Source organism: Tursiops truncatus, chromosome 11, assembly GCF_011762595.2.
Source record: "Tursiops truncatus isolate mTurTru1 chromosome 11, mTurTru1.mat.Y, whole genome shotgun sequence".
NCBI classification, from domain to species: Eukaryota; Metazoa; Chordata; class Mammalia; order Artiodactyla; family Delphinidae; genus Tursiops; species Tursiops truncatus.
Genome location: NC_047044.1, coordinates 4933534 through 5005622, shown reverse-complemented (window position 1 = coordinate 5005622; position 72089 = coordinate 4933534). Strand labels below are relative to the sequence as shown.

General features: G+C 48.3%; 1 protein-coding gene and 1 pseudogene across 1 annotated transcript; both read right to left on the bottom strand.

Annotated features, from left to right (window-relative positions):
- Positions 1–35990: 35990 nt before the first annotated feature.
- On the bottom strand, positions 35991–41921 carry RTL6 (retrotransposon Gag like 6). Its single transcript, XM_019944509.3, has 2 exons — positions 41578–41921; positions 35991–41360 (listed from the first exon to the last, which is right to left on the bottom strand). Exon 2 carries the CDS (start codon positions 41044–41046, stop codon positions 40327–40329), a length of 720 nt encoding a protein of 239 aa, XP_019800068.1. The 5' UTR covers positions 41047–41360; positions 41578–41921; the 3' UTR covers positions 35991–40326.
- Positions 41922–48885: 6964 nt separating this feature from the next.
- On the bottom strand, positions 48886–49638 carry LOC101334015 (ufm1-specific protease 1-like; annotated as a pseudogene).
- Between the last annotated feature and the right edge of the window lie 22451 nt (positions 49639–72089).

Genomic DNA, 72089 nt, shown 5'->3' with positions numbered 1-72089 from the left:
CACTGGATCGCCGGGGAAGTCCCAATGACAAGTGTTCTTATAAGAAACAAAAGAGGAGAGGACACAGGCAGAGAAGGGAAGGCCATATGGCCCGAGAGACAGAGACTGGAATGATGTGGTCACAAACCAGGGGACACTGGCAGCCCCCAGAAACTGGAGAAGGCAGGAAGGAGTCTCCCCTTGGTGTTTGCAGGGAGTGCAGCCCTGCAGACACCTTAACTTCAGACAACTGGCCTCCAGGGCTGTGAGAGAAAATTTTCTGTTCTTTTAAGACACAAACTTTGTGGTGCTGGACTGTGGCAGCCCCCAAGCACAACACACCCTGTCTCTGCAGGGAAGTAAGGAGGACAGGCAGAGGGAAGGGCTGCTCCCCTACCCCTCGACGCTGCAGGGCGCTCTGGGGGCACCTTCAGGGGTGTCCCAACCTGGGGCATCAGCTGGTCAGTCCCTGGGCCGCCCGCTGGGAGGGGGCGAGAACTGGAGGGGCCAGTTCTCTGTGGCAACCGTAGGGATGGGCACGCCTGTCCCGAGGAGCATCTGGGTGACACGTGACAGTTCCCACCACAGAGGGGCTGACAAAATTGTCTGCATAAAAGTGGAAACTCCTATGTGGCCAAAGAATGAAAGCAAAGTGAAAAAGACATACGCCAAAGGAAGAGAAGGCTCTTGCGACATATAGAACGGAAGCTTAATAGCCTTCTTTTGCAGGAAGTGCGCTAGAAAACAGTCAGAAAGACACAAACAATAGAAAAAGAGGTAAAGTAGTGAACGAGGAAAAAATAAAGAAATTCACCTTCACCAGTGATCAGGGAACTGAAAGTTAACACAGTGCCGTATTAGTTCTCACCCATCAGAACGCCGACAGAGAAAGGGTTATGACGTCGCAGTCAGGGGAGCTGGCGCTCTCTCAATGATCCGGGCTCGGGGGGTCAATAGGGTCCGCTTTTGTGAAAGGCCAGGGCGTCAAAATCACAAATGCAAGCAACCTCTTGAGTAAGAAAGTCCACTTGTTAGAGCCCCTAGTATAAAATATTCATCAGGGGACTTCCCTGGTATCGCAGTGGGTAAGAATCCGCCTGCCGATGCAGGGGACATCGGTTGGAGCCCTGGTCCGGGGAGATCCCACATGCCGCAGAGCAACTAAGCCCGTGCGCCACAACTACTGAGCCTGTGCTCTAGAGCCCACGAGCCACAACTACTGAGCCCGCGAGCCACAACTACTGAAGCCCGCGCGCCTAGAGCCCGGGCTCCACAACAAGACAAGCCACCGCAATGAGAAGCCCGCGCACCGCAACGAAGAGTAGCCCCCGCTCGCTGCAACTAGAGAAAGTCCGCGCACAGCAACGAAGACCCAATGCAGCCAAAATAAATAAATTTATAATAAAAAAAAATTCATCAGGTGCCCCGAGACAACTGTGCATTTCGTTACAGCATCACTTGTCATGGAGAGAAGCCGACACCACTTAACTGTTGAAAGGAGCTGCGCGGCACGTGTGCAGAGACTGTGGGTCTATTTATCCTGCTCGGGAAAGATGCCGTGAGATGTTACAGTAAGATGATCCAGAAAGCATACTTCTACTATGAACTTATGTGGAAGGAAGGCGCCAGCTCTGTACGAGCGTGTGGGAGTGAGAACACGGGATGGAAGCGTGCCTCTCCCCACTCTCCAAAAGGCCCGCTTCACACCTTCCCTCTTTCTTCCCACCTCCCACGCTTCACGTTCAGCTGGCGACCTTGCTTCGTTCTTCACTGAGGAACCAGAAGCAGCCAGGTCAGGCCGGTCCTTGCCCAGCCCACGTGCCCGCTCTCCTCGCAGGTCTGTAAGGCGGACGCATGTCCCCGCCCCTGATGCAGACCGAGTTCTCCCCTCCCCTCAGCAGCCTTTCCCCCCGCCGCTTCCTGCATCGACCAAACTCCCCCTTTCCTGGATCAATCCATCAGCACACAAGCTTCTGCTAGTAACTAGAGCAGAATGGCTAACGGGGAGGAGAGCTTTCTGCTGAGCTAGGGACAAATTCGAATGCACAGCCCGGCGGTGCTGCCTGGGACCCCCAGGCAGCACTGAGCTCTGGACACGGTGCCCAGCTGGGGAACACGGGACGCAGCTGGCAGGGCCCAGAGCCCTGGCACTGTGTCACCAGCTGCTCCAGGGCTCACTGCGGCCTGGGAACCTGGGGGCAGGCTGGGGGCGGGGATGTGCTGGCAATGTGGGTGCAGCAAACCACACGCTTGGCTTCAACGACCCCCTCCTTCAGAGACAGAATCCTCACCCCTTTTTCACAGGGAGAGACTAACACTCAGACAAGTGGCCCAGCTGGGATTTACCCAGGATATTGGACTCAGGGGCCGTGACCCCCCTCCTGCCCCATGCTTCCTGTATCCTCCTGGGTGGGGGGCAACCTCCTACGCGGAACTCCTGAGACTCCTTCATTCCTAAGAGGCAGCATTTGCTTTGCTTTTGGTTTTGACAATTTTTTACTAAAGTATAACAAACACACAGAAAAGTTCACAAAACCTCAGTGTCCAGGTCCCTGAAGTTTTCCAAAGTGAGGACCCCCAGGTGGACACCCCCAGACTGAGGAGCAGAGCTCTCTGGTTGTCTCCAAGCGTCACCCAGCTGGTAGCCCATGTCAGAGCCCCCTCCTTTTTCAAGGCTGAATAATATTCCATCCCGTTTTGTTCTTGACAAAGAAAAGACACTGCCCAGTTATTACATTACTACATAAACCCTGACGAGCCCTGGAGAATGTGCCAGATGCCACAGAAGGAGTGGGGGTACCTGCAGAAGCAGCCCCTATGCAGCCCTGTCAACTGGGGACAAGAATGGACACTTTGTCATAGGCTTGAGGCAAGGGGACGCGTCCATACAGGACGGCTCTGAGCAGGGCAGTGCACGGCATGTGCTCAGTAAGGATCCGTAATTACCGGACTTGCTGCGCGCTCCGACGGGGCACCTGGCCGGCCACTGCCTGGCACAGAGAGGATGATCCCTAAACGCTGCCGTGAGGGGCACACCGGTGACCTGGCAGAAAGCCAGCCAAAGGCCTCACTCATGTCCCTCGTTTAACTCGCCCCACCTCTGCAGGGGAGGCCCTCCAAGCCCCATTGGACAGATGGGAACACTGAGGGAGGGAGAAATGGGCTGCCGGTGATCGGATGTGCAGGCCTGGCCCTTTGGAGTCCTGTACTGGCCTCCTGTCCCCATGTCCCCACCCAGGGGCAGCCAGAGCTTTGTAGGAGTAGGAGTAGAGCACACAGAAGGAGGGGATGGGCTACAGGAGGGAGAGAGCTGCAGCGGGGAGGCTCTACCCCGCCACACACGCCTGGCTGCCACCCGTTCCATCTATGTTGGAAGCTGGGATTCAAGCGTGTGGGTGTTGGCCCAGGGCTCAGAGGCCCAGGCTTTACTTGCAGAAGTTTCTAGTCCTTGCCCAGGCCTTTCACTGGCCCAGGAGAGCTCAGTAGAATCTGGCCTAGCCGGGGCGAGAGAGGTCAGCCCCTGAGCAAGGGAGGGGGCTTGGGGTCTCCCATGGACCAGTGGACACAGAGGCCCCTGAGGGGCTTCAGGCGTGCTGGGCAAGGGCAGAGCCCGTCTGGGGTTCACACGTCAGGGTTTGACAAGCTGGAAGGTCCTGGGTCCCCTGATGGGGGCAGAGGGACAGTTCCCCACAGCCCAAGAGCTGGCCCTCCAGGCACGCTTTGCAGGGGAGGGAGCGGAGGCCCAGGGAGGGGGCCCAGGCTGGGGCCATGCTGCCGGTGAGAGGTAGAGAGGCCCCCAGCGCTCCAGCCTCTCAGGACCGCACCTGGCGGAGAGGGGAGCCATGTTCCAGGGGCCCGACCAGTGGAGACAGATGGAAAAGGGGAGGCAGCTTGGCAGGCAGCCGTGTGGCGGGCGGGCTGCAGCATTACCTGGGGTCATGTTAAACTGGAAGTGACAAGGCACAGATGGGAATTCATCTGCTCCTCTGGACGGGAAATCTATCCAGCAAACGCCGGGCTCTCCCACCTCCAAGGCTTGCGCTTCATGGGAGAAATAGGAACCATCTGAGATCTTCTGCCACTTCCCTGGGGCCCGGGGTCCAAGAACAAGGGCAGGGTGGAGGTACAGAGGGCTGCACGGGGGAAGGGGGGTCGAAAAAGCATCCCCTGTAAAGGTGTGGGGAGTGGAAGGCTGGCCTCAAACCTGCAGCCGGGTCCAGGTGACCCTCAGCCCATGGATCGTATCCCATTCCCACCCACGGTGAGGGGGTCCTGCCCCGGGCATCAGAGTCTGGAGTCAATGATAATGATGTTCTCGATAATACTGGGCCTCTCCGGGTGGGCCCAGCCCAGGCCCTCCTCCCTTGAGGCTCTGGGAGGGAGTGATGGGATCCACCGGTGGGGGGAGACCCTGCGTGGTGGGGCCCTCGGGGTCCGTCGACCCTGGGCTCAGCATGAGGTAGGGGTTAAAGCCACCAAAAGTCACCAAAGCTCAGAGCCTCCCCAGGGAACGGTTTCCTCGCAGAGCTGTGATCTGTCACCCCCCACCCCCCTAACCCCTGCTTAAACCTCCCAGTGGCTTCCCAGGACTCGCTGAATGAAACTGGCGCCCCTGGCCCAGGCTCCTGTCTGGTCCCCCCTGGCCCCAGGTTGCTCGTCCTCCGCCCGCCATCACCCCGTCTCACTTTCCCCATCATCGAGCCCTCTGTCCATCTATTGATGTGCTCATTTGTCTGGGTGCCCTCCGCCCCCAGCTCCAGCACGGAAATTCCCTGGAGGGAGGGTTTTGTCTATCGTAGGGGCTGCTAACACCTGGTATGGGCCTGGCCCAGAGCAGGTGCTCAGAAACCCCGGCTGGATGAGTGAGGGTCTAAGAGCGGTGACACCGACACCGGCTTGACGGTCTCCTCGCCGCAACGCCCGCAGGAGCACGACTCCCCAAGTCCGAGGCCAGGTTGTGCAGCTGCTTGGAACGTGGTGTGGGCCAGAGTGTGGGGTTCGGATCCCAGCTCCGCCGGTCACTCACCGTATGGCCTTGGGTCACTTACAGACGCTCCTTGCCTCAGTCTCTGCACCTGTGTTATGGGGCAGCAAGAGTAGCCCTTGCTGGGCCCTCCTCTGTGCCACGCACACTTCTAGGTCCTAAGAACCATCGTTTAATCCAGACAACACTCCAGTACGTTTATTGTCCCCATTCTTCAGCTGAGAAAACTGGGGCCCAGAGAAATCTTCACCTGCCCCAGGTGACCAGGCTGGGAAGAGGCACAGCCAGGACTCGAAGCAGGACCCCTTGGCCAAGCAGCCCGGCGTGGGTGGGGTGGGATCGGCGGGCTCCACGCTGGCCCTTCCCTTTGCCACAGTGCTTTGTGAGACAGAGGACACCTGGACGGGCTTAGCCGCTGGGGGGACAGAGCCAGGTTGAAGGCTCAGCTGAGGGAGGAATATAGGGATGAGGTGTCGAAGGGGAGGAGGGGTCCACTGCCTGGCCCTCCCCCAGAGGCACACTCCTCCTGTGAGCAGTGTCCGTGCGTCCGTCTGTCCGGAAAGCCCACCCAGAGCCGACCATCTCCTGGCACCTCCGGCTGCCACCCCCCGCCAGGTGCCCGCTGGGTCTGCTTCTCTCTCCGACTCTCAGCCTCCCAGCCCTGGCTCTGCAGCTGAGCGCCCAGCTTCCCTCAGCCACTGTGGCCTCGGCCAGGACGCTGCCCACCTGGCTCCCAGGTGCTCAGAGGAGAGCAGTCACCAGCAAGCACCCGTTCTCTTGTGGACCCCAAACTCCGTCAGAGCAAGCCTTGCCCTGTCGACCTGTCCAAACACCCACACCCGGGGACGCTCGGTGGAGGGTGAGCGGGCAGAAGAGCTCTGGCCACGGCGGCACAGCCGGGAGGGTTATGGCCAATGGCCGGCAGGCAAAAGGCCACCTGCCAGGAGCCAGGGGTGCCTGGAGGGCCAGAGAGGATCCAGAGCAGCTCCCTGGGAGCCAGCAAGGGCCTGGGGGTGTGAGGGCCTGAGGGGTCCAGGCTGTCCCCACCCCAGCAGTCAGGCCCAGTCCTGCTGGTCCCTGACATGCTGTGTGGCTTTGGGCAGGACGACCCCCCTCTCTGTGCCACATCTCCAGGATTGGAGCCGATGAGCCTTGGGGGCCCTGGCAGCCCAGCGGGGTGCCGCCTCGGGTTCCGCAGACCATTTACCGGGAGCGCTCTTCACCAGGAACCGGGGAGCAAATCCACATGCCGACTCTCCGTCTGTTCATCAGTGTCAGCCTGCAGGCATCACTGCCTCGGTCCTCAAAGGCCCCGTGTCTGGAGGAGGAGCCTACACGGATACCTTCCCCCCACCAGCTGTTCACCAGAGGCTCCGCCGCTCACTTGTCCAGCCACTCCCAGGGGAAGCGGGACCTTCCAGCCTGTGTGTCACCGTCACCGTGTGAGTCAGCATGGGAAGAGGCCCCAGGGGCCCGGGGCCACATGTCCTCCAGGGGCCCTGGATCTGGGTGCAAATCCCACCTCCAGCTCTACCTCGCAACGCTGTCCAAGTCACAAACCTTCACGGAGCCTCAGTTTCCTCACCTGTAAAATGGGAATGACCACGTCTGCTCCGCTTGCGTCCTTGGGATGTTGGGAAGATTGAATGTGAGCATGAATGAGAAAGCACTGGCAAACTGTAGAGGGCTGTGCCCAGGGTGGGGAGCATTGTCCAGGCAGCTGAGCTTCAGGGCTTCCATGGTCAGGTACCAGCTTTGAGGGGTCTTGGGTCTGCCATCTTCTGAGTGCAGTGCACACCTGTTTTCTTGCATCCTGGACCTCCATTCCAGCAGGATCTTCAAGCTCAGTTAGGGTCCGGGTGTGAATAAGGCCAGTGGGAGTGGCTGAGCTCACTGAGACCCTTGCAGGCAGAGCCGACGGGGTTTCGGGCCAGGGTTTGTGCTGAGAAGATTCCAGAGCCTTCCTTCTCCCCTTTCCTGTTCCAGAGCTTGTCTGAAACCAGGGCCCTGAAAATCTCAGAATTGGGGTGCTGGGGGAAGGCCAGGCAAAGCATGGGGGGAACCCAAGTTTTCCCTCTTCCAAGCATTTAGGCAGTGGTGCGGGCCTGCTGGACAAGAGGCTGGTGAGGGAACCAGGAGGGAATTTCTTTTTCTAGATCCCTCCTGAGTCTCTGGCAGCCCAGGGCCCCAGCGTCCCTCCTTCCTGCCCCCCGGCTGTGGCAGACGGGCCAGATGGCCCCTGTGCTGGACTGTGCGGCCGTGGGTGGCCCAGAGCGCCTTCCCAGCGTACCTGCACTGCCACGGGCGGGGCCCCTGAAGATTCTCCCTGCCTCCATGGGAGCACTGGGGCCCAAAGGGCAGGACTGAACACAGTCAGCCCTGGCCTAGGTCCTCCCCACGTTACCTACCCACCTTCCTTCCAGCCCCAGCTTTGTGGGGGGTGGGTGAACATGAAAGCCTGGGGTCCCGGTTTCCAAAGCAACTGCAACGGCCAGAAGACTCTGGCTCAGGTTCCTAGAGGGCAGGGGCTGTCCCTTGGGGCCCAGCAGCCGAGCTGTCCTTCCAAACCCTCTGGGTCTTGGTCCCCCGCCCCCCCCGACTCTGGACTCTGGGACAGTGCTCTGTGGGACTCTGGATCGAGGGCAGGAGCTGGCCTCAGTCCCAGCCCTGGGCCTCAGATACCCTGCAACAGGCCCTGGGGATGGACCTGCCCACATCAGGGCAGGACGCAGCCTGAGGCAGAGGACAGATCTGCCGTGGGGGCATCGTCCACCGTGAGCTCAGGGGCAGGCACAGTGGGCGTCGTCCAGGCAGACAACACAGACCCCCGTCTGATGCCTGAGCCCCTGCCCTCCGTCCATCCTGAGTCCCAGCACCCCACAGGGGCCTTGTGGGCCAGAGAGCTGCAAAGGGCAGGGATCCCCAAAGAAGGAGCCCCTGGGGCCAGGGCGGTCCCCCCTGCTCACCTCCACCCCACCTTCTGCTTTGGACTTGGCAGACTTGACAGTCTGCTCTCCGGGAGGCAGGTGACCCGGGCCCTGCTTTGCAGGGGCAGACGTAGGGGCCCCGAGGAGCTTCAGATGTGGCCAGCGGCCTGACCTGACTCCAGGCCTCCCGGGTCCCCACAGACTTAGAGCTGACCTCAGCTCTCAGAGGACACGCCTGGGGATCCCGGCACAGCATCCTTCAAGCCTAACGGGCAGATGCTGCTGAGAGGGCAAGGGGACCAGACAACCCCAGGGTCCCAGGGTTCACTGCCTCGCTGTGACTTTGGCCACAGCCGCCTGGGTGAGGGATGGCAGCAAAGCCCACCCTGAGGATTGAGGTGGTGAGTACACAGTGCGGCCGGCAAGTGTAGACAACATTCCCAGAGGACCGGCTGAAAGAAGGAGAGAGACACTGTGGATGGGGGGGTGGGGTATGTGGAGGGGGTCTCCTGAGCACAGTGGTGTGGGGAGGGACAGAGCTGGGCGTGAGTGGAGGGGGCTCTTCCCTTCTCCATCCCCCAGCCCCGCGCATGCCCCGCCTGGCCCTGGCACGTGGCATCCTCCATCCTCCTGTCGTAGGAGTCCCAGGTGACCCCTCCCAGGAATTTGCTCTGACTTGCTGTCAGTTCCACTCTCTGGCATCCATGGTCCAGCGCTTCCCCATCCCCAGGGAGCTCCCGTCGTGAAGGGGAGAGACTGTTTATGCACAGGGTTCAGGCTGCGGAGACAAGCTGCTGGATTCAGCCCTATTTGTTCTTGAATTACAGAGAAGGGAAAGCAAAGTGAAACAGAGCCGCATGGGGGTAGCGGGGGAAGGCTGACTGGCCCGGAGTGCTGCACCCCCTACAGGCGATTGCACAGGGACCCCACTCCAGCCCAAAGACCCCACGGGCCAGCAGCGCCTTCCTCAGCCCCTCCTGGCCGTCAGCCCCGCCTCAAGCCCTCCTCAAGGCTCTCCCCGGCTGTCATGCGGAGGAGTACTTTTCCTAATAACCTTCAGCGTCTCTGACTTTTATCATCCAGCAGCGGCGGTTTTCAGGATTTACTGGGATTTCCCCTGACATGGTTTGACAGTTTCTTTGAGGAATTGGACAGTTTAGCTGCAGAACTCAATTTATCTGCGAGCGGCATGTTCCGGTCCCCGGGCCACCAGGCACCTCTTCATGCCAGCTCTCGGGGACAAGCCGCATGCTGGCTCTGATTCTGACAGACTAAGTGGCCGCCCAGAGTGGGGAACCTGCCGGGGGCGGCCGCGCTGCAGTCAGAGTCTTCTCTGAGGACGCCTGGGAAGCACGTAGTATATGATCGTGTTCTCCGTAACTAGGGTTTGGGGAAAAGCAATTCTGGAGGCAACTCAGAGAAATGGTGATGATTTCTCCAGGAGGTGAGAGCTGAGCCGTGGCCCTGCTTCCTGCAGGATCTCGGGGGAGGAGGCTTTTCCTCTCTTGTGTGCAGACAGGAGGTGTCTTTGGAAAGTAGGGGTGAACCTGGGTTATGAGGATGAGGCTGGAGCTCCTATCTCAACACTCAGGATCTCCATCTCCCCTCCGAACACTCTCGCCGGCTCTGCCCCACTCGCATCACGTGTCATAGATCCGACGCCTGCTTTCCTTGGCCCGCGTGGCTCTCCCCACCTGGGGTGCAGGTGCTCTCCCTGCTTCTGCAGCCCAGGAGACCGCTTCCTGTTCCAGGCTCAGCACTCAGGTCCCCGTCCCGGGAGAACTCGGCCGGAGCGCCCTTCCTCTCTCCTCCTCTGGGTTCTCAGCCTTTTGTGCAGACGAGCTGGGCATGGGGGGCACACCGCATACGTGCTTAGGCACCTGCTGCCTCCCACTCCAGCCACATCACCTGCGCCTTCCAGGACACTAAGAACAAATGCAAGGAAGACGTGTGCGCAACGTCCCTCTTGGAGCTCCTACTAAGCGCCAAATGCCGCTAGCAGCTGGGTCTGCACCGTGGCAAGACAGACCTGCCAGCGCTCCCTCCCCGAATATTCCTCTCAGAACCCAGATCAGATGAGCAACGTGGCTGAGGTCGCCTCCGTCTGGAGCCGGTGACAGGCCCTGGGATGGCAGGCGGGTGAGTTGGCCTCTGCCTGGCCACATACCATGTGAACCCCCATCCCTTGCTGTCCCTTAAGTCTCCCATCTAGGGCTGCAGGGCCAGGTGCCAAGGCCACAAAGAGAAGGCGGCATCTCGCAAGCCTCGTGGAAGCAGAGGCCAGGTGTGGTCATCTACTGTTGGGAGAGGAAGGGCAGGCAGGAAGAAAAGAGGTAGAGGAGGAAAGATGGAGAGACAGAGGAAGGGATTAGGGATACAGAGATGGAGGGATGGGGGATGAAGGGATGAAGGGGTGAAGGGATGGAGGGAGGAGGGATGGAGAGATGGAGAGAAGGAGGGAGATAGGGATGGAGGGAAGGAGGGATGAAGAGAAGGAGGGATGGAGGGAGGGGAGGAAGCGGGCAGAGGGCGAGGGAGAAGAAGTTTGGGCAATTCTCAGAGGAGGAACCTCCATTATCGTGGTGATGGCCATGAGAACTCCCCTTAAGAACCTTGCCGGGGATACTGGCCCTCTGCACCATCCTTCCTGTATTCTTGGGACTGCAGAAGGAGCTGCTGTCTGGCCAAGGTCTCCAGAAAAGCTCTGGAATCCTCCTGGGGCCAGGATGGTGGGGTGCGTAGAGCCCTGGAGCCTGTCACGTCACCCCATCGCTGACCTGCCCCAGGCCCAGGGAGAGACACATGGGCCCAGCCCCGGGTGATGGTAGCAACAGTCACCAAAAGGAGAAAGTGCGGGAACAGTTCAGCTCAGCCCCAACGGGCAAGGCGCATCGGACTGGGGGTCCCTCTGGGGTCTCCAGCCCTGTTCCCTCCAGACACCGATCCTCTCCACAGAGGGTGTGGTGGTACCTGTGGACACACAGAGAATTCTGCCCACATCCCAAGCCCTGGCTCTGGGAGTGCTCCCAGGACACATCCCCGCCTGTCGGAGGCTGACGCAGAGGAAAGATACAGATCCGGGCTTGGCCTCGGACAAGGGACCTCTCTGAGTTTCGCCTTCCCCGGCTGTAAAATGAAATAGGCTGAACCCTCCATGGCGTTCCTGTGAGCCTTGAGTGTCTCCCGTGGGCGTGCTGTCGCGGAGCCTGGGACGTGGCGAGCGCCCACTGCGTGGACTCTTTTCCCCCCAGGTTGCCAGGAGGACCGTGCGAAGCCAGGCTATCTGCACGTGGTCAGCCCTTGATGCCCCGCGGCAATAGGATTTTCACTCCCGCTGCTTCCCTTGCACGGACTCAGGCAAGGGCCCCCCAGCAGATAAAGAAGCTTCCGGATGTCAACAATGCAGAAGAGCCATTCATAGGAGGCAGCCCTGGACTTGGTGTGAGCAGGAAAGAGGCAGATCCAACTAGGCTCCGGGGTCAGAGACGTGGGTTCAAATCCCAGCCCTACCTCAGTTACCCGTGGGACCCTGAGCCGTAGAGGACACCAGGGTCCACCAGGTTGGGGCCCCCGGGCGCACTCTCAGTGGAACACCTGACTGATGCAAGTCTATTGTCAAGTTGAAGTGCAGGTTACAAGACAGCCTTGATGAATTCATCAGTTATTAATTGGGCACCTGCCCTCCCACCCCGGATCTGCCATCCCTGATGCCAGATTGTGGGTGCGGGGCTTAGAGCTGCTCAAGTCTAACCCCTTCCCCCAACTTACACAGGGAAACCTATCATGTGAGGATAAACCACTGTGCTGATGGCCGTACAAGGTCATGCGTGAAATGACAGTTCTGGCACATGGCAGCATCTCGCTCAACTAAGATAACCCCCCTTTATCCCAGCAGCCCACACACCCGTCCTCAGAGCCTCATCCAGGTGTCAGGAACTAAAACCATTTTTAACAGGGAAAGCATCTTGGCCCAGGACAAATTCTTTGTATTAAAACCAAAACAACCCCAAACCTCTGTGGGGACGTCCCAGTGGAGGTGATTCAGGCCACGTGAAGGTGAGGGGCCGCACCTGGGGGCCATGCACCCTCCTGCCCCGAGGGTCCCAGTGCGCCGTAGCTGGTGGACTCGCCTCTTGACAGCCACAGGCTCTGCTGGTTGGATCTGTGTGACGGGGAAGAGGGCTGCTCTGGGTTTGCCGTCGGCACATGTATCAACTTCCTGCTGCCCCCGCTGGTGCCGCCTTTAACTGGGTTGAGAAGGCAGAACGCCCAGCAGGAGGCGAACGCTGGGCCCTTCATGTCCCCACAGGCCAGGCTTTGGCAACGTCTCCCGCCAGTCCTTGGTGGAGGCAGGAAGTCAGACTCTCCCCTCAGGGCACGTGCCCCACACTTCGTGTATGAACACCCCTCGGGGTCCCCTTGCTTCTAGGACCCAAGGGGGTTTGTCTGACATGTCCTTCCTGGGAAGGCCGCCAGGCTCAGCGTCATCCCCAGCACTGCGGCGGGGAAGGGGCCCCTGAGGTCTGACCCCGGCTAGGCCACCACCTCCTGGGGGCCGTGGGGAGCATCGCTCACTCTCTGCGCCTCAGTTTCCCCTGGTGTGGCCAGCAAAGCCATGGGACGGCGTGGACTTTGGGGTCAGGCTTCCTCAGCCCACTCTTGGGTCTCCCACTTCCTAGCTGGATGAGGCAGTTCATGTCCTTGGGCCTCAGTGTTCCGAATCTGTGAAATGGGGATGAAAATGCCCACCTTACAGGGCGAGCAAATCATGGCTCAGATGAGATACTTATCCCCGTGGTCACTGAGTTAGAAATCAAACCAAGGCATCTGGTCCCGGGTTTTCAGCTTGTCCACCTGATCGTTGGCCTTTAGACCCAAGAGCATCGTGACCCACGCTGGGGGTAGTGAGTGAGTCAGAGGTCGGAGGGGTCTGTAGCTTCAATCTAGTTAGGAAATAAACAGCTCTCCCTCGGGGAAAGGACCATGGCTGGAGGATGCCCTAGACCTTCTGTATCTAGAGAGATGCTACCTTCAGCAGGGCTGGAGCATCAGTTTCCTCTTGACGCCGTGAACCTTCTCCTGAAGAGTCAGACGTGTGTCTTTCCAGAGACCTAGAGGGAATATGAACCACTCTTTCCTGGGAAACTGGGTTCTGGAATGTTTTCCTGTCCAGAAAGAAGGCCAGAGCAAAGCATGGTGGGGAAGGCACACGTGTGGGGCAGGACCCCTCCAGGTATTCACGGCCGTGGGTGCAAGCTGGAAGGGAGGCGGTGGAGGCCTCGGAGCCCCAGGAAAGGGAGCCCAGTGGGCAGGGACTCTGGGAAGGCTGGAAGTGTGTCCTCAGGCTTTCCCGGAGAATCCCCACCATCTAGTTCTCACAGACCCCAGCAATGGTGCCGAACAATTCTCAAAATGTCAAGCTACTCTTCCTCACTTGATCGTAGCGAAAACACCTCAGAATATTAAATTCCTAATTTTCATTTGAGACCCTATAGAAATATTACTATGCCCTGGGACTTGGAGCACCCTAAGTCATCATTTTGAAGAAAATTGATGAAAGGAATATTATATTATTTCGATTAAAAATAACAAAATGCATGAAAAAATAAGCGTAGTGAGCAAAGAAAACTTTTGATCCTTTCCAGAAGGAGAGGCAAGAGGGGGCAGGTCCAGCACTTAGAAATCTCCATTGCATTTAATAAACATTTAGTGAAAGCCTGCTACGAGTTAAGTGCTGAGTACGTTAACAATGAAAAAGCTTCGATGTCTGACCTTAAGGAGTTTCCATTCCAGAGGTCCACTGGGTCACTGGATCCACGGCCGCAGCCGTACACGGCGCTCTGTAAGGGGAGCACATGGGTTCCTGCTGGAGGGGTTTAGGGACAGTCTTTCTGATAAACTGACATTTAAGATGGAATCTTAGGGGTTTGCTGGACCGAGGCAGAGGGCAGCTGAGAAGGGAGAAAGAATGGTGTCTTGGAACATAAATCAAACTGTGTGGCTGCATCGACGTGTGTGTATGTGTGTGTGTCCGTGTGTGTGCATCCTGAGTGTGTGGATGTGTATTCACATTCAGAGTCCAGCTGACACCCTAGGACATCCTTCCTGCAGTGGAGTGAGCCCTGCGGGAGCCCATGTGGCCACCCTGGGAGCATCTTCCTTGACCACTGCATCCGGAGGGGAGACCCGGGAGCACTGGCTCTGTCTGTCCAAGGTCCAGGCCTGTATCAGGGCTAAGCCCCCGCACCTGTCTCCAGGTCTAGACACCTGCCCCCCTCAGGCCTCAGGTGGCCCCTGGGGATATGGTTCCTGAAGATGCCGTGGGCCAGGGACAAAAGCCAGGGTTCTTTCTGAGTCATGGCCTGAAATTCGGACGTCAGCCTTGAGATTTCTGTCTCTTAGCAACCACCTTCCCCAGCCAGCTGCCTCCAGGCCTGGGTTATCTGTCAGCCGGGGCTGCAGCCACAGCAGTGTGCACCCCAGGCTGGTCTGTACCTGGTGGGGGGACTTTTCCGGTGGGTTTCTTGTATTGGGGTCACTTGTGTCGGCTCAGCCAGGAATGTAGAGCAGGGGTATCAGGAGGGCCTGGCACGGCCCCCCAGTCCCCAGCTTCCCTCCCCCACTGCAGCTCCCACCTCCCACCTCTGCTCATGGGAACCCCGGTTGGGGCAGAGAATTTCGCTTTTGCAGCCTTGCCAAGCACTCCATTCCTGGACTTGAGGCCCCAGGCAGAAGGAGCTCCTCTGACCAAAGCTGTACTTTCTTTTCTGTTTGCAGGCTTGTCTCTGCAGGAGTTTTACCGGTGCTGTAAGGAAGCAGCCACATCGGCCCACCTCCAGTTGTTTCTCTACCAAACCCCCAAAGCTCCGGCTTCTGCGAAGCCAGCTGCTTCGCTCCCGTGGGACCAGGGCTGGTGGCCCCAGAGAGGCCGCTGGTGCCAGCTCCTTCCTCTGCCCTGCGTGCTGCACACAGAGGGCTGCATCCCCCGCGAACTGCAGCCTCCAGGCATCTGTTTTCATGTCATCAGACAGGACAATCTTTGGCTGCGGTGGTTCAGAAAATGGTCAACAGCTCTGGCTCCAGTAGGGTGATTCCTCCAGGGCCCAAACGGCATCCGGCTTCTCTCCCTTTTCCTCTCTCCTCTTCTTCCCCCGTGCTTTGGTCTTGCTCTGCAGATGTCATCTTCCATGGCTGGGAAGTTGGTCCAGCTGAGCCTCACCCAGGAAGCCAGGGAAAGTCCCAGAGAAGACCCTGATTGGCCAGTTTGGGTCACATGCCCACCCCCGGAAATCATCTCTGGGGGCCAGCTTCCGGCACACACCTGTTGTTGGCAGGATTAAGAGCCCCATGATTCATGGTCCTCCCAGGAGAATCACCTGTGTCAGCCTATTGTCTGGTCTTTCTAGATACCTCTCCTGGGTCCTTTCTCAGATATTACAAGTAGGCTTGCTCCCAACCTACTTTGCCCAATTGTTTTCTCTCTGTCCATCTCTCCATCCACAGCACCCAGCTCTCCAGTCAAACCGAACCCTGCCTTTTTTCCCAGCCCAACCCCTCTTCTCCTCCGTGCCTGTGTCTGCCCATCATCACCCTACATATCCTCCCAGGCCCAGTTCATATGCCACCTCCTCCAGGAAGCCTTCCCCAACGCCCCTTTAGAACTCTCCCCTCACCCAAGCCTCATTCCTCTTATTGTCCCTCCACCCTCCCCACAGGCTCTGAGGCTAAAAAATACAGCCACACACTTGCCCAGATTCCAGATGCTTGAGGGCAGAACTCATTCCCCATCTGGACCTGTTATGGCTCATGAAAAAGTCCAGAGGTCCGGTTCAGCTGCTTCAGTCTGACAATGTCATCAATGCCTAGGCTCCTTTGTCCTTCTGCCCTGTGCTCCTCAGCCTGTGACTATGATCCTCATGGTCACAAAATGGCTGCTGAGATCAAGCCACTACCTCTGCATTCTGGACAGGAGGAAGGACACAAAGATCCAAAAAAAGAGGAAGTGGTGTCTAACTCTGGTACTTTAAGCTTTCCCAGAAGCCATCCCCAATGACTGTCACACCTTTTTAGCCAGAATGGTGCCACTGGGCCACTGCTAACCACAAAGGAGGGTGGGAGAGAAAGTGGTTTAAATGGGCATTTTGCAGCTCTGACCAAAATCAGGGAGAGTGGCTATTAGCTAGGTGACCAGCAGCATCAGCTGCCACCTCTAAGAGTTCACTCTAGCTTTGATTACCTCAAAGACAGGGAGCTTGTTCTCCCCCAGGGTGGCCAGACTGCAGCTGGGACCCTGAGAGGAGGCAGCAGAACTCCCAGGCTCGGGCTCTGGAGCCCACAACTCCTGCTTCAGGGGCAGACTCTCTGGTAATTTCACAGACACACCAGGACGCTCAGATTCTTATCAAGAGGGCCCAATGCCAGCCATCAAACGGGATACACTCATTCGAACCACATTTCTGGGTAATGATGCTTCCTTACACAAAATCATCAGGATTGTCTCCAAGACAGATCACCGCCTGGACCACACAACAGCTTTTCCGTTATCTCTGTGTCACCGGCCTCCGTGGAGTGATAAACAGCCCAGATGGAAACGCTGCTTCTGCAAATTGAACTCTGTGGGGCCGGAGGACTACCATTACGTTAATTGTATTCCAAATCTTCCATTTATCTCCCGCCTGCCACTCCAGATGCCAGGCGGATGTGTCTGTGTGCACTTATGAATACACATCTCTGGCTCAGCCCTTGGCTTCCTCTTTGAGAGGCTCTCTCCGGCTATCTCTGAGACCTCTGCTCTCCCCATCTCTGTGTGGGTTTGCTTGAAGGATGGCCTTGTCCAGGTGCAAACGCTTTGCTTTAGATACGTGGGAGTTTGACGGATGCAAGGTCCCAATCTGGGGAGGTGGAGCCCAAAGGCAAGGTGCACACTCTGGCCTCAGAGTCAGTTACCATCTTACACGAATCCTGACGTTAGCATATCACCTGCATAATGGCTGGTCTATTTGTGAGCCACCAAAGGGACGAAGTCCAGCCTGAAGTTCTCCTCCAGTCACAGCACCCTGTTTTTTTGGGTTTTTTTTTTTTTGCGGTACGCGGGCCTCTCACTGTTGTGTAGTACAGGCTCCGGACACGCAGGCTCAGTGGCATGGCTCACGGGCCCAGCCGCCCCGCGGCATGTGGGATCTTCCCAGACCGGGGCACGAACCCGTGTCCCCTGCATTGGCAGGCGGACTCTCAACCACTGTGCCACCCGGGAAGCCCCCAGAGCACCCTCTTTGATTTGAGGCTATTCCTACAGAAGGGACTTCTTTGCATGGAGGGCAGACAGGGCTGGAAGAAGACCTGCATGTGGGTCCCCCCTGCCCTGGGCCCCTGGGGTGTGCAACTGATCCAGCATCCGTGGGAGCCGGCGGGGCCGTGAGGTTGGTTCCAGGTGTCTGGGGCCGTCAGCAACCACCTTCAGCTCAGCACGGAAATGCGGTCGTGCTCCTCTTCCGCCAGGCTTGGAGGCAGACAGAAGCCAGTCCAAGATGCTCTGAGAGCTCAGACCAGGAAGGGCCATCCATTCTGCATGCATAGATCCTGTGCCCCTGCCCGCCTGCAGCAACTGAATCTGTTCACACATCCCCCAGGCACAAAGCGATGGCAATAATCACAGCAGGAAGTCATAGAAACGTGCGAGTCCTTCCACTCAGAAGGTCTACTTCCGGAGATTCATGCTGAGCACGTAAGTAAGGGCATATGGGCAGAGCCGACTGCCTCCACACTGCGCACAATGGCGAAAATGTGCCCAGGAACTGAATGGCTGACACTAAAATTGGTGATGCCTGGCAACATGGCAATATTCATTCACAAACTAAACCACTCAACACACAGTGCTAAGTTCTCAAAGGAGGTTGTGAAAAGTGGTTAAAAACATGGCCTCATTTCTGTTAAAAAATAATTATATCCATCCATACACACACACACACACACACACACACACACACCACAATTGATTGAGCAATAGTTTCTTAGATACAACACCAAAAGCACACAAAGAAAAAATAGATAAATTGGACTTCGCTGAGATTGAAAACTTTTGTGCTTCAAAGGATACCACCAAGAAAGTGAAAAGACAGCTCACAGAATGGGAGACATTGTTTGCAAATCATATATCTGATAAGAGATTTGAATCTAGAACACATCAAGGATTCTTACAACTCAATCCGAAGAAGACAACCGGTAAAAAAAAAAAAAGAAAAAAAAATGGGCAAAGTTTGTGAACAGACATTTCTCCGAAGAAGACATACAAAGGGACATTCAGCAAATGGAAAAGATGCTCAACGTCATCAGCCATCAGAGGAATGCAAATCAGAACACAGTGAGATGGGCTCTGGGGGACTTACAATTAAGAAGACAGATCATTGCCAGAGCTATCAAGAATGTGGAGAAACAGGAACCCTCATACCCTGCGGGAATGTAACATGGTGCAGCCATTCCGGAAAACAGTCTGGCAGTTCCTCCAAAGGTTGAACATAGAGTTACCGGGCTTCCCTGGTGGCGCAGTGGTTGAGAGTCCGCCTGCCGATGCCGGGGACGCGGGTTCGTGCCCCGGTCCGGGAAGATCCCACATGCCGCGGAGCAGCTGGGCCCGTGAGCCATGGCCGCTGAGCCTGCGCGTCTGGAGCCTGTGCTCCGTGACGGGAGAGGCCACAGCGGTGAGAGGCCCGCCTACCGAAAAAAAACAAAAAACAAAAAAACATAGAGTTACCATATGACTCAGCAATTCCACCCCTACCTAACAGAAATAGAAATATGTCCACACAAGAACCTGTACACAAACGTTCATAGCAGCATTATTCACAATAGCCAAAAAGTGAAAACAACCCAAATGTCCATCAAGTGATAAATAGATAAACAAAGTGTGATATGTACATTGATATAATTTATATATTAGCCATTATCAGATATATGATTTGCAAAAATTTCCTTCATCATGTGGCTTGTCTTTTCTCTTTCTCAATGGTGTTGTCAACTGGGGGGAAAGAAAACACACAACATGAGAGCTGTGAGTTTCAGTTTTATTTGGGGACTTACTGAGGACTAGAGCCTGGGAGACAGCCTCTCAGATGGCTCTGAGGACCTGCTCCAAAGAGGTGGGGGGAAGGTCTGTAAAAATATGATTTTGGTGAAGGAGGTACGTGCAATCAGGCACACATCTCAAGAGAAGGTCGCTGCTAGTCACGAGGAACAGATGTCTCCGTTCATGATTTTAGTGCTCTTCTAGGTATGCAAAGATGCAAGAAACTGGGTGCATAGAATTTCCTCCTGAAAGTATCCAAACATCTGAAGGTCTGTTCTGCCAGTTTTTCCCAGAGCACAAAGGGCCTCGTTCCTGATCTTTACCCTGAATTCCTGATGACCTAATCCTTGTAGAGCTGGATGGCAAGTGACGTTCTTTAGTTGGCAGTGTCCTTTGAAGTACAAAATTTTAATCTTGATGAAGACCCAAATTACCTTTTTTTCCCTTAGTTGCGTGTGTCTGCAAATATCTAAGAAATCATTGCTCAGTTCAACATCACGAAGATTTAGACCTGTGTTTTCATCTAAGACTTTTACAGTTTTCCCTCTTACATTTAGGTCTTTGATAGATTTTGAGTTAATTTCTTAGCTTAGGGTGTGAGATAGGCATCCAACTTCACTCATTGGCCTGTAGATATCCAATTGTCCCAGCACTATTTGTTGAAAAGTCTATTCTTTCCCCATTTAATGGTTTTGGCTCCCTTGCCAAAATCAATTGGGTGTAATTGTGAAGGTTCATTTCTGGTCTCTTAATTCTATTCCATTAACCTATATGTCTCTACTTAGGCCAGTACTGCACTGTCTTTATTCCTGTAGCTTTGTAGTATGTTTTGAAATCAGGAAGTGTGAATCCTCCAACTTTGCTCTTCATTTTCCAGATTGTTTTGGATATTCTGGGTCCGTGAGTGTTTGTATGAATTTTGGATCAGTCAGTTCATACAAAGAAGCCAGCTGGAATTCTGATAGGGATTGCATTGGATATATAGATCAGTTTGGGGAGTATCGACATCATAATAATATTAATTATTCTTTTTTTTTTTACAGCAGGTTCTTATTAGTCATCCATTTTATACATATTAGTGTATATATGTCAATCCCAATCTCCCAATTCATCACACCACCACCCTTCCCCCCCTGCCACATTCCCCCTTTGGTGTTCATACATTTGTTCTCTACATCTGTGTCTCAATTTCTGCCCTGCAAACTGGTTCATCTGTACCACTTTTCTAGGTTCCACATATATGTGTTAATATATGATATTTGTTTTTCTCTTTCTGACACACTTCACTCTGTATGACAGTCTCCAGATCCATCCACATCTCTACAAATGACTCAGTTTAATTCCTTTTTATGGCTGAGTAATATTCCATTGCAAATATGTACCACATCTTCTTTATCCATTCGTCTGTCGATGGGCATTTAGGTTGCTTCCATGTCCTGGCTATTGTAAATAGTGCTGCAATGAACATTGGGGTGCATGTGTCATTTTGAATTATGGTTTTCTCTGGGTTTATGCCCAGAAGTGGGATTGCTGGGTCACATGGTAGTTCTATTTTTAGTTTTTTAAGGAACTTCCATACTGTTCTCCATAGTGGCTGTATCAATTTACATTCCCACCAACAGTGCAAGAGGGTTTCCTTTTAAGGAATACAAACTGGAAAAGAAGAAGTAAAACTGTCACTGTTTGCAGATGACATGATACTATACATAGAGAATCCTAAAGATGCCACCAGAGAACTACTAGAGCTAATCAATGAACTTGGTAAAGTTGCAGAATACAAAATTAATGCACAGAAATCTCTTGCATTCCTATACACTAATGATGAAAAATCTGAAAGAGAAATTAAGGAAACACTCCCATTTACCATTGCAACAAAAAGAATAAAATACCTAGGAATAAACCTACCTAGGGAGACAAAAGACCTGTATGCAGGAAACTATAAGACACTGATGAAAGAAATTAAAGATGATACAAACAGATGGAGAGATATACCATGTTCTTGGATTGGAAGAATCAATATTGTGAAAACTAGAACAAAAAATTTTAAAATTTGTATGGAGACACAAAAGACCCCAAATAGACAAAGTGGTCTTGAGGGAAAAAAACGGAGCTGGAGGAATCAGACTCCCTGACTTCAGACTATACTACAAAGCTACAGTAATCAAGACAATATGGTACTGGCACAAAAACAGAAACATAGATCAATGGAACAGGATAGAAAGCCCAGAGATAAACCCACACACCTATGGTCAACTAATCTATGACAAAGGAGGCAAGGATATACAATGGAGAAAAGACAGTCTCTTCAATAAGTGGTGCTGGGAAAACTGGACAGCTACATGTAAAAGAATGAAATTAGAACACTCCCTAACACTATCCACAAAAATAAACTCAAAACGGATTAGAGACCTAAATGTAAGACCAGACACTACAAAACTCTTAGAGGAAAACATAGGAAGAACACTCTTTGACATAAATCACAGCAAGATTTTTTTTGATCCACCTCCTAGAGTAATGGAAATAAAAACAAAAATAAACAAATGGGACCTAATGAAACTTAAAAGCTTTTGCACAGCAAAGGAAACTACAAACAAACTACGAAAAGACAACCCTCAGAATGGGAGAAAATATTTGCAAATGAATCAATGGACAAAAGATTAATCTCCAAAATATATAAAAAGTACATGCAGCTCAATATTAAAAAAACAAACAACCCAATCCAAAAATGGGCAGAAGATGTAAATAGACAATTCTCCAAAGAAGACATACAGATGGCCAAGAGGCACATGAAAAGCTGCTCAACATCACTAATTATCAGAGAAATGCGAATCAAAACTACAATGAGGTATCACCTCACACCAGTTAGAATGGGCATCATCAGAAAATCTACAAACAACAAATGCTGGAGAGGGTGTGGAGAATATTAATTACTCTGATCCACGAACATAAGATGTGTTTCCATTTATTTATTCTACTTTAATTTCTTTCAGCAATGTTTTGAAGTTTTCAGAGCATGCTATTTTGTACTTCCTTTGTTAAACATATTCCTAAGTGTTTTATTCTTTTTTATGTTATTATAAATGAATTGCTTTAATTTTATTTTCAGATTGTTCATTGCTAGTGTATAGAAATATGATTGATTTCTGTATATTGATCTTGTATCAATATCTTTTTTTTTTTTTTTTGGCGGCACCATGTGGCTTCCAAGATCTTAGTTCCCTGACCAGGGATCAAACCCGTGCCCCCTGCAATGGAAGCGCAGAGTCCTAACCACTGGGATGCACTGCCACGGAATTCCCTGCTCTTATATCTTGAAACCTTGGTGAGCTCATTTACTAGTTCTAATAACTAATTTAACTAATAACGGAGTTTAGTGGATAGTACATTCCTTAGGATTTTCTACATACAAGATTACATCATCTGCAAATAGAGATAATTTTACTTCTTCCTTTTCAATGTGGATGCCTCTTTTTCTTGCCTAATTGCCTTAGCTAGAGCCCCAGTACAATGTGGAATAGAAATCATGAGGGTGGATCTCCTTGTCTTGTTCCTTTTATATATATTTTTTTTATCCTTATCTTGTTCCTGATTTCAGGGGGAAAGCATCCTGTCTTCCACCACTACATGTGATATTAGCTATGGGCTTTTTGTAGATGCCCTTTATCAGACTGAAGAAAATCTTTCAATTCCTAGTTTGTTGAGTGTTTTTGATCACAAAAGTGTGTTGGATTTTGTCAAATACTTAATCTGCATCTATCGAGAGGATTGTTTTGTTTTTGTTTATTATTTTATTGATGTGGTGAATTATATTAATTGATTTCTGAATGTTAAACCAACCTTGCATTATTGGAATAAGTCTTACTTGGTCATGGCGGACAATCCTTTTTATATGTTACTGGATTTAGTTTGCTAGTATTTAATGAAGGATTCTTATATATATATATTCTTAAGTGATATTGGTCTGTAGTTTTCTTGTGATAGCTTTGTCTGGTTTTGGTATAAGAGTATTACTGACCTCAAAATGAGTTGTGAAGTATTCCTTCCTCTTTGATTTTTTTGGGAAAGAATTTATAAAGAATTGGTATTAATTCCTCCACCAGTGAAGCCATCTGGTCCTGGGCTTTCTTTGCGGGAAGTTTTCTATACTGCTAACATCAAGTTCTTTACTTATATATTCAGCTTTTCTATTTCTTCCAGTCAATTTCGATAGTTTGTATCTTCCTACGAATCTGTCCATTTCATCTAAGTTGTCTCAGCATACACTTTTTCATAGTATTTAAATGGTATCTTTTAAACTTTTCATTTTCTGGTATATAGAAATCCAGTTGACTTTTGTATGTTGACTTGTTAAACTCTCTTGTTAATTCTAATAATTTACCTATAGCATCTCTATAAGTCGAGACATATATAGTCACATTTTATGTGAATAAAGACAAATCGTTGCTACATTTCCAGTCCCTGTGATTTCATTCTTTTCATTGCTGTATCACACTGGCTAGGACCCCCAGTCCAATGTTGAGGAGAAGTGGGGATAGCAAGCCTCTTTGCCTTGCTGCCAATCTTAAAAGAAAAGCTTTCACCATTTTACCGATAAATATGTATCGTCTATAGGTTTTTGGTGGATACCGCTTAACAGATTAAGGAATTTCTTTATATTCCTGGTTTTCTGAGAGTTCCTTTTTTCATGAGTGGACATGGAACTTTATCAAATGCCTTTTCTACGTCCATTAATAGAATCAAATAATTTTTCTCCTCCAATCTGCTAATTTAACAAATAATATTTGCTTTCATAATATTAAATCTACCTTGTAGTTTGGTTGGGGTTTTTTTCATATTTTCTTTAGAATTTTGCCTCTATGCTCATGAGCGAGATTCGCCTGTAATTTTTCTTTCTCATATTATCCTTTTCCCTTTTTTATATCAAGTTAAAACTGGTCTCACAAAGTGAGTTGGGCAATCTTCCCTTTTCTCTTTCTCTGGAAGTGTTTGTGTAAGGGTAGCATTCTTGTTCCTTAAATGTAAGGTAGAATTCTCTGGTGAAACCATCTGGACATGGATGGAGTCTTCATTGTGGGAAGGTTTTTACAGATTCAGATTTTCCTTTTCTTTTTGTGCCAACTTTGGAGCGCTGTATTTTTCTAGAAATTTATCCATTTCATGTAAAATTTCATGTTAAATTGGCACAATTGTTCCCATATTGACCTCTAGTTGATTCCTATAGCTGTTGTAACAACTCATCACAAACTTGGGGCCTTAAACCAACACAAATTTATTCTTGTACGGTCTGGAGGCCAGAAGATCAAAATGGGTTACACTGGGCAAAAGTCAAGGTATCAGCAGGGCATGCTCCTGCCATGCCTTGTAACCAGCAGCCCTTGTACAGGTGTGTTGTCCACAACATCCAAGACCATGTTTCTCATCTATCTCAGTGACACGTGGAGATGGCAGAATCAGGATCCAAGGTGATCTTAATGGGCTCAGCGGGCAGGGGAAGGGGAGAAAGAGACAGAGAGACACAGAGAGAGAGGCAGAGAGACAAAGGGACAGAGAGAGACAGAGACAGAGACACTAGACACATCAAATGGAACAATTAAGCACTAGAGGAGCATTTCCCGTGTGAATTCTGAGACATCTTAGGCCTAAAAGAAGATCAGAGGGAAGAAAAGCATTCTGTATTCTAATAAGTTAGTTGGGCAGAACTTAAACTGACTGTCCTCTGACATTCTAAATGAACACTGGTGCTTTTAGGTTTCTGAGAATAATTCTGGTGGGGGAGTGGGGAAAGGAGTGAACTGTATTTATTTATTTGTTTATTTTTATTTTTTTAGCTGCTTTGGGTCTTTGTTGTTGAGCGCGGGCTTTCTCTAGTTGAGGCGAGCCGGGGCTGCTCTTCATTGCGGTGCACAGGCTTCTCATTGCGGTGGCTTCTCTTGTTGCGGAGCATGAGCTCTAGGTGTGCGGCCTTCAGTAGTTGTGGCGTGTGGGCTCAGTAGTTGTGGCTCACAGGCTCAGTTGCTCCGCAGCATGTGGGATCTTCCCAGACCAGGGATCGAACCCGTGTCCACTGCACTGGTAGGCGGATTTTTAACCACTGCACCACCAGGGAAGTCCTGAGTGAACTGTATTTAACCCACTGTTTCCCAGACTTAATTGCTTCAGAATCCTCTTTCCTCCCGATACCTGTCTACAGCCCAGGAAACTTAAATTTTTTTAATGTGCAAACTGGAAAGTGGATTCTTTGACTTATTAGGAAGTGCTGGTGTTGAAGGAAGGAAGTGATAAGAACATAAGCAGAAATTCATGAATATGAAACAGAAAAGCAATGTGTTAAATCAACAGCTGATTCCTTAAAAATAAATAATACAGTAGTCCATCTCTGGCCAACCAAATCATTATAAAAAGGAAAATAGATTAAGAAGAAGAAAAAGGATGTTACAGTTACAGAGATGATTTTCCAAGCCTAGGAGAATACCATGCACAATTTTATGTTGGTAAATCCGAAAATCTCCATGAAATGGACCATTTTCTATGAAGGTCCCCAAAAAGGATTAAAGCAGAAGTAAGCTAATCTGGGATAAAAATGTCATTCATCACCTCTGTTACCTAATACCAGAAATTCCAGCCAATTAAATTTAACAGGAAGATAAACCAGTAGGTGGTGTTCTCAGTGAGGAGACAGACCTTCTCATCTACCCAGGAGATGCTGGCCTTACTGGAAGCCCAGAAGCACCAGTAGGAAGCTACTGGAGCCACGGATAATTGAGAGTTGTTGCCTCTAAGTTGAAAAAGAGGGTAAAACCCAGTAATAATCAGATAGAGAATGGATGGTAAATGTGATGGCATTAAGTCAAGTAACTACAACAAGAAAGGCACAAGACCCAAGTAAAGGGAAACCCAAAACTTCATCGAAGAGCTGGGCTGGACTTGGTGAGAGCAGAGAGGTGCAGGGTTTAAGGGGTGCCCCCCATCCCCAGGTGACCTTGCACTTGCAGGACGCTGAGAGGGAGCTGCCTTAGGTTCCACTTATGTGTTTACGTTGCAAAAGGTCTGAAAGGGACACACAAAATGCTAACCGTGCATATAAGGCTCACCTTGAGTTTTACCTTATATATTTCTGCACTGTTTAATTTTTTTATATGTATACGTTATTTTGTACTTAATTATATTTAAAACTGATCTCTTTCATTTTATTGTTTCCTTTATACTCTACTTATACTTTATACTCTATTTTCTAAATTTTCTACAATGATCACGTATTACTTTTATAAAACAGAACAGATCGATAAACATTATGGAAAGTTAAGTTCATGAGAAATAAAAAGTGGGTATGAATAGCCAATACATTTTTGAAAAGGTACAGTGGTGAGGGAAAATGTGCTCTATCAACTGTCTTAAATTGAAAACAATATGAATCATGAATAAAAGAAGTTATTTTTCTTTCTCTTCTTAGTTGTTTTTAAAAAGCCAAGTCAGTCCAATATCTAGGCGTTAAATACATGAAGACCCTAGGGAGTATCTCTTGAACTCCTCAGAAAATATTAATTTCTCCTCCTCCTCTGTCCTATGGCTTTATCAGACACTTATGCCTACTCTTTGAGTCCTTTACTGACTTATAAGCTTCTGCTGATCAGAGACTGTATTCTCTTTTAAGTTGTTCAGATAAATTTTCTTCTAACATTTCCTGTTTGTGTATTCTTTAACAGCATTTTAAAATATTTTATAGTCCCCAAGGAAAAAAATGAAGCTGTTGGGCTACTAGTAAGGGTGAGGCTTACAAAAAGAGTGTTCACTATTTTAATTAAATGGTTTTGGTTCAGGTGAATTCACAATGTGTTCTTGTGACTTTAATCCAATGTAATTGGTTATTGACTGAATAACGAGAACGCAAGTGAGCAGGAAACTTGCACCCAAGCAGAAATAAAAATGGATTTATAGTACTTCCCTGATGGTGCAGTGGTTAGGAATCCGCCTGCCAATGCAGGGGACACGGGTTTGATCCCTGGTCCAGGAAGATCCCACATGCCGAGGAGCAACTAAGCCCATGAGCCACAACTACTGAGCCTGCGCTCTAGAGCCCACGTGCCACAACTACTGAGCCCACGTGCCACAACTACTGAAGCCTGCGCGCTCTAGGCGTGCATGCTGCAACTACTGAAGCCCGCGCACCTAGAGCCGGTGCTCTGCACCAAGAGAAGCCACCGCAGTGAGAAGCCCACACACTGCAACGAAGAGTAGCCCCTGCTCGCCGCAACTAGAGGAAGCCCACACGCCGCAATGAAGACCCAATGCAGCCAAAAAATAATTTAAAAAAAAAGAAAAAAATGGATTTATATTTTCCAATAATCTTCTGGTAAAAAAAATAATTTAAATATTTTATGAGTCTGAATATATGTTCAATAAAATAGAAAACAGAACTTAAAAAAAAAAAAGCCAAGTCAGGTTCAGGGTGTAGAAAACTGCAAGAAAACATCACTCCCAACCTAACGAGAAAAAGCTGTGTCATCTCCAAAAAAATCACAATTTTTCTTGAGCCCATGAGAGGGCTCAGATCACAAGGAAACGAAGGGAGGGGAATTCTAAACAGTGGCAGCCCCTCTGAACGGAGACGGGGTCACCAGCTTCTCCACCTTCAGCAAAGCACAGGTGAAAGGGCACCAACAACGACAGGTCAGGAGAAAACAGCTAACTTTTTAATAAATTCTTAAATGCTTATGGGCTGCTGTGACCATTTAGAATGACCAGGAGCCCCAGACACAGCGGAGGCCATGCTCACTCACCAGCTTTTTTCCACCGGCCCAGGCTTGGTGACGACAAGGAACAGTGGGGACAGGACATGAGGCCAGAGAAAGCTGTGCTTCCTCTGATACACAGACTTGCAATACCACTCCCTTTTCCACGCACTCCTCTTATACCAAACAAAGCCTCAAGCCCCGGGGAGCAGCAGGAAGTCCTCCCAACTGCAAGGCCCGGGGAAGACCCACTGCTTCTGAAGAAGACAAGAAAAAGACGTCTTCCATCTTGCAAAATATGAAAAGGAAGAGCAAATTCAACCCAGAGTAAAAGCAGAAGGAAGGGAACAACCCAGATAAAAACACATGGAGAGGGCGTGGAGAAAAGGGAAGCCTCCTACACCGTTGGTGCAGCCACTATGGAGAACAGTATGGAGGGTCCTCAGAAAACTAAAAACAACGCTACCATATGATCCAGTAGTCCTGCTCCTGGGCATATATCTGGACGAAACTATAATTCAAAAAGATATGTGCACCCCACTGTTCACAGCAGCACTATTCACAATAGCCAAGACAAGGAGCCAACCTAAATGTCCATCGACAGATGAATGGATAAAGAAGATGTGGTACATATACACAATGGCATATGCATAGTCAATGGTACATAAAATGGTATATGTATATACAATGGTATATGTATACAATGGAATACTACTCAGCCATGAAAAAGAACAAAATAATGCCATTTGCAGCAACATGGATGCAACTAGAGATTACCATACTAAATGAAGTAAGTCAGAAAGAGAAAGACAAATACCATATGATATCGCTTACATGTAGAATCTACGATATGACACAAATGAACCTGTTTATGAAACAGAAACAGAAATCAGGGACATAGAGAACAGACTGGTGGTTGCCAGGGGGGAAGGGGGTTGGGGGAGAGATGGACAGGGAACTTGGGGTTGGTAGATGCAAACTATTACATGTAGAATGGATAAACAACAAGGTCCTGCTGTATAGCACAGAGAACAAGATTCAATATATCCTGTGATAAAATATAATGGAAAAGAATATGAAAAGGAATGTGTATATATATATATATATAACTGAATCACTTTGCTGTACAGCAGAACTTAACACAACGTTGCAAATCCACTATACTTCAACTAAAAAAATAAAACAAAGAGCAGAAATCAATGATATGGGAAACAGAAACATGGAGTAAATCAATGAAATAAAAAATGGCACTTTACAAAGATCAGTACAATTGATAAACGTCTAATCAGAATGTTTAAAAAAAGCCACAATATCAGGCAATAGAAGAGAGGAAAACACTCGAGATCCCACAGACTTCAAAAAGGTAATTAAGGAGTATTACCAGCAACTTTATGCAAGTAAATTTGCTAACTTGGATAAAACGGACACGTTCCCCCAAAAGACACGTTACCAAAGCTCACTGAAGAAGAAACAGATGACTGATCAGTCCCATTGAGCCCCTAAAGAAACTGAACTCCCTAGCAAACACCTTATTACCACGAGAAAACTCCAGGCCCAGGGAGTTTTACTTCTACCTAACAGTTAAGGAGGAAATAATCTAATCTTACACAAACTCTTTCAGAAAACAGCTGAGAGGAACAGCTCCCAACCTTTTATGAGGCAATCATAAACCCTAAAAACAGAGACGCTGCAGAAAAGAAGATGACAGACCAATATCCCTACTGATAAAAAACACATAAGGGACTTTAAAGTATTAGCAAAGCAAACGCACTATTTTATAAAAAGGATAATACTCAATTACCAAGTTTTGTTTATCCCGAGAATGCGGGGTTGGTTTATCATCGGAAAATCAGTCCGTGTAATTCACCACGTTAACAGGATAAAAGAGAAAAAGTATGATTGTTTAAATTGCAGAAAAAGCATTTAACAAAATTCAACATCCATTTTTGATTTAAAAAAAAGAACTCTCACAAATGAGAGCTAGATGGAAATCTCATGAATCTGTTAAAAGGCATGTACGAGAAACCTACTCCTCAGCGTCATAGCAAATGTGAAGTATCGACCATGTTCCCCCAGGTCAGGAATAACACATGGCTACCTGCTCTGTGACTTCCGTCTAACGCTGTGTTAGAAAGTCCTAGACAGCGCGAAAAGGCAAGAAAGAAAAATAAAAGGCATCCAGACTGAAAAGACAGATATAAACTCTCTTTATTCACAGACAATGTGATCGTGAGTATAGAAAATCCTAAGGAGCCTGGGAAATATCTACCAGGACTGATACATGAATTTAGCAAAGTCACAGAAGAAAAGCAAATGTAAAAATTAGTTTGGGTTTTATACCTTAGCAAGAAACAATTGCAAAATGAATTGTTTAAAAAATTCCATTTAAAATAGCATCTAGAATCATAAAACCCTTCGGAATACATTCACAAAAGATGTGATAGGCCATTAACTGCAGAACTGCTGAGGAGAATTAAAGAAATTCTAAACAAACTGAGCAATAAACCATACTCATGTATTGGAGACTCAACATTATTAAAATGTCAGGTTCCAACCACTTCAATCTGTAGATTCAATTCCTTCCCAATCAGAGTCCCAGCAGGCTTCCTTAATAGAAATTGATGAAATGATTATAAAATTTATATGGAATTGCAAAGAACCTAACATAGAACTGTGAGAGTAGAAATGCTCTAGTGAGCACTTAAAATATGGTTATTATATTCAAGGAACTAAATCTTTCATTTTACTTAATTTTAATAAATTTAAACAGCCACATGTGTCTAGCAACTTACTAACTGGAGAGCACAGATGTACGGTACCCACAGCAATCTTGAAAAGGAAGCACATCATTGCAGCATTTACACATCCTGAGTTCAAAGCTTACTACAAAGTCACAGTAATCAAGACGGCATGGTGCTGGCACGGAAATAGACAAATAGATTTTTGAAACAGAAGGAGTCCAGAAGTAGACCAACTCTATTAGGTCGTTTGATTTAAACAAAGTCACCAAAGCGACCCAATGGAGAAACAGAGCATCTTTCAACAAGTTATTCTAAAGCAATTGAATGTCCATATGGGAAAAAAACAAATTTCAACCCCATCTCATATCATCCACAAAATACTTTTTTGAGATGAATCAGAAACCTACATGTAAAAGTTAATACTGGAAGAATCTAAAAAAGAATAGCTATTCATATATGTATAACTGAATCACCTTGCTGTATATCTGAAACTAACACAACATTGTAAATCAACTATATTTCAATAAAATCTTTTCAGAAGTTTAAATTTTAATTTTTTAGAAGGAATTACAGAATATTTTTGTGTCTTGGGGATTGACCAAAGTATTTAGGACTGGGAGAAGTACCAGGGAATTTTCTGTGTGGTGATGTTCTGTATCTTGAGAGGGGTTTGCGTGACAGTGGTGGATGCTTTTTTCAAAACTCCCCAGATGGTTCCACTGTACGTGAATTCATCCCCCTTCTGCCAATAAAAAAAAGCACTGTAAACAAATGTGGAAGTCTAGTTAGCGGTATGCATGCTAAGTGCTTAGAGGTAAAGTCGACTGATATCTTTCACTTACTGCCCTGTGCATTAAAAGTAAGACATATTGAGGATGGATGCAAGGATGGATGCTTATGCAATAAAGCAAATTTAGCAAAATGCTCATTGTAGAATGTAGCTGGTGGATGTATGGATGTTTATGATACAGTTTTTTTCAACTTTTATGTGTGTTTGATATTTTTCATAAAACATCGGGGCTGGGGGGAGACAAGATATATTAATGGTTAGCAAAAAAAAAAAAAAAAGGCTCAGAATCATTAGAAATCAGAGAAACGTAAAGTAAAACCATCATGGGATACTGCTACCCGCCCACCAGAACGGCTGAAATGAAAATGACTGACAACAGCAAGGGAAGAGAGGAAGCTGGACCAACGTGAACTTACACACACAACCACGAACGTCAAATGGCGCATCCACCTTGGAAGGCAGTTTGGCCGTTTCTTATAAGGTTACACAGTTTACCTATGGCCCAGCAATTCCGCTCCTTGTATTTACCCAAGAGAAATGCAAACATATGTGCACAAAGAGACTTTTCTAGGGACGTCCATAGCAACTTTATTTGTGTTTGCTCAACCTGGAAGTAGCCTAGATGTCCATTAACAGATGAATGGCAAAACAGCTAGGGTCTGTCTACAGAATGAAGTGGACCTTTAATCAGCAATAATAAGAAATGAACATACACCAACATACACCAACACGGATGGATCTCAAAACATCATAGTAGCAAAAGAAGCTTAAATACAAAGGGGTGCCCACTTCATGAATCCATCGATATGAAATTCCAGAAGCTAATCTATGGGCATAGACATTAAAACAGCGGTTGCCTAGCAGCGGTGGGGAGAGGTTGAAGCCACAAGGGAAATTTTTGGAGCGATGGGAACGTTCTACGTCTTGATTTGGGGTAGTGACACGGGTGCATACATTTGTCGAAGCACGTTGAAGTATGCACTTCAGTTCGGCTCACTTCACTGGGTGTAAATGATATCCTGATTTTTAAAAAATGAAGCCAGCCCGGGGAAGAACAGCTACGCAAGTTATATATATACCTCCATGTAAGGAAATATTATGAAATCGTTAGCTTATTTTCAAATAAACTTTTTAACAACATGATAAACTGTGTATCCTATTAAGTCAGTTTTACGGAGAACAGAAAATTATATATTCAGTGTCATCTCAAATCTGAAAAAAAAATACTTTCTTGAGTCTAAGGCACTATAGATTTTAAGACTAAACACAGATCTGAATAACTTTTCCTCTTTGGGACCACAGTCTGGCTTGAGTCTAAGCCCACTTCACTCATTTCCTTGGGGGCTTTGCTCCATATCAAGCCCTTGGAGAGATCTTCTTGGACCCCATCCACGCTCCTCCCTTCTATGAGATACACGTGGGTTTATCATTCTCTTCTCCTGGAAGAAGGAGGACTCCACAGGGGCAAAGTCTCTGTCTTGTTCACCCTTACATCTTCGGTGTCTAGAACCATGTCTGGCAGACAGCAGGTGCACAGCTGTGGGTTACTGCAGTCCTTTTCTCGTTCAGATTCCAAAGGTTCTTCTAAACCCCTCTGGGCAGTCGGCGTGCTAAGAGCAGCATCGCTCTGACGCACTGCTTTTTATGCCCTAAAGCTCCTTTAAGGCCGAGACTACCAGAGTTGTCTCTGCTTCTCCTGTTCTGTTATTTCATAGCTTTGTGGACGTGTTCATCATTTAAGTGAATGAAGTGTAACTGGTTTATTGAAGCATCTCAACTCGTTCGGAATAGAAATAGAAAAACTTTGATTTCTTCCAGACCCCAATCCAGTGGGATCTGTCAAACCCCTTCCCACTAGGTAGGAGGTCCCTTAACGATATCTTGGCCACATGAAAAGGTTTTCTTGTCATTTTTGTGTGTAGAACAGTCTCTTGTTAAGACTAAGCCCTGTTTGCTTCTGAAGAATGTTTGGCTCCAGCAATTTGGGGCGTGTCTCATCCCCTCTCCCCAGGGTTGGCCGGAGCTCTTTGTGACCCTGGTGGCTTTGGAGGGGCTAAGAGGCCTTCTCTTAACTGGACTTTGCTTTTCCCTCGCCGGGCCACATTGGTGCTCGTGTCGGGGCCACTCGAGAAAGAGGACATAGGGTTTCCGGAAAGGCTGTAGCAACCGCGGGCGCTCACTCCTCCTGGGGCCACCGCCACACCCCCCTTCCCCCCACTCCCTGCTCCCACCTGCTCACCGCTGGGAGCTGACCCCCAGTCATGCCCAGTGCCCCAGGCCCATGGGGATCCTGGCAGCTCTCCCACAGACTGTGGCTTGGGGTCTCTCTTGTATGGGTCTGCCATCTTCACCCTGTGTTTTCCAAGGTCACCTTGGCTATCAGCGTGGATCAAATGGTTGAAGGGGAGAGAACAGGGAGCACCCCTCTCGCCCGCATTCCACTGGTTAGAATTCCATCATTGAGCCCCACCAGGTTGGAAAGGAGGCTGGGGAATGTAGTCTAGCTTTTTGCCCAGAAAGAGGAGAAAACAGGTTTGGTAAAGAACCAGCCAGCCTATGTAACCGTTGGGTGCTGGTAGACTGACAGAGCTAAGACATCCCTTCAAGTGCGGGGACTGACGGACCGTCAGCAGCTGTCAAAGTTCCGAGTACAGGCTTTCATTCTCGTATGTGGGTCTCGGCTACGACAGGAAAAGCCCAGCTCGATACCCCGCTACAGCGTATGCCTAGAAATTAACTTTTCTTGACAGGAAGAGGCTTTAGCAGATGCCCAGAGCCTGCTGGCCATTGGAAACTCACGGGCAGATCACATGAGACTCCTGTCTTTGGAATTGCTCAGATACGATCTGAGAGTCAGCAGTTTCTACTGCTTTCAAATGTGGTGCTTGAAGTGTGACCAGCAGGGTTCTGGGGACGCAATACCGTTTGGAATCCAGAAGACTCCCCAGCTACATCCAGATGTTCCGGAACCCAGGGAAGAACTTTTGAAAGACACAGCGAGGCCCTTGTAAACCTCTTAGGACCAGCCGTCCGGGGCCAGCCAGCAGGGCATCGTGTGCACTCTAGACTTTTCCAAGCAGAAGACCCTGACTAGGCAGCAGGCTAGCCAGTTGGGACACAGATTTTCACCCCTGATCGCAAACCAGCCACCAGTCGTAGAGGAACGTTGGTTGAAACCCCAGGGGCAAGGCCTTCCGTGGGCACGAAGCAGCGGCCACCTCCCCCTCCAGGGCTCTGGCCTGCGCACAGTTTGCCAGCCCTGCGTCTGCGCTGGGATTCGGGGCGAAATTTAGAATTAATTTTTATGTCCACCTGGTGAGAACAGCTAAGAAAACCTGAAGGGGAAGACCCCCTATTAGGAATACAAAATATAAACCCGAAATCATTTTTAAAAGGGAAGTTCTGGGGGAGATAGATGGATCACTAGATATTGGGAAAGTCGGCGCCACAGAAGATAAGATTTTCAGATGTGCTGGAGGAAACACATGGATGAGGGGGAGAAAGAAGTCAGTAGGTGATCTCGGGTTTAAACACTGGGGAAGGCTTCCCTGGTGGCGCAGTGGTTAAGAACCCGCCTGCCAATCCAGGGGACAAGGGTTCGAGCCCTGGTCCGGGAAGATCCCACATGCCGCGGAGCAACTAAACCCGTGCGCCACAACTACTGAGCCCACGAGCCACAACTACCGAAGCCCACGTGCCCCAGAGCCCGTGTTCCACAAGAGAAGCCACTGCAGTGAGAAGCCCGCACACCGCAACAAAGAGTAGCCCCCGCTCACCGCAACTAGAGAAAGCCCACGTGCAGCAACGAAGACCCACTGCGCCAAAAATAAATAAAATAAATTTATAAAGAAAAAACTGGGGAAAAGTCAAGCTGGAGCCTCACCTCACACTACAAGCCAAACTAATTCCAGAAGTGCCTTTATTAATGCTAGAGGGAAACAAAGACCTTCAGTTTAAAGCAGTGAAGGAAACCACAAAGGACAGATGGAGGTGTTTGCAGCAAGGACTACTCTTGTCTCTTCTCAGACCAGGGGATCTCAAAGTGGGCAGGACCCTTTCCGGTTCTGGAAGGCATTCCTGTTTCCGTAATACTACTGAAATATCCTGTGTGTTTTCCACTCTTGCTGTCTCCTGAGTGTACGGTGGAATTTTTCAGAGGCTACGTGATGTGTGATCTTGCAAAAGATGAAGTACAGGGGCAGGTCTGAGGTCCCAGCTGTCTTCTATTGATATTAAGTCAGACATTAAAGAAATTTGCAAAATGATGAAAGAATGCCACTCTTCTCACTGAATTTTTTTAGAAAATAGTTTTCTTTAAAATATGCTATTCGTGTTGTCAGGTAATGACTTTATTTTCAAAATAGTATTTTGAAACATTCTCCATTTTAATTTGTAACATGGCAAATATTGATAAGCAAAACCTACATTAGCAGAAGCTCTTCGGGGTCCGAAAGGATTTTAATGGTGCAAAGGGATTCTGGGACCAAAAGGTCTGTGAACTGTTCTTGGTTCACAAGCACTCTGGGGGTGGGGGTGGTGTGTGTGACGCACCATGGATGCCCAGCACATCCATCCACGCCAGTCTCACAAACGTTTGTGGGGTACCTACTATGCGTCAGCCATTGCTGCCAGCGCAGTGGTACAGCCGTATACGTGTGCCTGCCTTAAGAGTCTGGTGGGCACAGGGCCAAGTGAGGGAACGGATCAGCTACGTATCAAGTTAAAACTTCAGTAAAACACACAACAAAGTAAAAAGGCGGAAACGTGTGCAACGAGTATGACACACAGCAGGTTAATATATTTAATATATAACGAGCTCATACAAATTTATCAGACCCCCAGTAGATAAGAGCAGAGGACACCAACAATACACAAAAGAAATACAACTGCTTGACACGAAGAGATGTTCTACTTCGCTAGAAACCGAAAAAATGCAAACTAAAATACAATGCTATTTTTTTCATGATCAGATTAGCAAGTATTTGGCCAGATGAGAATACTCAGTACTGGCAAGATGGTAAAATGAGCACGTTTATCTTTGCTGGTGGCAGTGTAAATGGGTACAAACATTTCTGGAGACCACCTGTCAGTGTGTAATCATGGCCTCACAAGTTTTCATATTCTTTAACTCAATAAACCCCACCTCTGAGAATCTACCCTAAGGAAATAACTTGACATTGGGGAAAACTTTATGCACAAAGATATTCATCAATTTCTAATGGTGAAAAATTAGTAAGAGCATTGGTGATCAACCATTGGCACTGCTTGACGGAGGAGCACACGGCCTTTCAACATAAAATTAGAAATAACACGGGGAAATGCCCGTGACGTAAATGAAAATACACGATATCGTATCATTACAGTAGGTAGTATCACAACTATGTTAAAACAAAAAGCAGAGAAACCATGGGGGGCGGGGGGCGGGGAGAGACTAGGAGAAACACCAAAATGTTAAAATCGTACTTCTTTCTACTACTTTATTTTCCAAAATTTCTACGATGTGTAGGTTGGCTTTGATAATGAAAACAACCAGGACATTGTTACTTGGTTATGCAAAGGAGTTACTGATGCCGCGGCGAGGAGCTGGTGTTACCCCACCACCTTTACTGCGTCCGTGCTCTGCCAACGGCCACACCCGACGTTGGGACCCCAAGACCACACCCGTCATCAGCTCTGTCCACACGTGGTGGGTGATGGAATTATCCTAAACCCCAGCCCTCTCCCCACACAGGCAAGCTTTTGCTGCCGGCCCAACAATCAGTGCTGCGTTGCCTTCTCCAGAGCCCCATCTGTGTCTTCATCTCTAAGCCCCTAACCTAAGGCTTTCCGAGCAGAGGGGATCTCAGGCTTACAGCTCTGGTTACAAGATGGTAGGGACGGCTGCTAAGATCTCTCCCCTCTTCCCACCCAAACTCCACCCCTGGTAGCTGGCCCCGTTGTGTGTGTGCTCGTTCACAGTCACGGGGCTGCTCCCTTAAGGCAACCTAAGTACCTGCCCAGCTTTCCCCACATGTGTTCCTCCTCCTAAAGGCCGAACTGCCAGGATCATGGTCCAGCAGGTAGTTCTGTCCCTCTTGACAGCAGCAGCTCGTGCATCTTACCTGCGTCTTCATGGGGTGCTTCTGGGCTCCGTGTCATGACCTCCTCATATACTCACCTGGGACCAGCGAGATGGGTCTTGGCTTTTTCCTAGAAGTCACCGAAATGCTTCAGGACATTAAGTCAATCCCAAGGTCACACTATACAGTAGGCCAGAGGTCATCCCTTCTCCTAAATCTGATCTCGAACGATGCCCTGTTACGCAATGAAGCTTCCTTACCAGATGGGGTACCACGGAGACCAGAAGACAGACACAATACAGTCCAAATAATGTCAACACCATGAAAAACATAAAACTTTCCCTCACATGCACTGTTTAACACTACTAACTCCCTGTCCCTTTAATAAATCAACACCTGTTCTCTTAAATTCAGAGAAATTATAAACCCCGAATATGTACAGAGCAGCTCCCGTCCCCCGCTGCCTTCTCCAGCTCGGTCCTCCCAGTCACTTGCCCTTGCTCTAGGCTGCATGAAGCCTGGGTCTCATCCTCTCTAGCTGGGGACTAGGGTGTCTTCCACTAGAGTCACCAGGGGCTCCCAACGTGGGGCTTCTTCCAAGTCCAACCCCAAGCCTCGCATCTACTCCGGTTTCCAAGGTCGAGGAAGCGATCAACAAGGTCGCAGGCGTCCAACAGCAGAGTCCCCAGCCCGTGCCGTGCGCAGCAACAGGAAAAACCCAAGCAAATCACCAACCCAGACGCAGCTGCAGCAGCAGCCCAGGCTGGGCACGACGACCCATATGCAGAGGGCCGGTCACGGGTGCAGGCAGGCAGCATGGCCAGCCTTGCCTAGCGGCTCTGGCCTGGTTATGTGCAGCAGCTGAAATGCAGCACGAATGCAAACACAGCAGGACTTCTAACACCACTTGGGCACAGCCAGGGGCTGGCGAGCAGTTCCTGCCCTGCTCCCGTGCTGGGTCTCCTACCCTGGCTGGGCTGGGCCACGTGGAAACCTTCAAGGTGTCAGTTACCCCTGCAGGCCTCCTTTTCCCCGGGTGTCATTGTACCCCTTCAGCTGTGGGCACCTCCACCTGGCAGGTAGGCAGAAGGGAACAGAGCAGGAAGTGCAAGTGATCTGCGCAACCCCACACCGGAGGGCCCGCCCCCCAGAAGAGTGGCCCACTGTGCGCCCTCCCCGGCTTCAGGCTTAATGAGCACCATGGTCCCGCCTGAACAGCCTCGGCTGGAATCCAGGGGGGCCTGAAGCCCGGGTTCAGGCAGTGGTTCAGCAGGGCAACTGGGCTAACGGAGTTTATGAGTGGGCAGCAGTGGGCCACGAACCCCAGCAATCACTGATCACCCTTGACCCTGTAGGCGGTGGTTGCTTCAGGAGCGCAGCCACTTTCCCCTGCATCATGGAAACTCTTAGGAAGAGGGGATGGGCCCTAGGAGCCAACCACTGGGGGTCCCAAGACGTAGGCCTGCAGGGGTGCACAGAGGCTGTCCTCCGGCCGTCGGGCCAGGACCAGCAGAACAGGGGCAGATGAACCCAAGGTAGGACAGCCCATCTCCCACCGCCCGGGTGGTCATGGAAATGCGGTTCATTTGGCATTGAAATATGGTGGGAGCACCACGGTCCAAAGGGCTTGGCCAAGACTCATTTAGAAAGTGGTTCTGGGCGTCCCCCGTGAAGGCCACCCACCACTAAGAGGCACAGGTTCGTCCCTCAGAATCAGAACACGGGCACCAGCTCTGCACCGTCACCGCATTAGGACCGAGGCAGTCCGCAGCTCTTTTCCTTTGCAAACGCCAGCAAGGCCTTGGCCGGGGCTGCAGAGGCAGACTCCCTCTCTCCTTAAGGGTTCAGTGACGCATCCCAGAGGAGTTGGGTCTCCAGCCCTGAGTCCATGTTTTCTGGGACAAAGGCTGGACGTCTGATGGACAGCCCAGGCCTGGGGAGGACACGCTACACAGAGGCTTTGGAGACCTAGAGACCGTATGTGTGGCTCAAGGGGCTGAGGTGAAGGCCACATGTCCCCTGCAGGGAGAAGGGAACAGGTCTCAAGCTAGACAAGCGCACCACCAAGTGCCAGTGGGCAAAGAGGAGGGGGGACTGCTGATTCCCACAGGGGGGACACCACCGCTGATTCCCACAGGGGTCCAGGGCAGCAAAGTGAGCCTCTAGAGCCCACCCTCAGCCTGCCGGGGGTCTCAGGCAGGGACGGACGTGTATGTGCTGCCTGTGGAAGCCTGATGGAAACGCCCAGTGATCCCAAGTCACAACGACCTGCCTGGCAGGCGAGTTCCCGACTCCCCCCAGTCCTGGCGCTACCAGAACACTGGCAGCCAAAGCCAGGCATTGATGGGGGTGCAGCCTGCGGGGGCCCCCCCTAAGGCCGCATTAGCAGTCTTTCCCAGTGGCAGCAGTGGGGCACAAGGACTGCATACTCATGTGCAGAGTGGAGCCGGCCCCCCGGAAACGCTGGAACCACTCCCAGCTCTGATCCTTGGCCGCTGACAGCAGAGACGAGGCCCCTGCCTGCTACGCTGGGCCCTGGCGGGGCTGGCAATCACCTATGCGCAGGATGCCAGGCTCTCCTCTCCAGGTACCCCCATCAAGCCACCCGCCTGGCCAAAAGGGCTTCTTTCTGTCATCAGCAAGCTCACTACTGAGAACAGGGCAGCCAGGTGGGGAGCTGCCGTGGGGCCGCAGAGGGTGGAAGACAAGCGTCTGTGAACCTGGTCAGGCTGGGAAAGGTCAGCCCCAGTGGTCCAAAGTGTGTTGCGGGGTCAGCGTGACCCAGCAGCAGAGCTGTGGTCACTAGAAGAGCTGGAATTGCAAGCGAGAGAAGGGAAACATGCAACGGAGGTTCCAAGCTAGCACGCGATACCAGGAAGCAAGGTGGGTCACAGGGCGCCCAGGAGCAATGACAGATGTCCTTATGGAACGAGAGAGGCGGGAAGGGATGTCTTCAAACAAGGGCGATGCTGTGTGGTACGGACACTTCTTTCTACGCAGCAAAAGGGGTATGCTACCTGGGTGGCGGCAGACGGACCAGGGTGGTGGCCGATTCCTAAAGGTTCCGAGCTCTGGTGGGCAGGGCCGGGGCTGGACTGGTCCCATTGGAGGCTGGGTGCACAGGGCAGGGCACCGTGCCCGTGGCGGCCAGCTGGCGGCAGAGCGACTGCCGTTCCCGCACGGCTCGATTCGAGGCCGAAGTCTTTCTGATCTGGGCGCGCCGGGCGTGCCGCAGCGGAGACTTGTAGGTTCTCCGCAACTCGGCCAGGAATCCCTGATAGTTGTTTCGCAAGGGGCTGTCGGGTTGCATGTGGGGGATCGCCCACTTCTCCGCCTCCCCGGTCAGCCGGGACACGAGGAACGCCACTCGCTCGGCCTCTCCGGGGAAGCGCGAGGCCTGGAAGATCATGAATCTGTCCATCTGCATCAAGAACCCCGCCAGCTGGCCAGGGTCTCCGGAAAAGGGCTCGGGCAGCGAGGTGGGAGGCGTCGTCATCGGCCGGGTCCCATTGGAGGTAATGGCCGAGATGGGTGGGGTGATCTGCAGCGCCCCGGGAATCCGAGCCCGGGTGCGTAACAAGGTCAGCTCCGCCATCACGCTCTCCAGCATGTTGGTGAGGTTGGCCTTCTCTGCCCGCAGGGTCGAGGCCTCCCGCCTCAGCGCGGAGTTGGTGAGGCGCAGGGAGGTCAGGGTGTCGATGACGTCATCCATTTGGGCATTGGTAGACGCTGCAGAGGCTGGGGTTTCAGCTTTTGCGGTCTGGGGTTGAACCATGGCGGCCAGAGGTCGGCCTAAGGCTGAGACGGATGAAGCGGGAGAAGGGGGTTTGGGTACCCCAGAACCTGAGCACCTGTAATGCTAAAATTGGGTAGACCAAGAGAGAAATCAAGGAAAGGGTAGGGTTCAAGACCCAGCGTGGCTCAGAAGCCCAAACAAGAAGGCAGGGCAGACGGACCGAGAGATGAGCACAGCCAGACCAGGCAAGGGGTGCAGACCCTCGGGGATCCCCAGCTCCGGATGTGGCTCCTTGATCGCCGCCCTCACAAGGCCATGGCGGGCTGCACAGGAGGGTGGACTTGTTCTGGGCCCTGAAGGACGAAAACATGGTTTAAAAACGGTTTCGACTGCGGAAACGGGGGTTAGAAGTAAGGGACGCGGCGTGGGAGGAGCAAAGAGCGGGCGGCGAGGCGGGCGCCCCCGCCGAGGCCCCCTCCCTACGCTGGGCCCGGCGCCCACCTGGGGCAGAACAAAGGGCCGATGCACCCGCGGCGGCGCCGGGGCCTGGGGCGGGCGGCGGGCGCGTACCTGGGTCTCCGCGGCTTCCTCCGCGGCTCCGTCTGCCGCGCCGGCCGCGACCAAGATGGCCCGATCGGGGAATGCGGGCAGGCAGATGAGTCACGGCGGCGGCGGCGGCCCGCCGGAACTGCTTCCCGGTCAGGTCAGGCCCGGGCGGCGGCGGCAGGAGGCAGGCGCGGGCAGCCTCTGGCGGGAACACCAGCCGAGCTGGGACCGGGCCCGGGGTCGCGGCGGAGGGCTAGTGGCTGAGCGGCCGGGGTGCGGGCGGGGCCTGCGCGGCTGCGGTGGCAGCTCCAGGCTCGCCTCGCTTGGGCCCCGCTGGTTGCCATGGAGACCACCGGCTCGCGCGCGGCCGAGGCCCCGCCCCGGAAATGGCGCGCCCAGCCCCGCCTCCCGGGCAACTGCGCTGTGCCGGTCCTCAGCAGCCAATCAGTGGTGACTGATTTTATTATTATGAATAATTAAGAATTATTAAAATTTAAATTATTTAAATTCTTTCTAAGACTGCTAGTAAAGCTCTTTTTGTATAGGTTGTAATTTTTTTTAACGAAGTTTGCTTTACATACTGTAACTTCAATACAAGTTCAATGTAGTGTATATTCACTGTAGAAAATGTTGATATCCGAGAAGTCTTTTTTGAAAAAGTTTATATTCAGAGTCCCTCCACCTGCGAGAACAAATAGTGATATTTCTCTACTTCCATCCAGTCACTTTTCTATGGTATATTCTATTACAAAATATCAATTATTGGGAATTCCCTTGTGGTCCAGTGGTTAGGACTCCATGCTTTCACTGCAGGAGGCACAGGTTGGATCCCTGGCGGGGAAATTAAGATTCCACAAGCTGCGTGGCACAGCCATAAATAATTAAATAAACAAATATTAATTATGGTACCTTATGCTTTGCGACCTTAATAGCACACTGAATTTGAGCATTTTCCATTAAAACTATTTCAAAAGCATAGTTTTCAATTACTGCCTATGTTCCAATGAAATCGTGTACCCAGTTTATTTAATATGCCCCTTTTGATAGAGCTCCATCTTATTTTACATGTGGAAGTTTTATAAACCTCCCTTGTGTATGAATCCTAGCCCCTTCCTCTGCCAGCTTTGCCAGGGTAATTGCCCAGGAGTGAAATTACTGGGCCAAAGTGTATGAGCTATTTGACTCAGGAACTGGATGCCTTTCCCACTTGACCTTGCTGAGCTACTTCTAAATGGTCAGTTCCAGGATGGAGCATGAATGGCGAGAAAAGACGCCCACCATTGCCAGTGTTTCGAGGACACCGTCTTCAAGGAGGCTGAACTACCGGCAGCCACTTGCACCCCTCTGGCAGGCCTGGGCAGAGTCGGCTTCACTCATGCCTTTACAGTTTTTGCTTCTATGAAATGGGAGTTGGAACATGAGAGTGTCAGCACTTGGAAGAGATAGTCTAGCTGTGGCCACAACTGTGTGTACCCCAGTGTGAGAAAAAGTGCACCTTTTGCGACCAGCTGAAAATGTCTAGTACATGAAGCAAGAGGGGAAAGAAAGGAGACAATGTCTCCTTAAACTGCTTCTGTGAGTTCTCCCACCTCACGAGGAGGCAGGAGCTGCATTCATCTTGCCTGAGGTCGGTGACTTCAAATGCAGAAGTTGTCCTATACCCCTCTACCCCTCCCACTTTTTCCAAACACACAGAGGAATCCATTCCTGTGAGTCACCCCACCGGTTTTTCTGCCCTCAGCGCCCGGATCGCACCTCCGCAGGTTACTGGTTTCTGTGCATATGAGTGAAGTGTCTGCTGCATTTCCAGGTGTGGTTGACACCATACATCTTAAATTCTCAGATGCATTTAATATAAGGTGCGCCTTGATTTGAGAAATGATGAAACATAAACTTGAAGAAATATATAATTTATTTGTATTTCACCTATCTCAAACAGGATACAAAGTGGCATTGCATAAAATAGAGCTAAATAAAGATGAAAATAAATATTAAAATAAGAAAAACAGAGTATTTGGCTTCAGATCCAGATAATGCTATGATTCAGGGTGTGAGGTGTTGCTCTCTGCCGCAAACACACAACAATAAACTATACAATAAAGTGTTGAGAGGATCTGGCTGGGCTCAAAAGCAATATAAACTCCACTGTGGTCCAGAAACACAAACTGCTAAGTATGGACAAAGCCATGGGCTTGCTGGACTCTGGATCCCAAGGCATAATGAGGACACAAGGCTGGAAACAGAGTCAGGATTCCTATTTGAAATGAGGGGAGAGAGTGTTCACCCCCATGTCAAAGAGGAGTCTGAAAAATCTCTTCAACCATTTTATGGGGCAACACCTTCTGTGAAGGTGTGGCCCTAGGACAAGGGAGACCATCCAATATCATTAATCTCATGCCCCATGGCTGACAAGTAGACCCCAGAGGGCCAGGAATTGTGAACCACCAATATAAAACACGTTTCTGTACTGCAGACCAGGCATCACTGGAGTGACCCCAAACTGCTAGACCAGGGGGAGAAGGGGCCTCAAGATGGAGGGGGGTTGAGTACACAAAGAGGGAAAGAAAGTGAAAGATACCCTTTTACCCAAAATTGAGCCTAAAAATCAAAACTCTGAAGCCCATGGAGAGATCTAATGCTAAGAATAATGGCCACCAAAATCAATAATCATAATATGAATTAACTCCAGGTAAAATTAAATAATAGAACAGTCTGGAAAAAAAGACTTTAAGTAAGCATACTTAGGATGCTCAATGAGACTAATGAAGGAATAACGTTTGTGAAAAGAACAGACAATGGGGGTGGGGGAAGCAGAAATGTAACAAGATAAGGTGGCTATGAAAAAGTACCTTCTAAAAACAAATATAGTCAATTTCCATTTCTGGGAAGATGGAGTAGTTTCATGCTTCCCTATTCTTTCAGCAAAGCACAACTGAAAACAACTGAAAAAAGAAAAGGTGGAAGAAAAAAGGCAGACTGGCTAGATTGCGGTATTCTTTTGTATCACATAGCTCAGATTTGCAGCCAAAGAAGCTGGCAATCTGGAAGAGGCATACAGAAAAAAAAAGCTCCTCCAAGAAGCCTGCCCTCTCAAGCCAAAGAATGAGGAAAGAGATAGCCTATGAAGATGGAATACTTAGACAGTAACCACTCTACTCCAGCCAAATGCTGCAGAAAAATCAGTGGCCCCATCACTATTCGTGCCAGCAAAGGCTAAGTAAGGAGCCGAGACTTCCACACTTGCCAAGCTAAAATGACGTTCCTCACCCCACCCCCTGCCAGGGATGGTATCAGAGAAATCAAAAAATTTCCCCAAATTTGATGACATACATTAATCTGCACATCCAAGAAGCTCAACAAACTCTGAGTAGGATACACTCAAACACCTAGACACATCATCACCACACTCTTGAAAGTCAAAGACAAAGAGAAAATTCCAAAAGCAGCAAGAGAGAAGAAAGTGATCTATATAAGGTGTCATCAATAAAATTAACAGTTTGTTCCTCGTCAGAAACCATGGGAGCCAGAAGGCAATGGGAAGATAGAATTAAAGTGCTGAAAGAAAAGGACTATCAATGAAGAATTCTTTACCCAGCAGAACTCTCTTACAAAAATGTAGGGAAAATTAAGACATTTCCAGGTAAATAAAACTGGAGAGAATTCATCACTAGCAGACTGGCCCTACAAAAAATAATAAAGAGAGGTCCTTCAGACTAAAATGAAAGGACATTAGGCAGTAACTGGAATTCATATCAAAGATAAAGAGCCCCAATAAAGGTACAAACATAGGTAAATTAAAAAGACAGTATAAGTGTATTTTTGTTTGTAACTCTATTTTCTCCTGTATTATTGAAAAGACAACTGTGTAAAGCAAAAATTACAAATCTATACTAATGAGCATACAATATATTCAAAATGTAGGGACTTCCCTGGTGGCACAGTGGTTAAGAATCCACCTGCCAATGCAGGGGACACGGTTTGAGCCCCGGTCCGGGAAGATACCACATGCCGCGGAGCAACTAAGCCCGTGCACCACAACTGCTGAGCCCACGTGCTACAACTACTGAAGCTCACGTGCCTAGAGCCTGTGCTTCACAACAAGAGAAGCCAGCGTAATGAGAAGCCCATGCACTGCACTGAAGAGTAGCCCCCACTTGCTGCAACTAGAGAAAGCCCACACGCAGCAATGAAGACCCAACACAGCCAAAAATAAATAAAATAAATAAATAAATTTATTTTAAAAAATGTAATTTGCCTGACAATAATAGCACAAAACGAGTAAGGAGGAGATGGAGCTATTTAGAAGTAAAGTTTTCTAAATGGTTGAAATTAAGTTGGTATTAATCCAAACTAGATTTTTATAAGTTAGGATGTTAACTGTAATCCTCAGGGCAACCTTAAGAATATAATTCAAAAAATATGTGAAAGAAATGACAAGGGAATTAAAATAGTACAGTAACAAATATCTATTTTATATGAAAGAAGGCAGTAATGGAGGAATAGAGGAACAAAGAAAATAGGACATATAGAAAACAAATAACAAAATGGCAGATGTAAATCCTACATTATCAATAATACATTAAATGTAAATGGATTAAACATTCCACTTGAAAGGTCGAGATTGGCAAAATGGATTTTTAAAATGACCCAATTTGATGCTATCCACAGGAGGCACACTTTAGATTCAAAGACACAAGTAAGTTGAACAAAAGAATGAAAAATGATATACCACTCAAGCTAAAAAGAGCACTGGAATGGTTACACTAATATCAGACAGAACAGACTTCAAGACAAAAATTGTTACTAGAGAAAAAGAAGGATATTTTGTAGTGATAAAAGGATCTATTCATCAAGACAACAATTATGACCATATATGCACTTGACAACAGAGCCTTCAATATCAATATTTATCTACAAATCTACGGTAATCAAGAATGTATGATCTGGCATAGAAGAATGGAATAGAATTGAAAGACTAGAAATAAATCCTAACATTTAGTCAATTTATTTGAAGGAGGGTGCCAAAACAATTTAGTGACCAAAGAATAGTCTTTTCTGAGACTGGCTATCCATAGCAAAGAATGAAGTTAGACCTCCTACCTCACACCCTATACAAAAATTAGCTCAAATGGATCAAAGACCTAAATGTAAGAGCTAAAACTATAAAACTCTTAGAGGAAAACCTAGGGATTTTCTTTGTGAGCTTAGATTGGACAACAGGTTCTTTGATATGGCACCAAAGTACAAGTGACAAAAGAAAAAAATAGGTAAATTGAATTTCACCAAAATTTAAAACTTTTTATTTCAAAGGACACTGGCAAAAAAGTGAAAAGATAACCCACAGAATGGGAGAAAATATTTGCAAATCATATGTCTGACAAGGGTCTAATACCCAAAATATATAAAGAATTCTTACAGCTCAATAATAAGACAAATAACCCAAGTTTTTTAAATGGGCAAAGTATTTGAATAGACGTTTCTCTCAAGAAGATATACAAAGGGCACATAAGCACATGAAAATATACTAAACATCATTAGCCTTTAGGAGAATGCTAATCACAACCATAATGAGATATCACTTCACATTCCCCAGTATTGCTATAATCTAAAAGACAGACAATAACAAATGTTGGTGAAGATGCAGAAAAACTGGGACTCTTATACATAGCCGGTGGGAATGTAAAATGGTGCAGCTACAGTAAAACCGTTGAACAGTTTCTCAAAGAGCTAAACATAGAGTTTCTATATAACCCAGCAATTCCACTCCTAGGCATGTGCCCAAGATAATTGAAAACACGTGTCTACATGAACATTTGTACATGAATGTTCACAGAAGCATTACCCATAATAGAAAAAAAAGGAACCAACCTGCACGTTCACCAATTGATGAATGGATCAACAAAATGTGGTATCACAGTACAATGGAATATTAATCAGCCATAAAAAGGAGTGGAACACTCTTGTCCCTCAGTGCCACGGGGGACTGGTTACAGGACCCCCCATGGATTCCAAAATCTGTGGGTGCTCAAGTCCCTTATATAAAATGGCATGGTATTTGCATATAAACTATACACATCCTCCTATATAATTTAAATCATCTCTAGATCCTTATAACACCTCATACAATGTAAATGTTATACAAATAGTGATAAATACAGTGTAAACACTATCTAAATAGTCGCCATGCACAGATAATTCAAGTTTTGTTTTTTGGAACTTTCTGGAAAGTTTTCAAATATTTTTGATCCACGGTTGGTTGAATCCACAAATGCAGAACCCACGAACACAGAGGGCTGACTGTACTGGTGTGTGCTACCACGTGGATGAACCTTGGAGGCACTATGCTAAGTGGAAGAAGTGAGACACAAGGGCTACATATTGTATGATTTTATTTCTATGAAATGTCCTCTGTAGGCAAACCCATAGAGACAGAAAGCAGGGTCCTGGTTTCCAGGCTCTGGGGAGAAGGAGGAAAGGGAGAGTGACTGCTGAAGGGGACAGGGTTTCTTTCTGGGGTGATGAAAATATTCCAGAGTTAGTGTTGATGGTTGTACAACATTGTGAATATACTAAAACCCACTAAATTGTATACTTTTTAAAAGGGAATTTTATAGTATGTGAGTTAGATCTTTTAAAAAAAAGCCAGCTGCCATTCATGATCAAAAGTCACAGAAAAATGAGCACAGAGGGGAACTTCCTCGACTTGACAGGGAGTTTCTACAAAAACCCAATAGCTAACTTCATACTTAATGGTCAAGACTAAGTGTGCTTTTCCCCCAAGAATGGGAACAAGGCCAGGACGTTCCCTCTCACTATTTTTATTCAACATAGTGCTGGGAGTTCTAGCCAGAGCAATGAGGAAAGGAAAAAAAGGAAATAAAAGACATTCAGATTGGAAAGGAAGAAATAAAACTGTCCTTACTTGCAGTTGGCCCAACTGTCTACATAGAAAACCCCAAAGCATTTACCAAAAACAACAATAACAACTTCCTAGAACAATAAGTGAATTCAGCAGGGTCACAAGATGCAGGTGAATATACAGGAATCAATTTTACTTGTATATGCTAACAATGGACACAAGGTCAGCGAAATTTAAAATACAATACCATATACAATCACTCAAAAATACATAGATGTATATCTAACAAAATTTGTACAGGATTTGTATGCAGAAAACAATAAAGCACTGATCAAATTAAATTTTATTAAATTAAATTAAAAATTAAATTTTATTAAATTAAATTAAATTTTAAAAGATTTAAATAGAGAAAGAGATGCACTGTGAAATAGTTTGGAAGAATCAACACAATAAAGAGTCAGTTCTCCCCAAAATGATACGCAGGTTTCATGCAGTGTCTATCAAAGCCCACGCAAGATTTATTTTTGGGGGGCGGGGGGGTGTGCTGGGCCTTACCACTTTATTGACACCAAAGATCCCAGGCTCTGCTGGGACTTCCTGGGGGTCTGACATCAGGCAGCCTCTGCCTTTGAGATGGGGTAGCTCAGCGGGTACAGCGCTAGAGCCGGCTCAGTTCTGGGTCCTTAGCCTCAGTCCAGGGTGGGCAGCTGCCTTTCCGAGTCACAGCTGGTCAAGCACAGGTTGTAGAAGGAGTTGGAGTCAAAAGCTGAGCTTACCTCTCGCCAGCCCACCCACCCGGCAGCCTGTAGTTCACGGGGGTTTTTCGGATCACCCCAGCAGTGAGGGTCCAATACCAGGAGGTAGGCTTCCATGCCTGGGCCAAGCAACGCCTCTGACTGGGCATCCGCATCCCCTCCAACCATTACAGGCCCCCCCGGCCCCTGCCAAGTGGGAATAGAGCCTCTCCAGTTCCCCGTGAAGCGCTGCTCCACGCGGCACGTGACATGGGCGCCCTTGGGGACCCCCAAAGTGGTCAAGGCAGAGGCTGGCCTCTACACAGCCGATCCATCCCCAAGAGCCCCGGAGCCCGGGGGGCTTGTCGCCCATGTCCTCCGGGGCCGCCTGCACTGTAGCCGGTTCGGGTACGCCCGCCGGCCGGCCCTCCGGCCACGAGCACAGCGTTTGCAGAGTGCGGTAGCCGCAGCCCCGGCCCCGGTCGTCCACGCCGTCGCAGCCGTAATGGTAGTAAATGTAATGGCCCGAGAGGAGGGCCAGGCGAGCGCGGCCGCGGCCGGGCGGGGCCAGGCCCAGGTGGACGTCCTTCAGCGGCTCCAGGGCGGTGGGCGGGAGCGGCGGTCGCCGGGCCAGGCAGATGCGTCCTGCAGGCGGCGCGGGGCGAACTCCAGGGAGAACTCTGGACTCTAGCGCTTCCTCTCGGCCCCGAGTCTTGGGCGAACTGCGGGCAGGCGAACGGGCCCTGGGGTCGCTCTCCCCCGACCGCAGGCGCGCCCCGCGGCGATGAGCCAAGATTTTTTGTAGATATACAGAAGATTATTCTAAAATATATATGGAAAGGCAAAGGAACTAGCTAAAGGAAACAGCTAAAACAATTTCGAAAAAGAATAATGAAGTGAGATATATCAGTCTGCCCGATTCAAGACTTGTAATATAGCTACAGTAATTAAGACTGTATTATATTGGTGGAGGGATAGACATATAGATCAATGGAACAGAATAGAGAACCCAGAAATAGACCCATACAAATATGTCCAACTGATTTTTGACAAAGATGCAAAAGCAACCCAAGGGAGGAAAGATAGCTTTTTCAACAAACGGTGTTGGAGTAATTGAACATTCATAGGTTTAAAAAAAAAAAAAAAAAAAAACAAAACTTAATCTGTCTCACATCTTATGCAAAAATTATCTCAAAATGGATCACAGACTTAAATGTAAAATATAAAACTTTAAATAGATAAAATCTTTGCAGTGCAGGGCTAGGCAAAGAAATCTTAGATTTGACACCAAAAGCATGATCCATAAAAGGAAAAATTGATAAATTGGGCTCCATTGCAATTTAAAACTTTTGCTCGGTGAAGAACTCTGTTAAGAGTATGAAAATACAAACCAGAGATTGGGAGAAAATGGCCTACAAAAGACGGGTATCCAAAACATAAAGAACTCTCAAAACTCAACAGTTGGGTTTCCCTGGTGGCGCAGTGGTTGAGAGTCCGCCTGCCGATGCAGAGGACACGGGTTCGTGCCCCGGTCCGGGAAGATCCCACATGCCGCGGAGCGGCTGGGCCCGTGAGCCATGGCCGCTGAGCCTGCGCGTCCGGAGCCTGTGCTCCGCAACGGGAGAGGCCACAGCAGTGAGAGGCCCGCGTACCGCAAAAAAAAAAACCTCAACAGTAAAACAACAAACAACCCAATTAGAAAATGGGCCAAATACGTGATGAAGAGACATTTCACCCAAGAGGCTATACAGATGGCAAATAAACACATGAAAAAATGTTTACCATCATTAGCCATTAGGGAAATGAAAATTAAAACCATAAAGAGATACCATTACACACATATGAGAATGGCTAACATAAAAAATAGTAACAACACCAAATGTCAGTGAGGATGCAGATAACCCGGATACGTTGCTGATGGGAATGCAAATCTGCCCACCCACTCCGGAGAACCGTGCGACAAGTTCTTTTCAAAACTGAGAGTGCAACAGCCACAGAACCCAGCGACTGCACTGCAGACACTCATCCCAGAGAAATGAAAACGCCAGGAGGCACTGAGGTGGAAGGGAAGTGGGTGTGGCTATAAAAGGGCAACAGGAGGATCTTCTGTTTCTTGACTCTATCAAGGTCAACATGCTGGTTGTGATGGTGCACCGTGAGTGTGTAAGACGTTACCATTGCGGGGAATGGAGTAAAGGGTACACAGTTCTCTCTGTATTGTTTATTACACATGCACGTGAAGGGGGCTTTGCTAGGGAGGACATCACTGAGCGTGGAGCTGGGGGGACGTTTTCCATACCTTCGAGTGGAATATCCAGCTGGCTCTGGATGTGATCTTGGAGTTCTGGGGAAGGGTCCCTTGGAAAGTTATTTATAGACAGATGGTGGTTCAGACCAGGAAGAGAGCGTAAACGAAAAGTAGCAAAGGGTTGAGAGCTGTGCAGTCCATGGTTTAGAGGTCTAGGAAATGAGGGGGACCTGCTGAAGAGTGGCCAGAAGGGAAGAAGGAAACCGTGGAAGCCAAGAATAGGCTTCAGGGAGGAGGAGAGGTGGCCACCATGTCAAAGTCTTCTCATGGGTATGGTCATCGTTCAAACTGGCATGCTTTTGAGAGCTGAACAAGTTGATAAGATAATTAAACTAATGCGTTTTCTGAAACTTTGTTTATGGCCCAACGAATTAGTTTATCATCTTGTTCTATGGCCGTGACACTGATACTTTTGTGAAGAATGCTCTTTTTTTCAATATGGTCTTATTATTCTTTGTTTTGTCATAACATCGCTTGCAGTCTTACTCAGAGTTGCATTCTGTGATGATAAATTTAAATCTGTTGATATTTTCCACCAACTCTTCTTTGTAGACTAGATTTTAATTGAGAAAGTCCTCTTCCTATGGGTACTAAGGTACCAGGTAAACTCAGAAAAACTTTAGTAAATGGAAGATATTCTCAATTCTATTTTGTAAATAAATTTATTTGTTTGTTTGTTTACTTGTTTATTTATTTATTTTTGGCTGTGTTGGGTCTTCGTTGCCGTGTGCGGGCTTTCTCTAGTTGCGGCGAGCGGGGGCTACTCTTCGTAGCGGTGCGCGGGCTTCTCATTGCGGTGGCTTCCCTTGCTGTGGAGCATGGGCTCTAGGCGCACAGCCTTCAGTAGTTTTGGCTCACGGGCTCTAGAGCTCAGGCTCAGTAGCCGTGGCGCACGGGCTTAGTTGCTCCGCGGCACGTGGGATCTTCCCAGACCAGGGCTCAAACCCGTGTCCCCTGCATTGGCAGGCGGATTCTTAACCACTGTGCCAGCAGGGAAGTCCCTCAATTCTATTTTTTAATTGAATGTATAAATATTCCAGCTCAAATAGCTCCATAAGTTGTCATTTTAACTCAGTTTTGACAGAATAGGCTACCGTTCTATGACAAATATTTTCATAAGCCAAAACGTTCCCTCAAATTTTGTTTATTATTCTTTTGAGTGTTTCATCAAATTTAAAGACTGCAAAATTGTAGGCCTTCTTGATTTCCTCCCATTCCCGTACAGAATATAAATTTATCCAATTAAAACTAGGAATCTCACCAAAAGATTCTTCCCACATGTTGAGATATTCCAAAAACAATTATGGAATGTGAAAATCAGAACTTGAACACATTGGAATGCTCAGCATTTAATTCCTTCAGCTCCTCCCTTGCTTTTGTAGAGATGAATTTCAATGTTTCCCCGTTGGCAAGGATTGTTTCTAAAAATTACAATTCGCTAAAGTTTCAGAGCTCAAAATTCTTGACACCCATTTAATGAATACTTTGATTAAAGATCTCCAGCAGATTCTGAACACAGTGTAACAAAATAATTAGAAGACTCGTTTACAGAAAGTTCAATCCCATTCTAAGGCACTAGGTTGATGTACAAAGTAGGTCTTCTAAGGTGTCAACATTTCAAGGGTCTGATTAATGGCCGCAGAAAACCCAGAAAGGAAACACCAGGAGCCTGAGGTCTGTTTTTGTATCCAATACTAATTTTGTCACAAAAATTTTTGTAGCCTAATTTCTCAAATGGCATGTATGAAAATACTTCTCATTGTTGATGGATAAAATATCACAGATTATTTGGGTGAAACTAAGAATAACATGTTCGCTGCAACCAATCCCAAGTACATCCGTGCTCCACTGGTTTTTTAGTTTAATGAAAACACGGCTTTTTCTCAGGACACTGTTATAAATCATCTCTGTTATCAAACTCTCCTCATTTACCTGGATTGAGTGTGTCTTTTGTTTTCTGCTTAGATCCAGGCTGATACTAATCCCTTCAGAAAACATCTTGGCATGTATCAGGAAAGGCGAAAATGGACGGAGCAAAAGTCCTGCCCCCAAATCTCATGCACAAGTGCTGTGGGAACCCTGTGTAAGACTGTCCGTAGCGGTGATGTTCATAACAGCAAAAGAACTGGAAATAACGCAAAAGCTCATCAACTGTAGGCTGGAAAATAAACTGGAATAATGTTTAGTAATGATTCTCAAATTTTAGCGTACATCGGAATCTCCTGGGAGGGTTGACCCCACCCCCAGAGTTTCTGATTCATTCAATAGGTCTGGGATGGACCCAAGAATTTACATTTCTAACAAGGCTTCTGGTGACACTGATGCAGCTGCTCTGGGGACCCACTTTGAGAACTGCTCCTGCAGAGCGATGAAAATCAATGAGCTACTCCTACAAGGATGAGTCTTCCAAACATCGTAATGAGTGAAAGAAGACACAAAGAACGTGTATCATATAATCTCTTTACACAAAGTTCAAAACCAGGAAAGACTTAACTTTATTTCTCATGGGTACATACTAGGTGATAAGTGTGCTAAGAAAAATGAGACAATTACTACTACAAACTTCAGGATAATAATACCCCAAGGCAGGGAGAGGGTCCATCACGAGGAAGAGATAACGTGCCTAGTCTTCTAGATTACAGGCAACAGAGGGGTTCTCAACCCGAGTAGTAATCACACGGACGTTTCCTTTCATAGTTATTTAATAAAGCACACACTTGTGTTTTGTGTGCTTTGTATGTGTATTATATTTCTCAACACAAAGTTTTAAAAAAAGAGAAGGGAACCTGGGCAGAGAGAAAATTGGAGGAGGGAGATTGGCTAAGAGACAGTGAGTATGGACACACCTCTTGCCATGAGTTTTATTGTGCAAGGGAAGGGGAGAGTGGGCAGTAGCCGGGGGAGGGAGAGACAGCGGGCGCAAGAACCACTTTATAAGATGGGAAAATAACATGATGTTTGTACGCTGATGTGACTAAGGAAACATTGATGAAGCAAGAGAAAGATGGTAGAATGGCCAGAATGAGGATGTGGAGTGGGGGAGGGACCTCAGTAGGAGAAGGATCTAGAGACAGTGGGGGAGGAGCTGGTCCACCAGGAGCACGGGAAGTCTTCCACAGTCACAGGAGAGAAGCAGAGGTGTGGGATGTGGGCAGGGGAGGTGGCAGGAGCTAATGGCATATCTCCTCTTGTTGCTTCTATTTTCCTGGTGAAAGAAGGAGTGTGTGAGCTTGCTCAGGTGACCAGAATAAGGTACCACATGATCGGATGGTCAAACAACAGAAATTCATTGTGCTGGAGACTGCAAGTGTGAGATGCAGGTGTCGGCAGGGTTGCTTCCTTCCAAGGCCTCAGCTTCTATAGATGGTTTCACTCAGCATGTCTGTGTCCCAATCTCCTCTTCTCATAAGGGCACCATTCATATTGGATGAGGGCCCATCCATATGACCTCATTTAACCTTAACACCTATTTGAAGACACTGTCTCCAAATGCAGTCACATTCTGAGGTCCTAGGGGTTAGTATTTCAACACACACATTTGGGGGGGGGACACACAATTCAGCCCCTAACAAGAAGGAAGGTCATTAGCTGAGAGGGATGAAGAGGTGAAGAGGAGGAGATGAAGATTTGAGGAAGAGAAGCAAGTGCAGAACCGTTTTCTAGGACAGTCAGAGAATCACGGTCTGGGTGAGCAGAGGGTGGTTGCTGCATGGCGTTAAGCGTCCTTTGGAGGGTGGAAATCCTGATCAATTTCCCTTTCCTTTACATTCTCTCATTTAATTTGTTCTCATCAGTTTTCATCTTTCTTCTTGTGGAGTTATGGCAAAGAGGGAGAAGGCAAATACCACAATTCCATCTGTGTGGGATTAAAGGACAGGATTTTTTGAGGAATCTCTCAAGTCCAAGGCGGTAAAAAAGACTCACAGTGCCTGGTACTCTGGTAGCCTCACAGGGGCTCTCTCAGCCCTGAGCTGGGCTGCTGGACATGCCATGGATTACATTTTATGGGAGGCATGATCCCTGCCCGCTTCTCCATCTTTTTGTAGTCAGACATGGAAAACCGGTATGGCTGCAGAGAATGCACTCTTGGGGCTTAGGCAGCAAGAAGCCCAGAGTAAACACTATCTGTGCAGGGGATTGTCTTGGAATGCTAGCTGCTAGCCTTGGGGATCAAGTGAGGTGTTGGATTTGTGCTGCTGGAAGAAGGAGAGCCCCTGCTCACAGAAATACCTGTAGTAGATCACACGAATGTCCAGAGCCATTTGCTAGACAATCCTGTTTGTCCCTCCGCATAAGATAAGCATTTGAGGCTATAAATTTCCCTCTAAATACTATTTTCACTGCATCCCTCAAGTTTTGATATTTAGTATTTTGTCTTCATTCAATTATTTTATAAGTTTCATTATAGTTTAATCTTTGAGCCATGAATTATGTGGAAGTATATTTTTTATTTCCAAACCGAGATCTTTTCTAATTATCTAGAGATTATTTATTCAAACTTAAAGGCATTGTGATCAGAGAATGATCCAGTTCATGGTCCATTTTCATAAATGCCCAAGTGTGCTTGAAAAGAATTTGTATTCTACAGTTGTCTATACAGTTATAGATATGTCTACAGTCATATATATAGTTATATATATATATGAAACTTTATATAAGGTTTAGTGATTTTATTATTTAACTATTCTCTACTTTTCCTAAATTTTCATCTGCTTAATCTAACAATTGCTGAGAGAGGTATCTTAAAAGTTCCTAACATTGGTGAATTTATCTCTTTATAATTTTGTCAATTGTTGTTTTATATGTTTTGTTGGTCTATTATTAAGTACATACATTTTAATTGTTATATATTCCTAGTTAATTGAACTGTTTATCATTATAAGTGGCACTTTTAATCTCCAGTAAAATGTTTTACATTAAAATCAATTGGTCTTGTATCGATACACCTATAAGCTTTCTCTTAGTGAGTGGCGTTCCATTTTTTAATGCCCTTATGTCTTAGGTGTATCTATTGTTAATAGCACGTAGCTAGATTTTTTAAAAATCCAATACGACAATCTTTGTCTTTCAACTGTAGAGTTTACAAGTTTACTTTATTTGTATCTATCGTAATTATAGTTCGATTTGGATTCATTTCTGCCAACACATTAGGTGCTTTCAAATTGTCCCACCAATTCTGTCTTTTTCGATCCTTCCTTGATTTCTTTTGGATTAAGTTCTTTTTCCTCTTTCCATTTTCTCCCTTTATTCATTTGGAAGTTATATTCCTATTTTTCTTCCTTCAGTCATTACTCTAGTAATTTTAATAAGGAATTCTGAGATTCATCGCAAGCTGTACTCTTTATCTTAAACAACACAAGAACCTAAACCATTTTAACTGTGATCACTCCTTTTCTGATCTCTATTATTAACGGATAATGTAAACTCATACAAAATTTACAACCCCGTGAAACGTTGCTTTTCTACATAATCAATTTTGCCCGAATATTCACCTCTGTGTTTGCTCATCCTTGTTTCTTATTCATCTGACCTTCCACTAAAAAGCACTTTCTTCTGCTTGAATTCTCTCTAACGAAGACCCATGGGGGCAAACCCTTGCGGTTTTTCGAATGTTTGAAGACGTCTTTATTTTATCTTCATTCTTAAAAGGCATTTTTGCTGGAGAGGTGGTTCATTTCTTCCTGCATGTTGAAGGTATTTGCCGCTGTCTTCAGACCATGCTTTGTGCTAGTGAGAACCAGCCGTTCTTCTCATTCTCCCCTGCTGCCTCCCTCTCTCTCCCCCTCCCTCCAGTTTTCCCACTTTGAGTGTGAATTTCTCTTATCTCTTCTGTTTGGAAGTGATTGGGTTTCCTGATTTCAAGGATTGATCTCTCATGTTAGTTCTGGAAATTTGTCAATAAGCATCCCAAGCGTTGCTCAGCCCCACACACTCACTGCTCTTCTGGAACACAGCGACCAGGCTATTATTCCTTCTCAGTCTGCAATCTCTGTACATTATCTATGTTTCTCAGTCTACTTCATATTTCTGTCACTTTGTCCCACTGCACTGTGTTCTGGATAATTTTTTCAGGTATACTTCAAGTTCATTAATTCTTTTTTTTAAGTTCATTAATTCTTTTTGCTTTTCCCTGCTGTATTGAAGGCTGTGGCATATTTATTTCTATACACTATGCAAAAATCAATTGTACAGGCTTCCCTGGTGGCGCAGTGGTTGAGAGTCCGCCTGCCGATGCAGGGGACACGGGTTCGTGCCCCGGTCTGGGAAGATCCCACATGCCGCGGAGCGGCTGGGCCCGTGAGCCGTGGCCGCTGAGCCTGCGCGTCCGGAGCCTGTGCTCCGCAACGGGAGAGGACACAACAGTGAGAGGCCCGCGTACCACAAAAAAAAAAAAAAAAAAAAAAAAAAAAATCAATTATACATAGATTAAAGATCTAAGAGTGAGTAGCAAAATTCTGAAACCTTTAGAAGAAAGTGTGGAAGTACATCATTTTTACCATAGGGTTAGGAAGCATCCCCTAAACGAGACACTAAAACTCAAGCTACATGGAGGGGATCGATAAATTCAGTTCATCGATATGGTGAACTTCTTTGCACTCCTGCACATACACACACACACACGCACGCACGCATGCACACACAACATAAAATGAAGGCCAGCCAGAGTGAAGATGAGAAAAGATAATGGCGTAAGTTATAACCAGGAAGGATTAGCAGACAGAATGTATGGAGAATGCCCACCAACCAATAAGAAGAAAAAGTCATTCGACAGGAAAATGAGGAAAGATAGTGAAGAGTCGGTTCTTAGACGGGGAAACCCAAAGGCCAGCAAACAGATAAAGAAATGTTCAGCCTCACTAGTGTCGACGAAAAATTAATCAGTTGATCTAAGAAAGAAATAGAAATGTTTATTTGAGCCAAATTGAGGATCATAACCCAGGAGCAGCCTCCAGAAAGCGCTGAGAACTGTTCTGCCCCTTAGAAGTTAAGACACAGGTAAGTTTTGTGAGACAGAAGGCTGAACGTTAAATGAAGTGTTGTTATTTCTTATGAATCTTGATGATGATTCCAAGCACATATATATTGTTATTACGAAATTTTACCACAAACATGTTGTACAGTCTTTTCAGAATGTATTTCATGATAAAACTTTTAAGAAGTAATTAAGGTTGGAAACAGCATAACTTGTATATGTTTGTTTGTCCTGTGACGTGGCAATCTGAGTTTTGTTTTTGTTATTAATTTTTATTGGAGTATAATTGCTTTACAATGTTGTGTTAGTTTCTGCCGTACAGCAAAGTGAATCCGCTACACGTCTACATATATATCCCCTCTTTTTTGGATTTGCTTCCCATTTGGGATGGACATATATACACACACTACTGTGTATAAAATAGATAACTAATGAGAACCCACTGCATAGCACAGGGGACTCTACTCAGTGCTCTGTGGTAACTTAAACGACGTATTATTGACAGTTGACACGATCCGGATCTAAGCATCCTCATGGCCCCTTGCAAGATCGAGATCAAGAAGGAATGTTATTGTTTTTATATAAATTTATTTATGTATTCCCTTCACCACCAGGGAAGCCCAGGAATGTTGTCTTTTAAGGAGCTGCCTTGTTGATTCCGGGAGGATGTTGCTTTCCATGACTGAGCATGTATTTCTGCTGACGGGGGGTTTGGTCGATGCCTAATGCAGATACACAATGCGCAGCGTGGGGAGAGAGGAGGCCAAAGAGCGGAGAAAAATGTTTTATGTTTAAATTGCTCTTGTCTTGCCATAAAACATGAATTTTATTTCACCCTAGCAGTCAAGAAAATGTAAGTTAAATCCACAATCGATCGCCATGTTTTTGCACCATCTCTATGTGTTCCTTTGTGGTCCTCTACTCAATGCTTTTGCTTTTATCTGTTTTATATGAACCTAGATTAAAGAATCAAGATTTGGACTTCCCTGGTGGCGCAGGGGTTAAGAATCCGCCTGCCAACGCAGGGGACATGGGTTCGAGCCCTGGTCCGGGAAGATCCCACATGCCGGGGCAACTAAACCTGTGCACCACAGCTACTGAACCTGCGCTCTAGAGCCCGCGAGCCACAACTACTGAGCCTGCGTGCCACAACTACTGAAGCCCAAGTGCCACAAGTATTGAAGCCCACGTGCCTAGAGCCCGTGCTCTGCAGCAAGAGAAGCCACCGCAATGAGAAGCCCGCGCACCACAACAAAGAGTAGCCCCAGCTCGCCACAACTAGAGAAAGTCCGCGTGCAGCAGTGAAGGCCCAACACTGCCAGAAATAAATAAATAAAATAAATAAATTTATTTAAAAAAAAGAATCAAGTCTTTGTACAATGATTCCTTCCCAAACACAGCAACACTTACCCGCCGCGGGATTCCTGCTTCCACAAGACATGGATTCCTGCCTGGTTTTTTTTACATTTACTTTCAAATCTATAAATAGTACCCTTATGTTGTTACTGATTACTTAGCTTTAGGGATTATCTATCAAAGTCCTATTATGGAAGATGATGATTCAGTTTCCTGTCGTGGCTGCAAACCCCACACAACCTTCTCTGTCTCTGTCTCTGTCTCTGTCTCTCTCTCTCTCTCTCTCTCTCACACACACACACACACACACACACAAGCTTCCTCTCTTCCTCCCGTTCCTACTGTGATTGTGGTTAGATCAGTATGCTCATGTCCATTTTCCTTCCTGTTTCCCAGATCTTATTTCCATTGTTTCTTCTCCTTTTCTCTTTGTCCTCGTGGATTAATATCTCTTAAAAATCCACATTTTCTAAAGCCATGCTAGTGGGTTTGAAGAAGGAAGGTAGGAAATAGTGTGCGTTTCATAAACCACGTTCAGCATCTTAATTTCTATCCTAATGTCTTCATCTATTTTCATCTTGTTTACTGTCGGCACAATGTTTCTATCATCCTGAAACACGTACTCTTTCAAACGTTTGCAAAATGAGTGAATTCATCTTACAATCAGTGTCAAAGGTCCGCCCCGTCCCCCAGCCTAGGGTGGGGCAGAGGATGACCACTGTCCCACTTTCCCCAGGACTGAGGGCTTCCTGGGATGTGGGACTTTCCATTTTAAAATCCAATGAGTCCATCCCCCTGCTCAGAGGTGACCTGGTTGCAGAGGCCCGAGCTGTGACCTCAGTCTGTCCTTGTCACCTAGTTCATCTGTGGATACTGGTATCACCACAAGCATTTCACTTTGAACCTAAATGTGCACACTTGATTTCTCTTTAATTTTTTTTAAAAAATGAAAGGAAAAACCTTCTGTTTCTTCTCTCCACACTCTAAAGGGAAACTCTGCTTCCTTCTGTGCGTCTTAATTCTCTGGCCTCCAACTGTGTGGGGTTTTTGCTCCACACCGAACAGTTCTCCAGTTCTCTGCAGACACTGGCTAGGTGCCCTACAATGCAACCCAGCTCTGACACTCTCTACGCAGAGTGACCACAGACCCCACAGGTTAAGGGCTCCGTCCCACAAGACTGCCCCCCACCCCAAGAAGTCCCAGGCTGTCACCTGTGCTTCTGACAGACTCACTATGAATTGGAGGTTGCCATGACTCCTTTCTCAGGTTTGAGAATTTGCTAGTGGGGCTCACAGGACTCAGAAAGCAGTTTACTTACTAGATTACTGGTGTATGATAGAGGATACACTTTAGGAACAGCCAGACGGCCGAGATGCAAAGGGCGAGGTGAGGATGAAGGGGCACGGAGCTCCCATGCCCCCTCTGGGGCACCATCCTCCCAACACCTCCATCCATTCAGCGTCCTGGAAGCCCATGCTTTAGGGATTTTTATGGTGGCTTCATCACATAGCCATGATTGATTAAATCGTTAGCCATTGGTGATTAACCCAAGCTTCAGTCTGTCTCCCCTTCCTGAAGGTCAAAGGTAGTGGAAAGAGGCTGAAAGTTCCAACCCTCTGATCACCAGCCCCCATTATTAGGGACTTTCCGAAAGCCACCCTATTAGCATAAACTCAAGTGTGGTCGAAAGGAGCTTCTTATGAATAATGAAAGACACTCTTTTCACTTTTTTTTTTTTTTTTTTTTTTCGGTACGCGGGCCTCTCACTGTTGTGGCCTCTCCCGTTGCGGAGCACAGGCTCCGGACGCACAGGTTCAGCGGCCACAGCTCACGGGCCTAGCCACTCCGTGGCACGTGGGGTCTTCCCGGACCGGGGCACAAACCCGTGTCCCCTGCATCGGCAGGCGGACTCTCAACCACTGTGCCACCAGGGAAGCCCCTCTTTTCACTTTTAACACTCTTATCACTTAGGAAATACCGAGAGTTTTAGGAGCTCTGTGCTAGGAAGTGGTATGAAGATCAAATATATATTTCTTATTATAAATCACAACATTACACTAGGACAAGATGATGAAGCATTAAAAACAAAAGTTCCCTCTTAGTCGGTTCCTCCATGTTGCCTGGAAGAATCATGAATCACCCTTATAGAAATGAAGCCTGTTGCAGAGTAGACCGCATGGTCAGCTGCTCAATCACATGTCAAGGCTGCACTTTGGTGGGTTTCTTTTGTGTCTTTTAATTTGAGACTTATATTTGAAGCTGTGTCGGTATTTGTATCAGTCAGCTATAGTCATAATAATGCTGCATAACAAACTGCTCCCAAACGCATGGCTTAAACACCATTTTATTTTCTCTCATGTGCCTGTGATTGGTGGGAGGTCAGCTGGCAATGACTGGGCTGGGTTTAACCCTAAGCTGCAGGTTGAATGCAGGTGTGCCCCTCATGTGTTCATTCAGGGGTGCAGGTTAAAGAGGCAGCAGCTACCCAAGGGGAGGCTCTGCTCGTGGGATGGCAGAATCTCCAAAGTAACACACTTCACAAGCACATTCAAGGCTTTGCTGCAGCACAACCACTAATATCCTCTTGACCAAAACAGTTCCGCAGGTCAGGGAGCAGAGAATTAGGATCACTCACTACAGAGCCAAAGCAGGTCACATGATCAGCTCAGCATCAATGAGGCAGAGAAGTATACTCACCCACAGGTTTGGGGCAGGGGCTGAAGATTCTGGAACAGTAATCTAATCTATCTCAGCATCTTTATACTCACAGCCTGTCTCTCTTAATTGGCAAAGCCATAGACCTGCAGGAATGCTTCCGTTTCAATTATTCAAGACAATGTTTGCCTCTGTCTTTGAGCTACTTCCCCTACTCGCCCCCCCAAAATGAATTTTGCCGTTACTTCTTAGAATATATTTTGTGTCACACCATCACAAACACACCCTTCAAATTCTGTGAATTTTTCCCTGAGCTGCAATAACAGACAAAAAGACTGAAAGTTAATTCTGTGTATAAGTCCCATTCTTCTCACACACCTGTCAACGCATTAAAGACAGAGGACACCGCCAAATCTCTCAGGAGAGATTCCAGGCGCTCCAAGGCTTGGAGACGTTCTGGTGACCAATTCATTTCTCAAAAGGAAGATCACTCAGGAGCCAAATATCCCTCTGTCGATAGCTTCCAGCTACCTTTCAGAAGAAGCCGTTTTAACTCCTAGTGATAAGTCATTCAATTAAGGGGGAAAATGAAACTCTGCTCCCACTCCAAACCCTAGGAATCCTCGGTGTAGCACAGACTCAAACCAGCCATTCTGAAAGTAAGGAAGAGGTCCGATCACAAGCACAGGATCTGGGAAGCAGCAGTGTGCTGTGATTCGCCACCATGACAGCCAAGCGTGATTCAGAAGAAATTTTAGCGTCCAATTTTGACGGTGGTAAACAGAAAGCAATTCAGAAATTGGGATAGGATGGTGTGGGTGGGGTATGAACTGGTCAGAGAGGTTTTTTTTTTCAACTCTTTCATTTATAGTAGTGTTTGTGATTTTCCTGAAAAACTACTATAAAATCAGTGGAGCACCTTACGCTTGGGGCCACCATAGGGACAAGGAAATAGAATTTGTGTGCCACCTCAAATCTTTTGGGGAAGAAGCCTGAGGGTAGATGGAGGCATGGACAGTTCCAGGCGCCCTGTGTGTCATTAGGTAAGCCTGGTTAGGGTGGGTGGCCAGGAAGGTCTCTGGGGAGGAAATGTGCCACCTAAGAGGGGCGTGGTAAGGAGTCAGCAACATGAAGAAAGGGCAGGAACATCTGGGCAGAGGCAGCAGGTGATGCAAACCAGGTAAGGAGGTTGGGCTTTATTAGAAGGCAAATGGGAGGCCTTTGGGATTTTCAGCTACGGCAGTGACGATGGGAACCCCTCGGACCAGGAGGCGGGCATGTCTCAGACGCAGGCACCAGCCCACCCTCGACATCCATGGACCAACTCTCAGCTCACTACTCAATGAACTACTTAACATTTACCTTTAAATCAAAGTTCATTTATAATAAAAACCTCAAGTGCCTGATTTAGCCCCAGGGAATGGGGTTCTGTTTCTATTTTTCTAGAACAGTGCGTACAGAACACATAGGAGGCTGTCTTAGTTTGGGCTTTTCAGATGCACACTGGTTGAGGCCTGACTGACAGATTCAGCCACTGTGGACACAATGAGCCTCTTTTTGAGTCAGACAGTTTATTACTGAGAGGCGCCAAAGAGGCCTGGGCCCGGGTCCTTGGCCCACTCATCTAAAAGGACAACTCCAAGGGCCGAAAGGGACTGGTGACTAAGATGCAGCCATGGGATGGTGTTGTTGAGGAGCCCGATCAATGCTGCAGCTAAGTGGCTTTATATTCCGTGGGAGCCGCTTTAGATCACATGCCCCAGTGATGCCTCAGGGGGGTGAGGGAGGTGGGGTATTTATACACCACCCCTCACCGGTCACTGGGTGAGGGCTGCTCCCTGTGGGCATGAACCTTTCAGCAGGTCCGATGGGGCCAGGAATACTGCAGACCAGATGAACGGCTTGGGTCTTTATTCTAACAGATGCATGACCTTGAGAAAGCCACTGACCGCCCTGGACCTCTGTTTCCACATCTGCAAAATGGAGATCACAGCAGCATCTTCTGGTGCAAGAGACCGTTTTGCCCCAGACCCCCGCACAACCTCAGTCAGTCTCAGCCAGGCCACTGTTGGTGCCCAGCCCTTCAGGGCTCTCGCTGAAGCTGGGGTCGGGGGAACTCACCTGGCCTTCCCTCTGGGGAGCCTGCAAATGTAGGGGAGTCACCGCCCCTCAGGACAGTCCTCAGCCAATGGGCAGGGGCACTTCCTGTCGTCCAGGTGTGCAGCTCCCAAGTGCCCGCGGTGTCCCTCCTCGCCTGCCCTACTCTCCCCACGCCCCCCCTCCTGCTTCCTGCGAGCCAACCTGCACCACACCTCGGCTTTCAAGGCAGCCCAAACAGAGCCACTTTCCTCACAGGCTTGCCGTGGGATTCGATGTGTTAATACAGAAGAGTCTAGAGCAGGACCTGTGATGGAGAGCTTTCCCATGCAGAGGAGAGAGCGGATTCTCACTTAGAAACAGCCACTCAGGCAGGTGACTGGAAACGGCTTTGGGGGCATTCAGAGCACATCTGGCAGGATGCGGTCTGCATGGTCCGGCGGAGGGATGGGGCTCAGATCGGGGCAGCCGTGGAGATGCAAGGAGAGGGTCAGACTCCAGATACTGTGAAGAGGTAAAGTTTCCAAGATCTGGTGATGAATTAGGAAAAGAAGACGAGGGAGAGACAAATGTCAAGTCTGACTTCCAGACTGAAGTGCTGAGTGGGGGTCGGTGTCAGTCTGGGGGTGGGAGGACCAGCCCAGACCAGATTCGGGAACGACCCCCCACCCCGTCCTGAGGCTGGGGCCCAGCTGTGATGCCCCGAGGGGGGACTCGAAGGAGAAAGGGGGAGCAGATCCCCTTCCCCAACAATCTGGGGAGCTGTTTTCTCTAGAACATCAGCCCACTTTTTAAAAGCAAGTAAAGCACAGGCAATGCTGTAAAAGTTAATAATAACGACTGTTTCCTGTAAGTTTGAGAGATTAAATCATTCTAGATTTCTATAAAGGTGGCCATCGCCTTCCGGAGAATGGAGAGATTGACTCGTACATTAGTTTTCTTTCCTAGTTTGTTATTTCTACTGAATTAGAAAATCTCAATTCAGAAGGACCAGGCTCTGGCGATGGCAGGGAGCCCACGCTGACTCTTTCTAACGATTACGGAGGCTCAAGTCGAACGGGGCCAGACAGATTGTTATGGAGAGATTCCAGATATATTATATGCAGTGTAAATACAAACCTAATCTAAACCTCCCCGAAAATGCACTCCACCACTTTGCCGGACCCCCAGACACTGGAAAGTGGGGCTTTTCAGTGCAGGAGGCAGCAGTGAGTGGACCCCTGACACACTTGTTTCCTGCACACAGGAAATATTCCGGAAGTGTTTCACGTCCTTCCGCAGCTTGTGGATGTGATCTTTTAAATGTGTCCAATCCTCGATTCCTTTTTCCAACAGTTCTCAGGATGGTGGTGTCTGTAAGGCATATGTGACTTTTCTGTCCTGAAATGACAGAGCCAGAGTTGTGATGAAGCTAAACAGATACTAAACAGAACTTCAAGGTATGAAAATGATCCAATTGACATCCTAGGAATGGCCTTTACTTGCTTTATCTGTGTCAAGAAGTAAAGTCTTGGGCTTCCCTGGTGGCGCAGTGGTTGAGAGTCCGCCTGCCGATGCAGGGGACATGGGTTCGTGCCCCGGTCTGGGAAGATCCCACATGCTGCGGAGCGGCTGGGCCCGTGAGCCACGGCCACTGAGCCTGCGCGTCCGGAGCCTGTGCTCCGCCACGGGAGAGGCCACAACAGTGAGAGGCCCGCGTACCGCAAAAAAAAAAAAAAAGAAGTAAAGTCTTATCTCTGTTCACATCTCAAAACTCCCATGAGAGAGTTATGACTAATTCAGCAGAGTGAAAGACGCCAGCTCAGCATCTGTGCTTGGCCGCATTGATTATTTGTGATTTTTCCTTGTATAGTGAGGCAGGACCAGGCCACGGTTGGACCATTAACTCTTTGCAATAAATAAAAGGTAAGTGTATTGGCAACCTCTTCACTTAGCGACTTCCTTTCTTGCTGTTCAGAGCTGGTGCCAGGTCAGAACTGATTCTAACGTGCCTTTTCCAATCCACACCATGGCTACCAGAAAATAATATTAATTTAACTTCGTGAGAAGCCCCTTCTTCTGATATGTGGGCCTACAGTCAAGGAGGAAAAATCCGGGACTTCCCTGGCGGTCCAGTGGTTAGCACTCGGCACTTTCCCTGCCATGGGCCAGGGTTCGATCCCTGGTCAGGGAACTAAGATCCCACAAGCTGCACGGCGTGGCCAGAAAAAAAAAAAAGGAGGAAAAATCCACTTGTCACTCACATTTGGGCAGAGGCTGGCATGGCCGTAAGGGTGTGTGTGGACACAGCCATCCTGGCGGCCATCTCTCCTCTGCTAACCAGCCGTGTCCCCTGGGGCCAGCTCCACACCCGCATGGGCCTTGGACTTGCCAAATGTGCATAATAAAAGTATCTTTTATTAGATAAATATTAATATTAGATAATATTTAATTATCTGATTAAATATTAATATTAGATAATTATTATTAGATAAATATTTTATTAGATAAATAAGCTATGATAATAAAAAATAAATAAAAGTAAAGTTTGCTTGATTCTTGTAAAGTGCCTTGAGGGTTTCCCAGGCCCAGCGCATGCCCAGTGAATGAGGCCCTGGAGGCTGGGACTGCCTTCGTAACGGCTGTCATCTGTCTCCATCCTGCCAGGGGCTGATACGCCCTCATCACAGCGAGGATTTTCCTGGGTGAAGAAGAGCATGTGCCGGCAGGCAACGCACAGGAATGGCTGTTACGCATCACGTACTTGCCGTCACACAACCTCCCAAAGCATCATCTGATAGAGGACTCTGCAGGCGCTTCTCTTGGTGTTCTCCCTGAGTGTGATATCTGGCACTCACCCCGGGGCTCATTAAGAAGCAGCAACTTCACTTCCTCTGCTGTTGCTACGGAGAGGGCAGCTTTGAATGATGGAGTTCTCGTGTCACTTCAGCCTTTATTAGTAAAAGGACTCGATTTTGCACTGGCAGGTCTCGTTTTGCACTTGTTCCAAAAAACTCTGTTGCTTCACCAGATGGATCTCTACCTTTTTTTTTAAAGAAGTGAAATCTTCTTCTGCTTCGGGCCGCTGTTTGACACTCTCACACCAGCAATGTTCCAAGGCCTGGGGACAAGAGCTCGCTGGTGCCATGAAATCGATTTTTCAGATACTTGAACTTACGTATTTGAATCCATGCTCGTGTTTTTCGGCAGCTTGTGCAAAACCCTCGTATAGGCGGATGCACTTTCCCAGGACCCGCACAGCCCCTTCTTACTGCCGGTTCACGATTGCGCACTTATTCTACGTTCTGGTCACCATTCTCTGTCTTGACCACACGTTCACGTTGGAATGAACCACTTCTGGGCCGCTGATGCATTTCTGTGAATTAGGAATAAAGCCCAGCAAATTGTAACGATAATAAATGTACATTATCTCAAGGAAACGATTAGAGAGAAATGATGTGAAAATGCAGCCCAGAGACACGCTGCCCCCTCTTGATGAGGGTTTCCTGCCCTGCTCTGATCAGGGCAGCACCTGGAGTCGGTGGCCTCTGTGTCTCCCAGGGACCGATGGGCACCAGGGCTGCGAACCATGCTGGTACATCCGTGACTGAATGAGGAACGGTGTCTGCAGTCATATCCGCCCTGGCACTGCAATCTCAGTGTGGTGTCACGGTAGTGTCAACCCTTCTAAGGAGTTTTCCGTTGGCCCCCAAGGGCCCCGGGACCCGTTGATGTAGCGGGTAGGTACAGAAAAGCAGGATGTGAGGGACGGCCCCAGGGACCAGTGTCTCTCATCATCACAGATGCTCTTGTGGCATGCCAGGCGGCCAGGCACTCTGATGATCTCATTTGATCCTCTGAAGCAGTTGCCGCCATGTCCCCATTCTACTGATGCCAAGATGGAGGTGCAGAAACGGAAGCCACCCACGCAGCCCCATGAGCTGATCAGTGGCAGAGCCATGACATGAGGGCCCCCCCGGGTGCCCGGCTTGGTCACAGCCTCACTAATTGCTACCAGGAGCACAGACTTCATTTCCAGGGACGGTGACCTATTGGCTCTTGTTTCCAAAGAGCAGAGCTTTTCATGTTAGGAACTTAGCAGAGCCAATTGCTGGGGGGCTCTTTCTACATCTTTCCGGCAAAACCAAGCTGTTTGCATATCAAAGAGTCTCCTTTCTGAGTCTGCGAGCAGGCAGGGAAGGTGAGAAAGGCAAAGCAGGCTCACAAAGCCTGGAACATAGCCGGCGTCCAAAAATGGGACGCTTAGGGCTTCCCTGGTGGCGCAGCGGCTGGGAGTCCGCCTGCTGACGCAGGGGACACGGGTTCGTGCCCCGGTCCGGGAGGATCCCACATGCCGCGGAGCGGCTGGGCCCGTGAGCCATGGCCGCTGAGCCTGCGCGTCCGGAGCCTGTGCTCCGCAACGGGAGAGGCCACAACAGTGAGAGGCCCGCGTACCGCAAAAAAAAAAAAAAAAAAAAAAGGGAGGCTTAGAGTGATAAGAACCATCATAAATGCTTTCATCTCAATATTTTTGAACTTCTTTATTCGCCTGACACACACACATCCATAATTTTACAAATTGCACAGACATGATCCCGTGATGGATGGCAGTAATCTAGATACTAGTGAAAACTGGAAACTACCCAAGGGCCCAAGCAAAATGCTAGAGCAGGAAATGGTGAACTATTAGAAATTAGTAGAAGGGCACAGAATTCTGTGACATTCATTCGTTCATTTGTGTATTTGTTCATTCAATGTATACCGGTTGATACAAGAGTATATCAAGGCCCCTTCTGTCTTGCAACCTATATTCTAACAGGGAGGGCAGATAATAACCTCATAAAATAGACAGGATGAGTTAATAAAACAAGCGTACTGACGGCAATAGAAGGGGGATGCGTTGGAAAGCGCTGGAGACAGAGCAAGGATGCACTTTAGCTGGAATGGCCAAGATGTCCCTGAGCTGGATTTGAGACATGAACAAGGAGAAGGCTCCACCACGTAAATACCTGGGGGCACCAGGTTCTGGGTAGCAGGAGCATCAAGTACAAAGGCCCCAATAACCAGGGTTCAAGGCCCACCCACCTGTCACACCTGACAGCCACCTGCTGCCCATGTGACCGCAGGCAGAGAGCTTCCCCGCCCCCTACCACCTGAGCCGTGAGCCCGTGTCTGTGAAACGAGGGAATGATAATCACCCCGTCAGTCCTACTGCCAGGGCTGCAAAGGTGAGTTAGGTAAAGAGCTTAGCACAGGCCCTGGTGCTATTACTCACGTGAGGGAGCAGACAGGGGCAGCTGGCCCTCCTGGCGTGCCAGACTGGGACAAAACTTTGTCTGTTTTATTAAGAGTTATTTTAATATAGCTAGCATGTCTGAGTGACATGAACGCAGATCGAAGTGAATCGTTCTCCCCTTCAACAAATATCACCCCAATGGAATCACTGCCCCCCCACCCCACCCCGTACACACGCACGCATGCGTGCCCCAACCCTAAATTCGAGTTCCAGCTCTGCCACTGACAAACTTCGTAATTGCAGACAAGCCATCTCTCCTTCTGCTCTGTTTCCTTATCTGTAAAATGGGAGGTTCCAACTGGATTACCCCTAACTCACATTTCCTGATCTGGCCCAACGAGATCATTCAGTTTGCACCGATCACACCATTCCTGCAGCCGCCATGCCTTTGCCATGACCTTCCCCTGCCAGAAGCCCTTACTTCACCTGGCAAACGTTTCACGCCTGTTTCGGCTTATTATTGAAGTGTAATTTACATGTAGTAAAAGGCACACATCTTAAGTGCAATTGACTTTAACAAATAAATACACCCGATGAAGCCAACGCCCTGCTAAGATATGGAATGTTTCTATCACCTCACAGTGTTCCCTCGGCCCCTGGTCAGTCACTCCCTGGCCTGCCCCACAGGTGACCACCACCTTGATTAGCTTTGCCTGTCCCGGAACTCCCTGTAACGGCATCTTTTATGTGTGTGGTCTTTTGTGTCCAGGTTCTCTCTCTTAGGCGACATCCACATTGCGCGTGTCAACGGCTCTTCTTTATTGCCGAGCGATACTGCATTATGGACAGACCACAGCTCGCCTGGCCCTTCACCTGTCCGGGTGATTTTTTATTCTGTGCTGGGCATCACGATGGCTGTGCTGTTGACAGTCGGGATCCTTTATTGCCCTTCAAAAGCTGTGATGTTTTGTTCTAGAAGACATTTAATTTACTGGGGTTTCCCCTTGATTCTCTCAAGTCTTAAAGATTTGTCAGGAAGGGTCTGGAATAGTCCTAAGGTGCTGACTTTCTGGAGCCTTGGCTGAACGAGTGCCCAGGGTCTTGGGCAAAGCTGTCCCACTTTGACTGGTTGGAATGCCCACGGATGCCAGCCGCTGTGCCCTGCAGGGTCCCCACCCAGCCCCCAGCCCCCAGCACCCGGCAGTGATTCTGTGCTGGACCTTGTGGAATTTCACCCTGCACTGTCCCCTGGGTGTTTACCTGGAGAACCAAGGGACCCTGTGCAGTTTTCTGGGGGTCCTTTTCTACACTCTGCCCCTCTTTAGTAACATGCTCTGCACGTCCCGGTCACCTCGACAGCCCCAGATCGCACATTCTATTTCTTTTATACAACAAGACCTGATCTTTGTTTGAGTTCTACTCTGGCAAGCACCCCAGGCTGAAAGCTGGGGGGCAGCTGGAGCTAACTTTCTGTGTTTCCCTGCTAAGGACTGCAATCCTGCCCCGCCGTTACCCAAGGCCCAGAAGTTGCAGCTCGCGTACCTTTTCCGTCGCCTACTGGTGCACGTGGGGGCATAAGGCTGATACGCGTCACCCTGTCACATGTCCTGAGTGCCCATTTTTATGGCCCAGCTGGAATGTCCATTTCGTGGGGAAATGTTCTCAAACAGCCTGAAGCAGAGTTTGCACTCGGCCGTGTGCTCCCCAGGCATCTTGAGAATGCCTGTAGTTACGTGCTGCACCCACACTCATTTTTGCAAACCTGTCCTTCCACTGGGCTGGATGAGTCTCAAGGAAAGAACTGCGTCTAGCGCTTGGCTCAGATCCTGGCACGTAAGGGGTGAGCCGTGGACATTCCTAGACACCCCACAGCCCCCCGGAGTTGACTTTGGTTTCTTTAAGTGCAGACTCAGAGCCAAACTCTAGACCAGTGTAACCTGTTAGAATCCAAATCGTCGCTGACCCCTCAGGAGCAAGCCAGGCGTGGAGGGTGGCCTGGCCCCTTTTACAGAGCCTGGTCTGCTGACCAGGTATATGTCTCCAGCTTGCTCTGACTTTCCAAGCGAAGGAGGCCTCGGCCTCTGAGAGGAGGGTCGGCATTTCCATCATTGCCCGTGGAGAGTGACGTGAGGTCTGTCCAGCTCTGGGGCTGGGCGTCTGCTCTGGGCTTAAGGGCCCAGGACTGAGTCTGGCATTTCACTCTGGGCCATTCTCCAGGGGAGGGCAAACCTGATGAATGGCATCTGCCGTGGGCTTTCCATGAATGTTTGTTGAATGAATAAATGACTTGCATGGCTACACAGCCCAGCTCAGAGCAGCCCACCCCGCCCCGTAGCAA

Excerpts from the sequence above, each read along its gene's own strand:
- RTL6 (XM_019944509.3), bottom strand. The coding sequence starts at position 41,046 with ATGGTTCAACCCCAGACCGCAAAAGCTGAAACCCCAGCCTCTGCAGCG.